Source organism: Crinia signifera, chromosome 1 (assembly GCF_055691185.1).
Source record: "Crinia signifera chromosome 1, ASM5569118v1, whole genome shotgun sequence".
Taxonomy (NCBI): Eukaryota; Metazoa; Chordata; class Amphibia; order Anura; family Myobatrachidae; genus Crinia; species Crinia signifera.
Genome location: NC_139217.1, coordinates 391,982,337 through 392,054,425, shown reverse-complemented (window position 1 = coordinate 392,054,425; position 72,089 = coordinate 391,982,337). Strand labels below are relative to the sequence as shown.

The following is a 72,089-nucleotide window of genomic DNA, read 5'->3' as shown; positions in this document are numbered from 1 at the left end:
TTTATTAATTTATGGGTAGCAGGGATTCTCAGGTTTATGATCCATCCCTTGGATACAGGTAGATCGTAGAGAGTTCATCATCCATTTAACTGTGTGTAGATCCTCTCCCATAGTACAGGGAGATGAGTATGGATTTGTATTCCCTATTTGTCAAAATATCCATATATCTGATACATATGAGGACATATCGATATATCTGATACATATGGGTATTGGTATCCATATGTCTGATACATATAAGGGCCTTTATAGAAGGTAGCAGGTAAATATCCATATGTTGGTCAAGATGAACCACGTCCAGGTAAGTTGATACATTTTCCAAGTAGCAAGTATTCCTTTCATTTGGATCTGCATCATTTCTCTCCCATTATTAGAATATCTAGAGTATCCACATAACTGATGTACACGAGGATGTTTTCATAAGAATAGCAGGTAAGTATCTATTTATTGATCACAATGAGACATGGTAAGTATCTATTTGTTAATCACAATGTGGCATGCCCAAATAATTTGGTTTATATATTAGTCAGAATGGAGCATGTTCCGGTAAGTTGATAGGTTCTTCAAGTAGCAAATATTCCTTTTATAGGTACGAGATGTAGCTGTTGGCCTCATTCAGCCCTTTTGGGAATAGGCTGTCCAGAAGGAAAATCATTTTAGTTTCGAATTGGAGAAGTCTCCTGTCCAGATCCCCTCCTCTTATCCCTAATCTCATGTGTTTCATGCCAAATGCCTTTAGGCCACTGGGATCTCCACCGTGGTATCTTAAGAAGTGCTTGGCGACTGTAGTTAGGGTCTTGAATCTTGAGAGGTCTCTTTGTGCATTGCGGATCGTCCCCACATGCTCTAAGATTCGGACTTTCAAGGGTCTTGATGTCTTCCCTATGTAGATTTTGCCACAAGGGCATTCCAGATGGTAAATTGTTCCGATTGTGGTACATGTAATGAGGCTTTCAATCTCCCATTTTCTATTATACTTGTCCACAAAGTTCTCCTTGGGGGTCATATATTTACAAGCCTTACAACACCCGCAGCTCTTAGATCCTTTCTTGTGGGTCATGGATTCGCCCGTTTTTGAGAGGTGGCTATGGACAAGCTTGTCTCTGATGGTCCTGGATCTTCTCCAACTCGTTTGTATTTGGTTCGGTAGAATATTCATCAAATCCTGGTCTGTTCTGAGGACATCCCAGTGTTTTTGAAGGATTCCATTTATCTCTCTCCAATGCACATTGAAAGTCCCAATAAAGCGAATGGTTTCTTCCCTTGCATTCTTCTGCTTGGGTTGTAATAGACTTTCTCTGGACATTGTTTCCACTTGTTTGGTTGCTCGTCCAATGTGTCTATTACTGTAGCCACGTCTTTTGAAGCGATCTTGTAGTTCCTTCTCACGGATTTGGAAGGTCTCAGGGGTTGAACAGTTCCTCTTCACCCTCATCAGTTCCCCTTTTGGGATGGCTTTTATAGTGGAAGGCAGATGTGAGCTATTGGAGTGGAGTATGCTATTAGTTGCTGTCTTTTTCCGAAACATATCCGTGGAGACATTGCCTTCATCATCAATTCTTATGGTGAGATCCAAGAAGGTAATTTCTCTTTGGCTCATCTCTGATGTCAGTTTCAAACCCATGTCATTATCATTTAGGATTTTTAGAAACTCCTTGAGGGTCTGTTGTTCACCCTCCCAGAGAAAGAGTATATCATCTATATACCTTGAGTATATGAGGATATTATTTGTGTATTTCTCCATAGTTTCTCTGAATACCAACTCCTTCTCCCACCACCCCAGGTACAGGTTAGCATAGGTGGGGGCACAGGCCGTCCCCATAGCTGTCCCCTGTACCTGGAGATAGTGGGATTCATGGCACACAAAAAAGTTTTTTGTGAGTATGAACTCGAGCAACTCCAATAAAAATTCACTGAGGTCTGTATATACTCCCATGCTCAGAAAGTATCGCACTGCTCGTATACCTCTCTCATGGTTTATACTTGTGTATAAACTTTCAACATCGCATGACACCAGCCATACTCCTGGATTCACTGACATATTTTGGAGTTTTGTTAGAATGTCCATCGTGTCACGCGTGTAAGATGGTAGAGAGGTTACATGTGTCCGAAGGTATTGATCGACGTATATACTCGCCTTCTCCGTAAGGCCGCCTATTCCCGACAGTATCGGTCTGCCTGGGGTTTTTTTCTCATTCTTGTGTACCTTCGGGAGTAGGTACATAGTGGGGGTCACTGGTTTCTCCGTCCTTAGGAAATCATAGTCCTTTTTGCTGATAACATTGTTGTTATATGCTGTCTGTATAATGTTGTTGTATTGTATCGTGAGAGTCTGACTTGGGTTGAATACCAGTTTTTTGTAGCATTCGGTATCACCCAATTGTTTATACAATTCTTCCAAGTACATCTCTCTGGGCCACAGCACTATATTTCCACCCTTATCGGACGGTTTCACTATGACGTCCTCCCATTTGGAGATTTCAGAAAGGGCCATCTTCTCTTTTTTGCTTATGTTTTCCTTATACCGCTTCTTTTTTTTGAAGAGGATATCCAGATCCCTGGACACCAAATTTTGGTATATTTGGACTGCTGGGCATATTTGATTATCTGGGAAGAAAAGGGATTTCTTCTTTATCTTCGTGGCATCGTGCGGTGTTAGGGAGGTGGGTTCAGGGTCTAGGCCTTCATTTTCTAAGTCCTGTAAAGTCTGTAGGGCAACCATGTCTTGAGTATCCAGACCATTCAAATTCATACTATTTCTGTTCCCATCACATCCATCCTGATTTGTTTTGTTCTGAAATAATTTTTTCAGTAGGATTTTTCTTGAGAACAGCTGTAGGTCTTTTTCAAGACTAAATCTGTCAAAATCTGATGATGGCGAAAATGATAGGCCTTTGCTCAGAATATCTTCCTGATCTTTGGTTAGTTCTCTCTTGGTCAGGTTGATTATGCGCAAGGAGTCACGGTCCCCTGTCCCCCTCAAACCATCACGATTGGTCATTCTCGATATTTCCTCCTCTCCCTCTGTTCTCCTCTCCAGTCCAATGCATCCCTTTTCCTTCTTTGACCTCCCCTTCCCCCTCCTGATCTTTCGCCGGGGTCTAGTCTGGTATCCCTCCGTTCCTGCCCTAAAAAAGCCTTCCTATAATTCCTTCTCACTGATGAGATATCTGAGCCTTCTCCCTCCGATGTTTCTATATCTGATGTACTTAATTCAGATCTGCTTCTTTGTTGTTGTGGTCTCGTGTTCCATCTGAAAACCCTATTCATGGAGAAGTCGGTCTTATCTCTCTGGAACTTTCTCCGCTTCCTCTCTATGATTTCATTTTCAAACTCCTCTATTTCTTTCCGATATTTTTCGTATCTTTTGAGGAATGTTTCATTGCTCTCGAACCCTTTCAATTTTTCCCCTAATTGTGCAATTTCCTGCGTTAACTGGGAGAGTATGATCTCATCATGTTTCATGAGAATCTTGATAAGGTCTTTAGAGCAGTTGATCAGGACTGTCTCCCATTCCCTCTTCAATTCTTCATTTGCTAAATCAAAAGCCGGGAATACTTTGGGTCTCAACCCTCTGGGTATTAAGTTATTTCTCAGGTAGCTGTCGAACGTGCTCCTATTCCAGCTGGTTTTACTCTGTTTCATAAGAGCTGTCTTAAGGGCGAACAGGTCATCTGACCAGCCCCCCAATGAGGTATCCATATGGACATCCTTATTAGAGAAAAGTGAGTCCATATCATTTTTAAGTTTATCACGCCTGTCAGCTAAATCCTTCATTAGGCTGAAGTTAGACATGTCTTTTCTCTGCAAAAGATTTTATACCGGGCTTTGAGGATTATTTTTCCAATGAATATTTGTAATAATCTGATTGAAATAATTCGGGAGGTGAAGGACCTCTGGTTGTCACTTTTTTCAAGGTATGTTTTATTAGTCTTGATTTATCATATTTTCTTATTATATATCTCTTTGTAGGTGCCAGGTATATAGTAGAGCTGAGTTTACAGAAACGTTCTAAGAGAGATATTAGCTCCTTTGGGGAGCCAAGTTTACACCTGCACACTAATATTTTTAAGGTACCTAGGAAGGTTTTATATCCCCAGAATATATCTTTTGTTATTTGTGGGGGTGCTGTTTCCAACAGTCAGAGGTTATTATAGAATATACAAAAAGAGGAAAGGGACTGTTTTCGGGAACGCACAAGAAGAGGTTTCTTTAAAATATAACTTTTAATGTTCAATATTCTAAGACTCCCTTATACATTTTTTATGGGAGGTAACAGTGAAATTTATAAGAATTAAAAAATAAACATATAGACGTACATACACAGATTGTGTATCAAGGTGATAATAAAGAAAGAAAGAAAATTGTGTATTAAAATATTAATGTCACTCTGAAAAATGTCTTATTTATTCAGCATAGATTGGTGTCGGTAATGGAGGGTTTACCAGCCCTGGATTTCATCTTTATTATTATATAATGAATCCGGGCTAGTAGTTTCCACATGAGATACTATGGAGTTTGTTACACAGCCCTGATATTCTGTTATTATCCCCACCTATCAGGGGCAGAATATCCAGTACTTAGTGGGACATGTGTCAGTGTTCAATTGGTCCAATTAAAATTGTGTTTCAGACCACACCATATACTGTGCATGAGGCAAGCATATGGCTTAACTGCCACCTCTCAAATATTCTCGTTCCTGTGTGTATCACACCATCTATAGTATATTCCTGTGTGTCTCACACTTCATAAAATATACATAGGGGCTTTGCTGTCTATTGGGTATTCCTGTTGTTATTGTAGCAGGAAGACCCAAAACACTTAAATATCACCTGCCAAATATTTTATGCTAGGTGGCAAAAAAGGTGTTTCAACTACTATAGATCTCCTAACATGAACAGCATCTCATATCCAACATAACATAACTCCTATTTGTGAGTATTTGCTGCCTTCTGCTGAAAAAAAAAAAAAAATCAATATTTCATTTTGGAAATTTTATGCTATTTTTCTCCTATGCCGACACACAATCAACATTTAGCTGACAGACATTTCAGTTGACATTTAACCGACACGTGTTTCACTGGTTACCCAGCTTTCTCAAGGCCAACCAGAGTGTCTTCACCACCTCATATTTATTGGTATTGGATCACCAATCAAAATTGCATTTTACAGTCACATGTCATTCTGATGATGTCAGGTATCTCTGCCAGTTGATTGACATGGAGATCGCCCAATAAAGTGTCCTTCTCATTCCTGGAATGAGTAGTTCAGCCTATCATTGCTTTACTCAGTTCTGACATCATTTGTCAATCATCCTGTGCCCGCCCTCCCAGAGGGCTGTGTAATGTATCATGTGATCGGCGCTTGCTTTCTATGTAGTGCCGTGTCATCATTCGGCGTCTGCCAGCTATTACATCATTATCACGTGATCCGGCACCTCTGGTCAGGTGGGCGGTCACGTGTCATGTCAGCTGGGAGAGTGCGGCCAATCACCGGCTTCCCTGCTCAAACCAGGAAGTCCAGGAATTTGTACCTATATCAAGCCCTAACCCTGCCTCAAGCATGATTCATAATCGTCTGATTTTTTATTAAGATATACAGTATGTAATTTTGTGTTTCTTCTTAGGATTCCTCTCCTCCATATTGTGGATCCCCGTTTTCTGGGATACTCTGTCATCAGACTTCTGCATTGTCCGGAAAGTGGTTCATTATTTTCTATGATTATACATCATTCAGTTTCTCATTCTATTCTTATCCTGTTTCTTATGATATCTATGGGCTCCTATTTTACTGATATTTATTTTACTATAATGAAGATAATAAAGAGTGAACAGGTGCTATCAATCTTTAATAAAATTTCTAATAAAATTTCCAGGGTGTCATATATTTATTTATATCGTACATTAGTTTATGTATGTATGTAAGACTTATTTTTTCTCATGTATTCCAATATTATTGTTCAATCAGGACAACCGGAATTATTATCATATATCCTGTGTGAATATATTCCTGGTTCCTCATAAAATATAAATCAGGAAAGGAGTGAATCTGAGATTAAGTGCAAATATATGTGAAAAAATCAACATAAACAAATGTGGTAGTGGTGTACAAATAAGAAAGAAAAATTGAGGGGGGGGGGGGGGGGAGGGAAGGGAAATACATTTTTAGTGATACAGTAATAAACTTTCCAAAGTGAAGCGGTTTCATAATATAGTTTGTGTATTCCAAAGTGTCCTATACCACAAATAATGTGGTTAATGTGCAATTCATAGCTTAGTACGTGACATTTTTCTTGTGATTTAATGTGTCATAAAGTGTTAAGAGGATGACCACAGGTAGGTATTCTTCATGTTAATCAAGGATCTTAGTTTGATGTTATATATCTATCCTTTTGGGAATTCTCAATTGGAATATACAGAGAAAATGTATGTTGACAGGATATCTAAAGTTATATATGTGAGGGGGATTCTCAGATTTACCATCTACCCCTCAGATATGCGTATAATATGGGAGATTATCATTCCTTTGAATATGTCCCATAATACAAAAAGGTGAATATGGGTTTGTGTTCCCCATTACCACAATATCTTGGGTATTGATATTTATATGACTGATACACCTAAAAATATTTTCCTTAGGATAACAAATGAATAGCTGTATATTAGTTACAAGAAACTTTCAATTTCTTGTTTTTTTATTAATTTATGGGTAGCAGGGATTCTCAGGTTTATGATCCATCCCTTGGATACAGGTAGATCGTAGAGAGTTCATCATCCATTTAACTGTGTGTAGATCCTCTCCCATAGTACAGGGAGATGAGTATGGATTTGTATTCCCTATTTGTCAAAATATCCATATATCTGATACATATGAGGACATATCGATATATCTGATACATATGGGTATTGGTATCCATATGTCTGATACATATAAGGGCCTTTATAGAAGGTAGCAGGTAAATATCCATATGTTGGTCAAGATGAACCACGTCCAGGTAAGTTGATACATTTTCCAAGTAGCAAGTATTCCTTTCATTTGGATCTGCATCATTTCTCTCCCATTATTAGAATATCTAGAGTATCCACATAACTGATGTACACGAGGATGTTTTCATAAGAATAGCAGGTAAGTATCTATTTATTGATCACAATGAGACATGGTAAGTATCTATTTGTTAATCACAATGTGGCATGCCCAAATAATTTGGTTTATATATTAGTCAGAATGGAGCATGTTCCGGTAAGTTGATAGGTTCTTCAAGTAGCAAATATTCCTTTTATAGGTACGAGATGTAGCTGTTGGCCTCATTCAGCCCTTTTGGGAATAGGCTGTCCAGAAGGAAAATCATTTTAGTTTCGAATTGGAGAAGTCTCCTGTCCAGATCCCCTCCTCCAACAGCTACATCTCGTACCTATAAAAGGAATATTTGCTACTTGAAGAACCTATCAACTTACCGGAACATGCTCCATTCTGACTAATATATAAACCAAATTATTTGGGCATGCCACATTGTGATTAACAAATAGATACTTACCATGTCTCATTGTGATCAATAAATAGATACTTACCTGCTATTCTTATGAAAACATCCTCGTGTACATCAGTTATGTGGATACTCTAGATATTCTAATAATGGGAGAGAAATGATGCAGATCCAAATGAAAGGAATACTTGCTACTTGGAAAATGTATCAACTTACCTGGACGTGGTTCATCTTGACCAACATATGGATATTTACCTGCTACCTTCTATAAAGGCCCTTATATGTATCAGACATATGGATACCAATACCCATATGTATCAGATATATCGATATGTCCTCATATGTATCAGATATATGGATATTTTGACAAATAGGGAATACAAATCCATACTCATCTCCCTGTACTATGGGAGAGGATCTACACACAGTTAAATGGATGATGAACTCTCTACGATCTACCTGTATCCAAGGGATGGATCATAAACCTGAGAATCCCTGCTACCCATAAATTAATAAAAAACAAGAAATTGAAAGTTTCTTGTAACTAATATACAGCTATTCATTTGTTATCCTAAGGAAAATATTTTTAGGTGTATCAGTCATATAAATATCAATACCCAAGATATTGTGGTAATGGGGAACACAAACCCATATTCACCTTTTGTATTATGGGACATATTCAAAGGAATGATAATCTCCCATATTATACGCATATCTGAGGGGTAGATGGTAAATCTGAGAATCCCCCTCACATATATAACTTTAGATATCCTGTCAACATACATTTTCTCTGTATATTCCAATTGAGAATTCCCAAAAGGATAGATATATAACATCAAACTAAGATCCTTGATTAACATGAAGAATACCTACCTGTGGTCATCCTCTTAACACTTTATGACACATTAAATCACAAGAAAAATGTCACGTACTAAGCTATGAATTGCACATTAACCACATTATTTGTGGTATAGGACACTTTGGAATACACAAACTATATTATGAAACCGCTTCACTTTGGAAAGTTTATTACTGTATCACTAAAAATGTATTTCCCTTCCCCCCCCCCCCCCTCAATTTTTCTTTCTTATTTGTACACCACTACCACATTTGTTTATGTTGATTTTTTCACATATATTTGCACTTAATCTCAGATTCACTCCTTTCCTGATTTATATTTTATGAGGAACCAGGAATATATTCACACAGGATATATGATAATAATTCCGGTTGTCCTGATTGAACAATAATATTGGAATACATGAGAAAAAATAAGTCTTACATACATACATAAACTAATGTACGATATAAATAAATATATGACACCCTGGAAATTTTATTAGAAATTTTATTAAAGATTGATAGCACCTGTTCACTCTTTATTATCTTCATTATAGTAAAATAAATATCAGTAAAATAGGAGCCCATAGATATCATAAGAAACAGGATAAGAATAGAATGAGAAACTGAATGATGTATAATCATAGAAAATAATGAACCACTTTCCGGACAATGCAGAAGTCTGATGACAGAGTATCCCAGAAAACGGGGATCCACAATATGGAGGAGAGGAATCCTAAGAAGAAACACAAAATTACATACTGTATATCTTAATAAAAAATCAGACGATTATGAATCATGCTTGAGGCAGGGTTAGGGCTTGATATAGGTACAAATTCCTGGACTTCCTGGTTTGAGCAGGGAAGCCGGTGATTGGCCGCACTCTCCCAGCTGACATGACACGTGACCGCCCACCTGACCAGAGGTGCCGGATCACGTGATAATGATGTAATAGCTGGCAGACGCCGAATGATGACACGGCACTACATAGAAAGCAAGCGCCGATCACATGATACATTACACAGCCCTCTGGGAGGGCGGGCACAGGATGATTGACAAATGATGTCAGAACTGAGTAAAGCAATGATAGGCTGAACTACTCATTCCAGGAATGAGAAGGACACTTTATTGGGCGATCTCCATGTCAATCAACTGGCAGAGATACCTGACATCATCAGAATGACATGTGACTGTAAAATGCAATTTTGATTGGTGATCCAATACCAATAAATATGAGGTGGTGAAGACATTATGGTTGGCCTTGAGAAAGCTGGGTAACCAGTGAAACACGTGTCGGTTAAATGTCAACTGAAATGTCTGTCAGCTAAATGTTGATTGTGTGTCGGCATAGGAGAAAAATAGCATAAAATTTCCAAAATGAAATATTGATTTTTTTTTTTTTTCAGCAGAAGGCAGCAAATACTCACAAATAGGAGTTATGTTATGTTGGATATGAGATGCTGTTCATGTTAGGAGATCTATAGTAGTTGAAACACCTTTTTTGCCACCTAGCATAAAATATTTGGCAGGTGATATTTAAGTGTTTTGGGTCTTCCTGCTACAATAACAACAGGAATACCCAATAGACAGCAAAGCCCCTATGTATATTTTATGAAGTGTGAGACACACAGGAATATACTATAGATGGTGTGATACACACAGGAACGAGAATATTTGAGAGGTGGCAGTTAAGCCATATGCTTGCCTCATGCACAGTATATGGTGTGGTCTGAAACACAATTTTAATTGGACCAATTGAACACTGACACATGTCCCACTAAGTACTGGATATTCTGCCCCTGATAGGTGGGGATAATAACAGAATATCAGGGCTGTGTAACAAACTCCATAGTATCTCATGTGGAAACTACTAGCCCGGATTCATTATATAATAATAAAGATGAAATCCAGGGCTGGTAAACCCTCCATTACCGACACCAATCTATGCTGAATAAATAAGACATTTTTCAGAGTGACATTAATATTTTAATACACAATTTTCTTTCTTTCTTTATTATCACCTTGATACACAATCTGTGTATGTACGTCTATATGTTTATTTTTTAATTCTTATAAATTTCACTGTTACCTCCCATAAAAAATGTATAAGGGAGTCTTAGAATATTGAACATTAAAAGTTATATTTTAAAGAAACCTCTTCTTGTGCGTTCCCGAAAACAGTCCCTTTCCTCTTTTTGTATATTCTATAATAACCTCTGACTGTTGGAAACAGCACCCCCACAAATAACAAAAGATATATTCTGGGGATATAAAACCTTCCTAGGTACCTTAAAAATATTAGTGTGCAGGTGTAAACTTGGCTCCCCAAAGGAGCTAATATCTCTCTTAGAACGTTTCTGTAAACTCAGCTCTACTATATACCTGGCACCTACAAAGAGATATATAATAAGAAAATATGATAAATCAAGACTAATAAAACATACCTTGAAAAAAGTGACAACCAGAGGTCCTTCACCTCCCGAATTATTTCAATCAGATTATTACAAATATTCATTGGAAAAATAATCCTCAAAGCCCGGTATAAAATCTTTTGCAGAGAAAAGACATGTCTAACTTCAGCCTAATGAAGGATTTAGCTGACAGGCGTGATAAACTTAAAAATGATATGGACTCACTTTTCGGTACTTGTGAGTTATCTGGACGCCCGATTTTTTGATTGTATGCCTTAAATTAAGGCATACAATCAGATGCGATGCGATATCGCATCGCATCGCATCGCATCGCATCGCATGCGAACATCGGATGCGATGACCCAATTTTTCCATAGGAATCAATGTTAAAATGATTCCTATGGAAAAAGGGGTCCTTTTCATACCCCTACTATCCAAGTGGGCATGGAGTTGGATATAAACCTGTGGCGAGCGTAGCGAGCCACCGAGCCCGAAGCGTGGCGAGCGAAGCGAGCCCCGCGAGGGGACGGTATTCCGTGTCCCCTCGCGGGGCTCGCTACGCTCGCCACGCTTCGGGCTCGGTGGCTCGCTACGCTCGCCACAGGTTTATATCCAACTCCATGCCCACTTGGATAGTAGGGGTATGAAAAGGACCCCTTTTTCCCATTGAATTCCATGTTAAAATGGACTCAGTCCATTTTAACATTGATTCCTATGGAAAAATCGGGTCATCGCATCGCATCGCATCGCATCGCATCCGATGGTCGCATGCGATGCGATGCGATGTGCCCGATCCGACCCGATTTTGAAATCGGGCGTCCGGATAACTCACATGTACCCACTTTTCTCTAATAAGGATGTCCATATGGATACCTCATTAGGGGGCTGGTCAGATGACCTGTTCGCCCTTAAGACAGCTCTTATGAAACAGAGTAAAACCAGCTGGAATAGGAGCACGTTCGACAGCTACCTGAGAAATAACTTAATACCCAGAGGGTTGAGACCCAAAGTATTCCCGGCTTTTGATTTAGCAAATGAAGAATTGAAGAGGGAATGGGAGACAGTCCTGATCAACTGCTCTAAAGACCTTATCAAGATTCTCATGAAACATGATGAGATCATACTCTCCCAGTTAACGCAGGAAATTGCACAATTAGGGGAAAAATTGAAAGGGTTCGAGAGCAATGAAACATTCCTCAAAAGATATGAAAAATATCGGAAAGAAATAGAGGAGTTTGAAAATGAAATCATAGAGAGGAAGCGGAGAAAGTTCCAGAGAGATAAGACCGACTTCTCCATGAATAGGGTTTTCAGATGGAACACGAGACCACAACAACAAAGAAGCAGATCTGAATTAAGTACATCAGATATAGAAACATCGGAGGGAGAAGGCTCAGATATCTCATCAGTGAGAAGGAATTATAGGAAGGCTTTTTTAGGGCAGGAACGGAGGGATACCAGACTAGACCCCGGCGAAAGATCAGGAGGGGGAAGGGGAGGTCAAAGAAGGAAAAGGGATGCATTGGACTGGAGAGGAGAACAGAGGGAGAGGAGGAAATATCGAGAATGACCAATCGTGATGGTTTGAGGGGGGACAGGGGACCGTGACTCCTTACGCATAATCAACCTGACCAAGAGAGAACTAACCAAAGATCAGGAAGATATTCTGAGCAAAGGCCTATCATTTTCGCCATCATCAGATTTTGACAGATTTAGTCTTGAAAAAGACCTACAGCTGTTCTCAAGAAAAATCCTACTGAAAAAATTATTTCAGAACAAAACAAATCAGGATGGATGTGATGGGAACAGAAATAGTATGAATTTGAATGGTCTGGATACTCAAGACATGGTTGCCCTACAGACTTTACAGGACTTAGAAAATGAAGGCCTAGACCCTGAACCCACCTCCCTAACACCGCACGATGCCACGAAGATAAAGAAGAAATCCCTTTTCTTCCCAGATAATCAAATATGCCCAGCAGTCCAAATATACCAAAATTTGGTGTCCAGGGATCTGGATATCCTCTTCAAAAAAAAGAAGCGGTATAAGGAAAACATAAGCAAAAAAGAGAAGATGGCCCTTTCTGAAATCTCCAAATGGGAGGACGTCATAGTGAAACCGTCCGATAAGGGTGGAAATATAGTGCTGTGGCCCAGAGAGATGTACTTGGAAGAATTGTATAAACAATTGGGTGATACCGAATGCTACAAAAAACTGGTATTCAACCCAAGTCAGACTCTCACGATACAATACAACAACATTATACAGACAGCATATAACAACAATGTTATCAGCAAAAAGGACTATGATTTCCTAAGGACGGAGAAACCAGTGACCCCCACTATGTACCTACTCCCGAAGGTACACAAGAATGAGAAAAAAACCCCAGGCAGACCGATACTGTCGGGAATAGGCGGCCTTACGGAGAAGGCGAGTATATACGTCGATCAATACCTTCGGACACATGTAACCTCTCTACCATCTTACACGCGTGACACGATGGACATTCTAACAAAACTCCAAAATATGTCAGTGAATCCAGGAGTATGGCTGGTGTCATGCGATGTTGAAAGTTTATACACCAGTATAAACCATGAGAGAGGTATACGAGCAGTGCGATACTTTCTGAGCATGGGAGTATATACAGACCTCAGTGAATTTTTATTGGAGTTGCTCGAGTTCATACTCACAAAAAACTTTTTTGTGTGCCATGAATCCCACTATCTCCAGGTACAGGGGACAGCTATGGGGACGGCCTGTGCCCCCACCTATGCTAACCTGTACCTGGGGTGGTGGGAGAAGGAGTTGGTATTCAGAGAAACTATGGAGAAATACACAAATAATATCCTCATATACTCAAGGTATATAGATGATATACTCTTTCTCTGGGAGGGTGAACAACAGACCCTCAAGGAGTTTCTAAAAATCCTAAATGATAATGACATGGGTTTGAAACTGACATCAGAGATGAGCCAAAGAGAAATTACCTTCTTGGATCTCACCATAAGAATTGATGATGAAGGCAATGTCTCCACGGATATGTTTCGGAAAAAGACAGCAACTAATAGCATACTCCACTCCAATAGCTCACATCTGCCTTCCACTATAAAAGCCATCCCAAAAGGGGAACTGATGAGGGTGAAGAGGAACTGTTCAACCCCTGAGACCTTCCAAATCCGTGAGAAGGAACTACAAGATCGCTTCAAAAGACGTGGCTACAGTAATAGACACATTGGACGAGCAACCAAACAAGTGGAAACAATGTCCAGAGAAAGTCTATTACAACCCAAGCAGAAGAATGCAAGGGAAGAAACCATTCGCTTTATTGGGACTTTCAATGTGCATTGGAGAGAGATAAATGGAATCCTTCAAAAACACTGGGATGTCCTCAGAACAGACCAGGATTTGATGAATATTCTACCGAACCAAATACAAACGAGTTGGAGAAGATCCAGGACCATCAGAGACAAGCTTGTCCATAGCCACCTCTCAAAAACGGGCGAATCCATGACCCACAAGAAAGGATCTAAGAGCTGCGGGTGTTGTAAGGCTTGTAAATATATGACCCCCAAGGAGAACTTTGTGGACAAGTATAATAGAAAATGGGAGATTGAAAGCCTCATTACATGTACCACAATCGGAACAATTTACCATCTGGAATGCCCTTGTGGCAAAATCTACATAGGGAAGACATCAAGACCCTTGAAAGTCCGAATCTTAGAGCATGTGGGGACGATCCGCAATGCACAAAGAGACCTCTCAAGATTCAAGACCCTAACTACAGTCGCCAAGCACTTCTTAAGATACCACGGTGGAGATCCCAGTGGCCTAAAGGCATTTGGCATGAAACACATGAGATTAGGGATAAGAGGAGGGGATCTGGACAGGAGACTTCTCCAATTCGAAACTAAAATGATTTTCCTTCTGGACAGCCTATTCCCAAAAGGGCTGAATGAGGCCAACAGCTACATCTCGTACCTATAAAAGGAATATTTGCTACTTGAAGAACCTATCAACTTACCGGAACATGCTCCATTCTGACTAATATATAAACCAAATTATTTGGGCATGCCACATTGTGATTAACAAATAGATACTTACCATGTCTCATTGTGATCAATAAATAGATACTTACCTGCTATTCTTATGAAAACATCCTCGTGTACATCAGTTATGTGGATACTCTAGATATTCTAATAATGGGAGAGAAATGATGCAGATCCAAATGAAAGGAATACTTGCTACTTGGAAAATGTATCAACTTACCTGGACGTGGTTCATCTTGACCAACATATGGATATTTACCTGCTACCTTCTATAAAGGCCCTTATATGTATCAGACATATTGATACCAATACCCATATGTATCAGATATATCGATATGTCCTCATATGTATCAGATATATGGATATTTTGACAAATAGGGAATACAAATCCATACTCATCTCCCTGTACTATGGGAGAGGATCTACACACAGTTAAATGGATGATGAACTCTCTACGATCTACCTGTATCCAAGGGATGGATCATAAACCTGAGAATCCCTGCTACCCATAAATTAATAAAAAACAAGAAATTGAAAGTTTCTTGTAACTAATATACAGCTATTCATTTGTTATCCTAAGGAAAATATTTTTAGGTGTATCAGTCATATAAATATCAATACCCAAGATATTGTGGTAATGGGGAACACAAACCCATATTCACCTTTTTGTATTATGGGACATATTCAAAGGAATGATAATCTCCCATATTATACGCATATCTGAGGGGTAGATGGTAAATCTGAGAATCCCCCTCACATATATAACTTTAGATATCCTGTCAACATACATTTTCTCTGTATATTCCAATTGAGAATTCCCAAAAGGATAGATATATAACATCAAACTAAGATCCTTGATTAACATGAAGAATACCTACCTGTGGTCATCCTCTTAACACTTTATGACACATTAAATCACAAGAAAAATGTCACGTACTAAGCTATGAATTGCACATTAACCACATTATTTGTGGTATAGGACACTTTGGAATACACAAACTATATTATGAAACCGCTTCACTTTGGAAAGTTTATTACTGTATCACTAAAAATGTATTTCCCTTCCCTCCCCCCCCCCCCCCCTCAATTTTTCTTTCTTATTTGTACACCACTACCACATTTGTTTATGTTGATTTTTTCACATATATTTGCACTTAATCTCAGATTCACTCCTTTCCTGATTTATATTTTATGAGGAACCAGGAATATATTCACACAGGATATATGATAATAATTCCGGTTGTCCTGATTGAACAATAATATTGGAATACATGAGAAAAAATAAGTCTTACATACATACATAAACTAATGTACGATATAAATAAATATATGACACCCTGGAAATTTTATTAGAAATTTTATTAAAGATTGATAGCACCTGTTCACTCTTTATTATCTTCATTATAGTAAAATAAATATCAGTAAAATAGGAGCCCATAGATATCATAAGAAACAGGATAAGAATAGAATGAGAAACTGAATGATGTATAATCATAGAAAATAATGAACCACTTTCCGGACAATGCAGAAGTCTGATGACAGAGTATCCCAGAAAACGGGGATCCACAATATGGAGGAGAGGAATCCTAAGAAGAAACACAAAATTACATACTGTATATCTTAATAAAAAATCAGACGATTATGAATCATGCTTGAGGCAGGGTTAGGGCTTGATATAGGTACAAATTCCTGGACTTCCTGGTTTGAGCAGGGAAGCCGGTGATTGGCCGCACTCTCCCAGCTGACATGACACGTGACCGCCCACCTGACCAGAGGTGCCGGATCACGTGATAATGATGTAATAGCTGGCAGACGCCGAATGATGACACGGCACTACATAGAAAGCAAGCGCCGATCACATGATACATTACACAGCCCTCTGGGAGGGCGGGCACAGGATGATTGACAAATGATGTCAGAACTGAGTAAAGCAATGATAGGCTGAACTACTCATTCCAGGAATGAGAAGGACACTTTATTGGGCGATCTCCATGTCAATCAACTGGCAGAGATACCTGACATCATCAGAATGACATGTGACTGTAAAATGCAATTTTGATTGGTGATCCAATACCAATAAATATGAGGTGGTGAAGACACTCTGGTTGGCCTTGAGAAAGCTGGGTAACCAGTGAAACACGTGTCGGTTAAATGTCAACTGAAATGTCTGTCAGCTAAATGTTGATTGTGTGTCGGCATAGGAGAAAAATAGCATAAAATTTCCAAAATGAAATATTGATTTTTTTTTTTTTTCAGCAGAAGGCAGCAAATACTCACAAATAGGAGTTATGTTATGTTGGATATGAGATGCTGTTCATGTTAGGAGATCTATAGTAGTTGAAACACCTTTTTTGCCACCTAGCATAAAATATTTGGCAGGTGATATTTAAGTGTTTTGGGTCTTCCTGCTACAATAACAACAGGAATACCCAATAGACAGCAAAGCCCCTATGTATATTTTATGAAGTGTGAGACACACAGGAATATACTATAGATGGTGTGATACACACAGGAACGAGAATATTTGAGAGGTGGCAGTTAAGCCATATGCTTGCCTCATGCACAGTATATGGTGTGGTCTGAAACACAATTTTAATTGGACCAATTGAACACTGACACATGTCCCACTAAGTACTGGATATTCTGCCCCTGATAGGTGGGGATAATAACAGAATATCAGGGCTGTGTAACAAACTCCATAGTATCTCATGTGGAAACTACTAGCCCGGATTCATTATATAATAATAAAGATGAAATCCAGGGCTGGTAAACCCTCCATTACCGACACCAATCTATGCTGAATAAATAAGACATTTTTCAGAGTGACATTAATATTTTAATACACAATTTTCTTTCTTTATTATCACCTTGATACACAATCTGTGTATGTACGTCTATATGTTTATTTTTTAATTCTTATAAATTTCACTGTTACCTCGCATAAAAAATGTATAAGGGAGTCTTAGAATATTGAACATTAAAAGTTATATTTTAAAGAAACCTCTTCTTGTGCGTTCCCGAAAACAGTCCCTTTCCTCTTTTTGTATATTCTGGAGTATAAAGCTTGGCAGATGCTCAAGGGTCATACTTTGAAGATTATTAACCCAATGTATCTGAAAGTTCAATCAATAGTTTTTCCAAGATGCAGTCTCATTACTTTCCGGACAGACCCTGAATATTATAAAGAAGACGGGGAATATACAGATAACAAAGCAAAAGCAAGAATTTATTATAAAGTATTCACATAGCAAATGTGTTTATTAAAACATAAAGGGGTAAATTTTCTAAAGCTTCTAAAATTGAAAAGAGGTGATGTTGGCCATAGCAACCAAACAGATTCTATCTATAATATTCTAGGATACAATAAAGAAATGATAAACAGAATCTCATTGGTTGCTATGGGCAACATCATCACTTTTCAGTTTAAGAAGCTTTAGTAAATATACCCCATAGAATGTCAATTAAAAAGTCATAAAAATTGTTATGGGTGCAGCAGGTCAACATTTAACAACTCTACAATGACTATGTTGTCATTCCAATGCCGAAACCAGGATCCAGACATGAGTGTAATGTCACTAATAACCACCAGTGTGATGTTATACATGCTAGTAAGTGGCATGATTCAAGTTATAACATTCACATGGGTAAACTGCTGTAATTAGTATTACACCTGTGCATACCTCCTAACTTTACAGCCACGGGAGGAGGGATGACATTTTGGGTGCATGGCCGAACAGGAAGGGTGTGGCCTGTACACGTGATACTCCTGTGAGTCCATGCCCCCATTTTTACCGCTGTGGGGGCATACCCAGTGGCTCTGTGAGCTGCTGCTATGCACCCAGCCCCTCTGCACACAGCATCTTTTCAGTCCCAGGGCCGGCAACAGAAGTCTTGGGGCGCTGTACACTGATATTTCTGCCCCCGCCCCCCCAAAAAAAATTAGAACTGCACATTGCATTATGAAAAAGCAATATTTATCCCAATGTCATAATGTATGCATTGCATAACCCCCAAAAAATAAGGCCACTAGCACACTGCCATGATGCGGCCATGCCTGGCTCTCTCTGAGATTAAGGAGTCCTTCCCTCCTTAATAGTCCTTACCTCACCTATACCATTGAGGAAAAAACAGACTAGTCAGTGGCAGTGCGGAACACAGAGTACAGTAGGTGCGCCGCGCATGCGCAGGAAGGTCCTTGCAGTGCGCAGTGCAGCCAGGAGACAGCCGACTCAGGCTCAGACTCCGAGCGCTGAGCGGCTGTCTGCGACCTGGACTGTCAATCACCGCCAGCAGGAGAGACGGGAGGGGGCGGCGCGGCGCGCACAGCCTCAGCCAGCCCTGCCTGCAACCTGGACTGTCAATCACCGCCGGCAGCAGAGACGGGGGAGGGAGGGGGGTGTAAAATGTCGACCTCCTGACCACATTCCACAAAAGGTTAGAACACAGGAATAGGGAGATAATTGAAATGCTAAAAATTACAATATAGAAACATAGAATTTGACGGTAGATAAGAACCACTTGGCCCATCTAGTCTGCCCCTTTTTTTAAACATGTTACCTCAAACCATATTTGATCCTTATTTTTTTGTAAGGATATCAATATGCTTATCCCAAGCATGTTTACATTGTACTACTGTATTTGCCTCTTCCACCTCTGATGGGAGGCTATTCCACTTATCTACTACTCTTTCTGTGAAAAAATTCTTCCTCACATTTCCCCTGAATCTTCCTCCCTCTAGTGTCAGTGCATGTCCTCGTGTTCTGTTGCTCCTCTTCCTGTGAAGAATGTCTCCCACCTGTAGCTTCCTCCCAATATGTAGTTAGTGTGTGTGTATGTTTGTATGTATGTGTGTAGCATGTACTCTTCTGCCTACTACTTCCTCCTCTAAGGGCTAGATGTCTCAAGCTTCAATAAGTGATAAAGTGGAGGGTGATAAACAGCCAGCCAATCAGCTCCTACCTGTTATTTTTCAAACCCTGCCTGTAACATATTCACTGCGCTATAGAAGAAACTGTAAATAAATAAATAACATGGCAGGTAGGAGCTGATTGACTGGCTGTTTATCTCTCCATTTAATCACATTTGAAGCTTGTTACATCTGTCCCTTAATAAGATAAGCAACTTTTTAACTTTTGTTCGCTAGTACTGCTAATTTTAGAATTTTTATTACTGGTTGCTATATTTCATTTTATTCATGGTAATCTTTCACATCTCTCCAGTTTTTATATAATAAATAACTGATTTTTTTATCCTATTTTTTATATTTACTCTGTAAAATAAATACTTGGGCAGTAAGGATGGTATAATGGTTAGCATTACTGCCTCACAGCGCTGAGGTCATGGGTTCGATTCCCACCATGGCTCTAACTGTGCTGAGTTTGTATATTCTCCCCGTACTTGCATGGGTTTCCTCCGGGTACTCCGGTTTCCTCCCACAATCCAAAAATATACTGGTAGGAAATTTGACTCCTTACAAAATTAATCCCAGAATGTCTGTGTGTGTGTGTGTACATGTGGTAGGGAATATAGATTTGTAAGCTCCACTGGGGCAGGGACTGATGTGAATGTTCCAATATTCTCTGTAAAGCCCTGCGGAATATGTATGCTCTATATATGAAACTGTTAATAAATAAAAAATTATTTGTTTTCTTATATTTAATACAGTCTGTGGCATCTGAGATATGAGTCTCTGAACCCCTATTCCCCACTTCACAGTTCACATACATACCTTTATACACAGCATATTACCACGGCTGTAATATTTAGGGGATAGCTAACACCCTATAATTTTAAGGGATTGTCCATACAACTCCACCTCTGTTTTATTGATTTCTGTGTATATATTGCCATTTTTTCCGTATACATATAAAAATCCATTTGAAGTACATTTAAAGCACAAGTGGCACCCCGCATCTATTGTTTCCATATATATATTTCCATTATATAATATTTACGTTTACATTTATTATATCAGTTTTAGCCGTTTCCTAATCACTATAGCAGTATGTAACATTTGCATGGAATGCTGTATTGCAAGAAAATGATTGAATTGCATGAGTATTTTGCATAGAATATAAATGTTTGAAAAGGAAGTCTGCGTGTTTCAACATTGCTCTTTATTGTTCGTATTTTTATTTTATCAACAGTACATGTCTGTACAAGAAAACCAGCACTAATGTGACGCTCTGCAAATAGATCCCAGTAACACTTGTACATGTGCCTATTATTATTTACTGAAACCCTTAAGAGCCATTTCACAATGATGGAGTTTTATCAGGTTTGTTGACATGTTGCTTAGATACCATGAGATAGCAGATGTGTTACTGTTTCTATAGTAACCTGGGAAGCTGACATTCCTGTGGAGTAAGAAGGGCAGAGACAGCAGCAGGTATAGGCAAGCTGGCCCATATGTCTCATTTTAAGGTAAGGAATAAAAATAAACATGCATGACTCTTCTCTGCTTGCTTACTATAAGCAATAGTATCTGTATATAATTGTGTAGGCACATAAAGCAGATTGCATATGGTGCACATAGGTGCTGTCCCTCAGTTGGTATCTCACATACTTTCACTCATTTACTAGTGTTATGTATTACTGGCTGCACTGCACTGGTGACAATATGCTAAATTAATTACTGAGAAAGTTTTAATGATAACATGCATACTACTGGTGATTTAGCCATTTGGGATGCCGCTGACATACAGTACAGTAAACAAGCAGCTAAGTATGTAGAATTCTAACTTGGAAATTTTTATTTGTCTTATTTATTTGTGCAGCTACATGGTGCTGTGCTTTCCAGAGGGTACTGCCCCATTCTCTTCCACACTACAGGTTTACATTCTAAATCCCCTTCCACACAAACAGGGTCAATAAGGTTGGTGTGTGTTACTTGTGTCACTACCCAGGGTACAAGGCCAAGGGTACATGGGCCTATAGAAAGATGCTCGGTGTCCTTCTTTGTGCTTGTTGGGTATGTTATGGCTGGGATTTCTACCCCAGGGTGCTTCATAGGCATATGTAGGGGGGATTTCTGGCTGCCCAAAAAAACCCCTCCTCCTGGCAAGTGCCTTGGAATTACAACAACAATAGCACTGGTATATAAAGCTGCCACCACATCATGCTGTATAAGGGACAGAGCAGAGCTGCTGCACATGCCCAGTGTACCAGCTTCTTCTACCACATTTATAGTATGTGTGAAACTAAGGCCGTAAACATCGCAAAGGACCAGAGAGTGGCTGCCAGGAGGAAGAGACAGGAGCATTACCATGAAGTGGGAGATTGTGAGCTTAGAAAGTGCAGTACTGGTTCTATTATGTTTGTGTATTTATTTATTACAGGGTCAAAAGGTTTTAGGAGAAAAGAAGGGAAAGACTCTCTTTTTGTTGGGGCACTCTTATCATAAAAAATTATATTTCAATGGTTCAAAGAGGTATTAGAATACAGGAAGGGGACACACACAAAAAGGCCCCCCCAAAAAAACGGTAACAATTGGTTAGAATAGTTAGTGCGACATTCGCTTTACATATGTGTATGAAAAGATTTTAAAATTCTCTTTAATAGTATATTTATTAAAACTAAGCACTAACCACAGACAGACAAAAATACATATAACATAAAACACTGATTGAGCTTATATTGGTGGTAGTAATCAGATTAAACGGACCTGTGGAGAAAAAATGTAATCTCTAGGAGAGACTCTCCTCAAGGCTGACGGTTAGCTTTACACTGAGGTCAAAACCCCCAATTTTAGATACTTTATAAAATAAGCTCAAATGTTGACATTTCTCATTCTAATAGGGATCAAATTAGTCACAAAGAAAAGAATAGTACTATATTTTGTATTGGCCCAGGTGTCCACAGTGGCGACACGCTATCATGGAATGCAAGCTAGTTTTGTCACTTCCTTCACTGCACCCAAATGAGCACCTACATCACAAGGTATTATTGTTGTGAATAGCTATCCAATCTACGTCCCTATTTGACAGTCAAAAAATGTGTACTAATTTATACAGTGAAATAATTGTCACACATCAATCAAAAGATAGCGAAAATATAATTTTTGTCAGTAACTACAAGGAAAACACTGACTCCTCTCCCCAAGAGGGTAAGTATAGTAGTATAGTTAGAAAAAAGTCAAAGAGAGAGGAAAAAGGAGCAGAATAATGGGGGGCAGAAATTTAGGAAAGAGTAGGAAAATAGTGTTACCTCAAAGGGTGACAATTCACCCACTTTATATACCCAAAGTGTGTTGGGAAAAGGTGAGTTCTCGCACTGAGGTCTCCCTCAAATGTTACTCGTCACCACCCGGCACACCAGCTGCCATCTATAATCGATGGGCCTTTTTGGTATTGTGGGAAGTCAGACCTATACTCCCTGATTGGACCCCATAGGGCTGCTGCTGCCCAGCTGTATATACCTATGACCAACAAAGGATACAACGGTTTCCGGTTATCCTTTGTTGGTCATAGGTATATACAGCTGGGCAGCAGCAGCCCTATGGGGTCCAATCAGGGAGTATAGGTCTGACTTCCCACAATACCAAAAAGGCCCATCGATTATAGATGGCAGCTGGTGTGCCGGGTGGTGACGAGTAACATTTGAGGGAGACCTCAGTGCGAGAACTCACCTTTTCCCAACACACTTTGGGTATATAAAGTGGGTGAATTGTCACCCTTTGAGGTAACACTATTTTCCTACTCTTTCCTAAATTTCTGCCCCCCATTATTCTGCTCCTTTTTCCTCTCTCTTTGACTTCTTTCTAACTATACTACTATACTTACCCTCTTGGGGAGAGGAGTCAGTGTTTTCCTTGTAGTTACTGACAAAAATTATATTTTCGCTATCTTTTGATTGATGTGTGACAATTATTTCACTGTATAAATTAGTACACATTTTTTGACTGTCAAATAGGGACGTAGATTGGATAGCTATTCACAACAATAATACCTTGTGATGTAGGTGCTCATTTGGGTGCAGTGAAGGAAGTGACAAAACTAGCTTGCATTCCATGATAGCGTGTCGCCACTGTGGACACCTGGGCCAATACAAAATATAGTACTATTCTTTTCTTTGTGACTAATTTGATCCCTATTAGAATGAGAAATGTCAACATTTGAGCTTATTTTATAAAGTATCTAAAATTGGGGGTTTTGACCTCAGTGTAAAGCTAACCGTCAGCCTTGAGGAGAGTCTCTCCTAGAGATTACATTTTTTGGTACTTGTTTCCTAGAACGGCCACAACGATTTAGATCGTTGTGGTCGTAAGATAAAAAATCGGATCGATCGCATCGCATGCGATTTGGTCGCATACGATGCGACCGATCCGATCGACCGATTTTTCACCCGATTTTTTTTTTTTTCCACCAGATTTGTTTCAATTGCCCCCCCAAATGTTAATAAGTGTGCTAGACCCCACGATAGACGTGAACCCGAAGCGTGGCGAGCGCAGCGAGCCCGCGAGGGGCGGCGGTGCGCGTCCTCCGACCTTTTCATTCCCCTACTATCCACTAGGGCGTGGAGTGAGAATATAATAGTGTGGCGAGCGCAGCGAGCCACCGAGCCCGAAGCGTGGCGAGCGCAGCGAGCCCCGCGAGGGGACGCGTCTAACTTCACAGGTATACGCGTCCCCTCGCGGGGCTCGCTGCGCTCGCCACGCTTCGGGCTCGGTGGCTCGCTGCGCTCGCCACACTATTATATTCTCACTCCACGCCCTAGTGGATAGTAGGGGAATGAAAAGGTCGGAGGACGCGCACCGCCGCCCCTCGCGGGCTCGCTGCGCTCGCCACGCTTCGGGTTCACGTCTATCGTGGGGTCATGGCGGGCACATAAAAAATGTGAAATGGGTCATATTGGCCCATTTCACCTTTTTTATCATTTTTCCCTATGTGAGATGGACTTAATCAAGTCCATCTCATCTTGTGCCATTATAATGGCACAAGACCGACCGATTTCAATGTTAAAAGATTTTTTAACATTGAAGTCTATGGAAAAATCGGGTCAATCGGTCGGTCGCATCGCGGCCGATTTTAATTGGTCGCGACCGACCGATTGACCCGATTTCTGTCAATCAAAGTGAAAAAATTGTAAAAAATCGGCCACATCGTGAGGATCGTGTCCCTTAATTAAGAGCCACGATCACTCACGATTGTGGCCGTTCTAGGAAACAAGTACCCATTTTTTCTCCATAGGTCCGTTTAATCTGATTACTACCACCAATATAAGCTCAATCAGTGTTTTATGTTATATGTATTTTTGTCTGTCTGTGGTTAGTGCTTAGTTTTAATAAATATACTATTAAAGAGAATTTTAAAATCTTTTCATACACATATGTAAAGCGAATGTCGCACTAACTATTCTAACCAATTGTTACCGTTTTTTTGGGGGGGCCTTTTTGTGTGTGTCCCCTTCCTATATTCTAATACCTCTTTGAACCATTGAAATATAATTTTTTATGATAAGAGTGCCCCAACAAAAAGAGAGTCTTTCCCTTCTTTTATCCTAAAACATTATCTATACTCTCTAGGGAGCACCTCCACAACTTCTACTTTTGTGTAGGGACGCTAGAAGACTAGCACAGTTTATTTATTTTTCTTAGTATTGTGGATTGCATATACTTTTTTGTCACTATTTATAATATATGCTAACCTGTGCACTGGTCTACTCCTACATTCCCTTTTCCCCTCAAAGTAAAGGGTCAAAAGGTTGACAGTGAATAGGTCAACAATGAAAAGGTTGACAGGGCCAAAGGTCGACAGTGTCAAAAGGTAGACATTCAAAAGGTCAACATGAAAAAAGGTCCTTTGGACCCTGTCAACCTTTTGACTGTCGACTAATAGTGTTTGCCCTTATGACTGTTGACCTAGAGACAGTCTATCATGAGTGCGGATACTCCAGCCCCTGACATAACTAACCAGCTATCTGTTCTGTAGCCTGACCAGTCACAGATAAAGCAGGTTATTGTCAGTAAGCAGTAATAATATATACAGTAGAGGCTGCAATGTGCATACTTCCCAACTGTCACAGTCACTGCCACTGACCAGTGCAGAAGTAAATAGATGCTGGAGCATAGAGCCCCTACAGCGGTGAAAATAGGGCGTGGTCTCTCCTTAAGGCTGTGACCGGAGGCAACAGCCCCAAATTTTGAGGTTTGAGGTAACACAAAAAACTAGCGAGCAAGGCTGCTAGTGATTGGAGCCCAGCGTGCATGTAAATGCCACCCCGCCGAGCTCTCCCCCCCCCCCCACCCCTGTGCGTGGCAGCCATGCACACAGGGGGGAATCACTCACCATCAAATTATTTCCCTCCTGTGTGCGCCATGCACATTTGATTCGCAGCTATGGACAGGGGTGGGGGAAGGAGCTCGGCGGGGTGGCATATACCTGCACGCTGGCCTCCAAACACTAGCAGCCTAGCGAGCAGGTCCTTGAACTGTAATAGATCCTGCTGTGATTTGAGATGGGTGCACTATTGATAGGGGAATTCAATTGCATCTACTAAAAATGGTATCTGGTTGTAAACTGTGCGTATACAGTTGCGTATACAGTTGTTATACTCTTTGTTAAGAATGAGTGTAAAAGGTAAAAAATGTATGTTATATGTATATGATATGCTAATATTAGCTGTTGTATTTCAGATGTAAAGTAGAGAACTTATCAATGATTGTGAAGAAAACGTGCTTGTCCTTTATAAACACTGAGTATGGAGACTACAATGCAAAACTTACTGCAAATTTAGCCCTCAAAAGAAGTTAATCAAAAACACATCCACTTAAAACAACACATCTAATGACAAAAAGCAAAGAAACAAGTAGGACCACTAGAGATGTAGATGAAAAGTCAGTATCACGTGTCCGTCCACCTATCAGACCAGAGACTGCTATATTAGTTAAAAGATCTGCCAAAACTATGTCCCAGAATCAGGCCAACAGACCAGTTATCCCTCCTAGAAGACCAGGTTTTAAAGTATGCTACATTTGTGGAAGGGAATTTGGCTCAAAGTCAATTGCCATACATGAACCCAAATGCCTGGAGAAATGGCATTTAGAGAATAAAAGTCTTCCAAAGTCTCTCCAACGAGCAGCCCCAAAGAAACCTCAGACTTCTGCAGATGCCTCTGATGATGCCGAGAATGCAGCAGCGTGGCAAAGTTCCCAGGCACAGCTTATACCATGTGGCAATTGTGGTAGGACATTTCTACCTGATCGGCTACTTGTTCACCAGAAAAGCTGTAATCCAAACAGCAAGAGTTTAGGATCTACACATTCTACAATTAGCAAATCAATGACAAACCCCAGTTCTATAACGACATCAAAAACAGACGGTGGGCTTTCCGATACTAAGAATCCAATAAAACCCAAAACATTGGTTTGTTACATATGTGGACGGGAGTTTGGCACTAAATCGCTCCCAATACATGAACCAAAATGTCTTGAGAAATGGAAAATCGAAAATGATAAATTACCCAGAGGTCAACGAAGACCTATTCCCCAGAAACCTCAAATGAATTTGTCTGAACAAACCAGCCGGGAAGACCAAAATAAAGCAGCCTGGCAGAGTTTTAAGGATCAACTGTTGCCATGCTCGAACTGTGGTAGAACCTTTGCAAGTGACCGTCTGATAGTCCATCAAAGAAGTTGCAAGGATAAAGCAGGAGGTCCAAGCAGCAAAAATATTAATATACATACCAATAAACAAATGCAAAAAAATGAAGAATCAGAAAGCACAGATCAGAAGGTAAAGCACTAGTAATTTTGTGTAAATATTGAAAAGTAGAATATCATCTGGCATATTTGTCACATTGGTTCACAGAGTCCTCTCCCAAATGAAAATGGCATTCCACCCCCCACCCCCCCCAACCTCCTATGTTTACAGCTGCAAAGATGAGGAGGAAGCAGAGACACAGATATGGTGGGGCAGAGATGTAGGGAGGCAGAAAGGACAAGGCTATAGGGAGGAGGCAGAGGGAGGAATAGTAAAAAGGCAGTGGGACAGACTGTATAGGAGAAAGGGGGTACCTATGTGTACAACAGTTGTAATGTCACAATCGGCACAAGTTGGGGCCCCTCAAATATCGGGGCCTTGGACTCCAGTCCATGCAGCCCCCCCCGATTACAGCCCTGTGTGTAAATGTATACACCATGACCTTGATACTTTTCTAGACAGTTCTGAATGTTCCTTTAATTATAAACAGATAGTAAAAATAAAATTGTAGTGTTTATTCTAGCACCCTGAACCTTTCAAAACTCGTGCAGGTACTCTTTTCTGCTTCTGGTGCTTCCAGCACAGTGTGGTCTATATATCATTTCTGAGAAACTAGAAGTAGAGTACCACAGCAGAGTGTGAAACCTCAAGCCAGAAACTGCATGGGTTTTAAAAGATGCAGGATGCTAGAATGAACACTAGGTTGAATATGTTAGTAACCAGACAGAGGCAAAAGTCACATACAAGACATAGGTAGCATCTACTGCAGTGGTTCCCAAATAAATCACCAGGTCCAGATAAGATCACTAGGGTCCTCATGGAATTAAGGGAGGAGGTAGCTAAGCCTCTGCATTATATTTTTGAAAACCCTTTTTCATCTGGTATATTACTTAAGAACTGGAGAATTGTGGAAGTTGTACGATATATAAAAAAGGAAAAAGAGATGACCCAGGAAGTTTCATACCTGTGAGCTTAATGCCAATTGTGGGGAAATTATTGAGGGGATTTTTAAGGGATGGTACCTAGAGGCCTCTTCTGGCCTGGAATGGTAACTAGAGGCCTCTTCTGTTTAATATATTCATTAGTGACATAGAGGATGGAATACTAAGCAAAAAAAAAACATTCAGGGATACAAGCGATAACCACTATTTAGTCAGTGCTAAAACAAAGTATATATTTCAAATAGGGGATGACAAATCTAGATCAAAGGTTGAACTTGATGGACATTTGTCTTTTTTCAACCTCAACTACTATGTTACTAACTGTGGGGCAGATGTATTTAGCTTGGTGAAGAGATAAAGTAGAGATAAAGTAGAAGTAGATAATGCACCAGCCAATCAGCTATGTTTGAGAAAGGACAGTTGGGATTTGATTGGCTGGTGCGTTATCATCTTCTACTTTATTTCCACTTTATCTCTGCACCAGGCTTAATACATCTGCCCCTGTGTGCAGTAGTACCCTGGGGTGCCTCGGAGTACTTGCAGGGGTGCCCAGGGTTGCTGGTCCAGAACCAATTCACATTATTTATGGTCAAAGTAACAAAATCAGTGCTGGTCGGTGTCAGTCATAAAATATGTAGACAAACATAAGCAAATCCTGTCCATCGCCAAATAACTGATCCTAGGATGACATATAAGCACCATTTAATCAATTTAATATTTTAATCTATATTATTTTATTTATTTAGAAGACTTCTGGCCTAGGGGTGCCATGAAAAACAATATGATACTCTAGGGTGCAGTGATTCGAAAAAGTTTGGGAACAATTGATCTACTCTATGGCTTACTGCATGTATTGTATGAGGTATATAAATATGCATGTAATTATATGGTAATAATAATTGTATTTACAGTATATATTCCTTTTCTTCAAAAATACACTTTACAATATGCACATTTATATTTATTTCACTTTACTGTCATTTATATATAACTTTTCTTGTAAGTGGATATGGTATATCTACATACTGCATACTGTACTTTCTTTGAACTTGTCCTCATCTTGAGCTAAATAAACATCTGTTATCTATTTTCTATCCTCTCGCTGTGTTTTATTACTTTTGTGTCATTCTAACCATCGCTTTACTCTATTAATCTGTTATTCTACTCCGGAAGCCTCTTTTTCTCTTTGTCTGAAGCAGATGTCTACCAGGATGACATACACATCTAACAACATCTCGTATGCGTCTCTTTGTTAGTTCAGCCAAGTAGGTTCTAACTTTATCTTCATTTAAATAAAATTGCTTTTAGACCAAATAGCCGGGTCGCACCAGCTCCAACCCAGGTGCGATCCAGCTTGTGACCCTTTCCACTGCCATCCCTACCTAGCATTATGCTGGGTGGGTTATGTCAGCAGAGTAGCCATATGGTGGGTGCCACCGGCTGGAGGATCTTATTATTTGTGCAATCCATCTGTTTGGTTGGCATCATGTCTTGCTCAAAGTTACATCACAGAAACAGGATTTAATACTGAAGTTCTCTGGTACCTTTTCTTCTATGCTTTTTCCTCTTATATTTTAGATATAAAACGGAGTCTTTTTGTCAGCTTTGTAGCTGCCAGAATTATTAAAGACAAAAACTAAAATTTAGAAAGGGGAGAAATTTATCAAAGCTTGTAGAGAGTTAAAGTATCAACAAAGCAGCTCCTGTCATTATTCAGACACAGCCTATAAAATCATAGAAGCTGATTGGTTAGTACTTTATCTCTCTTCACACTTTGGTAAATTTTCTCCTGAAGTGAGAATTCAATTAGCCATGTGGTTTGTCGTGTGCGGTGAAGATCTCCAATCAAATTATTTTTTCCCCACATCTGGTAAACTGTGGGATAACACATGCTAACCGATTGATTCTACATAAAGGAGGCCATTTTGATTGATCTAAATGCCGGCCGCACGATTACCCGGCCACCGCCCGCATGCAGATTTCACCTGCACGCATGTGAATGGGTGTTTTGCATAATCATTCATTCACAGCTTGCGTGCAGAGAAGAAATCATTAGAATGATTTCTCAATTGCTCGCAGTCTCTGCAGCGCCCCTGTAAGGGAAGAGGGTGGGCAGCTGACATCCGGTGACGTCGGCTGCCCACCCCCGGCACCCTTGTCACTGGCGAATTTTCATGGGAACAACCAGCATTTTCATGGGAACGCCCATGGAACGCTGGGCATCCACCGCCCAATACACCCAGTCCACACTACTGCATGCTTGCACAAAGCGCCTGCACATAAAAGTTTATGTGTGTGCGCAGTTGCACAACACCGCTCCCCTGTGCGAACGTGCAGGGAAGCAAAGCAACCTAAATGAGGGCCAAAGTGCAGAATAAATGGGGTTCTCTTATGGCTGACTTTTCCTTGCAGCTCCTTGAAAAGTCCACATCTAGGTTTTAAGGTGTATTGTAAACCCTGCTAATTGAATGAGCAGATGATAATAATTAGCTGCAGTGTTAAACTCACAGCAAAATGGATTTCCCCTTGACCTTAAAACTATCATTTCCAAATCTGACACACAAAAATGCTAATTTTCTGTATATTTATAAGCCGACATGTCAAGAGATGGTTGTAAGTAATGAAATTGAGAACAGTAAAGAAAATGTTTAACCTATTAATGTGCAAAATACAGTACTGCACTTATTAATTTATAATACAGTATTAAAGCTATTTTAACTCAAACACTTAGTACTAGTATTGAGAGGCATTGGATAATATGGATATTGTGGGAGTTATTCTGGTTGATCTGCTCACATGCAATTCGAACATAAGGCAGAATTTAGCTCATTGCGCATGCGCAATGGGCGCATTGCACATCTGCAACTTTGATCGTCCATGCAGACTCGCAGCCTTGCAAACAAAAATATACTTGCGAGCGAGGCCCAAAATGAAGGCGTGATGTAGGTGTATCTCAGGGAGCGGCCTTGCAAGAGGGCAAAAAATGGATGTAAACCGGTGCGTACACAAGGGTAGTTTACCACAAGTGCTGGATGTTGGCTTCGCAAAACTGCGCAAACACTCGCAGTGGTGGAAATGAAAATCATTTGCAAATCTAAGTGACTCTCAGGTCTCGCAGGACTCCAGCTTAGCATTCACAACACCAATCACCACGCTTAAAAGCTAAAATACATGCACCTGCACACACTATTCACCAATCAGAGCAGCTGCCGGTACGGGAACTTTGATTGGCTTACCAGCCAGTGCTACATTTTAATTGCCCGCTGGCGCCTGGAGGTGAAGACAACTGCACTCCGAGAGCAGGGCTTCATTTGGTGCACTGAGCGAAAGCAGCACAGCGGAGGCAGTCAAGTGAGGTACGGTGGGTAGAATGAGTGGCCCGTGCCCTTCCCTCTCTCTCAGAAAGGCTGGGCCCGGGACAACTGTACCCACAGCACCCCCCTGATGGTGGCCCTGTGGAGCACAAAACAGAAGTTTATTGACTATTAATGTAATCACTTAAATTCTTACACAATTGCAGAGATGAGCTTCTTTCCGAGCCCCTGCCCTGTCTTTGTTTTTAATAAATTAATGTAAATGTTAAAGCTTATATCTGCTGTGAAGGCTTTGGGAATAGCAGGGAGGCAATCGGTGACAGGGGAGGCAAAGAATAGCAGGAATAGGCAGTGTAAGACTCCTTGGATTTCTAAATCAGTGATGCGAGGACTTTAAAGTATCAGACAATTCATCTGATTTTTCAGACTCATTGGATCACTAGCTGAGAGATCAGAGGAGTCATCAGCCTGGCGGTAAGCATGCTTAGATGGTCCCTACCCAATTCGGGGTCAGGGCCCACAGTTTGAGAACTGCTGAAATGTAGGATTTAAGGGAACAGGTACTGAGGAAGAGAGAATACTCAAATTACCTATAATCTCAGAGCCTCATCAAATCTTGTAGTGAAAGGTTCTAAACAAAGGGCATTAAGGAGGTGATGGGTGTGGTATTAATGAGGTAAGACAAGGGGCAGAAGATAGGACTGTGATAATCATTTGGGTATTAGGTATTACTATGATGATAGAGCAATAGTATAACAATGAAATAACCCCATACCACTACGGATAACAAAGGTAAATACCTGAACCAGTTGTAGAGTTACAGTATACAGTATGCAGAAATGTTGCAATATGCCATGGAAAAGCCATCACAGATATAGAGGTCTTGAAGGATGTTGAGATATTAGTGCTAAATTAATCTCTTTTTCTGAAATACTGTATATGCATTAAGTTGAGCTGATGCCTTGGCATGTCCTCTTTGAACTTTATATGCATGATAATGTCCCATTACAGCCCAGTTTTGCCAGTCACAACCCATGTAGATACAGATGAAATACATGTCTCTTCATCACCCTGATTTTTCTACTGTACATTTGGTTTCAGAATATGCACAGTAAAAAAATACACCAGACAGGCAAAATCTTCAAACCCAAAGAAAATTCAGTTTTTGGTCTGTTTGACCTGTTCAAAATCTAACTGGATTATTTGTTATAGATCCTGGGTGGATATGACTATGCCCCAACCATTGTGACATTTAAATCAATGTGGATGTGACTGCAACTCTTACTACTGATTTATGGGCTGCACACCTTACATAACCGGAGATCTGCAGTTGCAGTATTCATTTGAAGAATTTTTGCAGTTGTGCAGATATATGTTATCTGTATATCTAGTAGTACTAGTCCCCAGCACAGTACTCCCTTAGGGGTATCCAGCTGATCGAAGGAAGCCCAGATGACTGAGTATCCCATGTCGCAGAGGATATCCAGCCTGTAGAAGAGCTGAATGGATGTCTTTATGTGAACACTGTATGAGGGTGTTAGTGAGGAGTAATCTTTTTGATTTTGGGTTGGTAGCTCACTGACAACAAAACAAACCATCCCAGACAAATGCTTAGTTACTGCTTTATTGCCCACAAGGAGTAGAGAGATGTGTTTGGCTCTGGGTTTATCTGGTGATAAAGATCACAGTTTATACATTTTAAAATGAACAGTTGAGACAGTCAATAAAAATCTCTTTATTAAAGCCAACTTCAGCGAAGATATTTGGCATAACAAAAGGGCCAACTGGAGGTCCTGCTGTCATTGAGATACAAGAGAAATGTAAGCAGGGTGTATATACGTGCCTTCATATAAAGTCAGTAGACAACCAAAATCCACTGGACTCTACAAATGATCTTACTATTATTGTTGGAGAATGAAGCTATTTTAGCTACTTTGATGTAAAATAAACTTACATATTACAGCTGCAGTCAATGAAGCTACATAACTTGGGCAACAGATATCAGAGTTTCTCTCCTCTCCAGTAGCGTTAACATTTTTCTTTTTTCATAAAGGAGTCAAAATGTATTGGGAGTACTGCAGGCTTTGTGTTACAGTACTCCATAAAACTGTCTCATTTTTCATGATGCTGCTAATAACACTTCACAAGCTCTGAAATGTATCAGCCTCTTAAGTTGCATTTTGCTTCTGTTGCAGTAACTGAATCCCTAAAAATGTTGATCTATTGCTTGTATTAAAGACCAACTCTCCATGACATTCAGTTGAACAAGCAAAGAAGATTTGTGATGCTAGGTAGCTACATTATAGGGGCAATGTAAAATGCAGGAAATTAAAAATTAAATGGCAATGTAGTGCTGATGACATTCGCCTAGGACTATTGCTCACACTTAGGAAACACATGTAAAAGTGAAGATCTGGCCACTTGTAAATGGACTTCTAAATTATTTTGTGACAGAGAGTGGGGGTAGATTCTACATTGGTTAAAAATAATTGAAGCGTCAATTTATTTAGTGGCTAACAATATATACGGTACCAGAAAAAAATCAATGGAGTTGGTGCTACAACAAAGAGTCAGTATTGTCCATTATTTGAACATACAAGAATAAAAAACTCCTTTGTAGTGCATTTTTATTATAAAATAAGGTTTGTTCAAATGTATCTTAAAAAAATAAATATCGTTAAAATGGTGTAAGGTTATACATTATAATTGACAAAATAGAGGGTCTGTCCAGAAAGTAATGAGACTGATTTTATCAGTACACAATTTCCTGAGTTTAACACACTTGATAGCATATTGTTGCTCAATGGTACACTCTACCTGGAACCTCGACCAAGGTAAAAAGAGCACTTTGTTTACAAAGCTTGCCATGCTTCTAAAGGCCTTCAGCAAGGAATATTTATCCAAGATGCAAGCATACCGCTGGTTTAATTCTGCACGGAGGGCAGGGAAGACGTTAAAGGCGTACCATGCACTGGACGACCTTCAACAAGCTGAAATGAACAAGCTGTGGACAGTGTGTGACATTTTGAATACACACTGTCGTTTGAGTGTTACAATGGTAGGAGAAAGGTTTGGACTTCCAAACACGACTGTGCAAGAGATTGTGACAAACTAATTAGCATTGTGAAAGGTGTGTGACCAATTAGTTCCCAAGGTTTCTACTCATGGTCAAAAAGACAAGTGTGTGTCGATTTCTCGCAAACTTATGGAGCGTGTGCAAAGTGGGCCTATTTCTTTTTAACAGAGTGATTGATACAGGTGACAAAACTTGGATCTTCAGACCTTATTCAGCAGTGTTACGTTTGCACCAATGTTGTCTTATTGCTCATGTGCATATGCAGGTTGCGTGCATCCACTGCGGACAGTCTGTTCGCCGGGTGCACGCACTGAGGACAGCAGACGGGGGCAAAGAGGGGCATGGGGAGGCTCCATTAGCATATGGGAATGCCCTGCATTTCATGGGTGTTCCCATGAGATCACTGGGTGTTCTCTTGCTAATGAGGCCGTGACGCAGGTGTGGGGAGCGGGCGGCTAACAGCACCGGATGTATAAACTTGGGCAAACTGAGCATTCATTGAATAACTTTTAATGATAGACACTTTCCAAGAAATGTTAGGCACCATATGCAGTTCATTTGTCCAGTATTTGAACAAAATCCAGAGGCCTTGAAGCAAGTCTGTGTATGCCAAACCACCTCAGAATTTGCATGTTATGAAAATGTCCCAGACATAGGCATATGGAATGGAATATAATGTTACTTATCCCCACATACAGTACAGCAACTCATAGAATGTATAGAAGGTCCATTTAATCTTACCTGAATCTGAAGTAATCACCCTTCATTTGTTAATATATTTTTGCTAGCATCTACATTTGGGACCCCTTGACACTATCAGGTTTATTAGCAATTAGTACAAGATATAGTTGCTTCCAATGACATAAGCAGGGTATACATGCAGTGCCATCGCCCAAGTTGCAGGGCCCTGGGGGGAATGCACAGTTGCTGCCCAATGGCATTTACATCTGGCTAGCAGGATGCCCAGAATGGCACCCTGAGACCAGTAACACTGATATTTTGATCCACAAGAAACTAATGCATGCACCTTGCAGTCCTCTGGGCAGCTCTCCACTTTCTGATGCCGATAACCCACCCCCTGCACGATGTCGCTGGTCCGTTAAGCTAGGTCTTAAGTACTAATGTGAAAGTACTAGGCCTAGATAAGAACTGGCTATCCTTTTTTAAAGCAATCATCTCTTTCTTTACCCTCTGCCTCCACCCACTGGCATATAATTATCTAGATAAGGGAAACAGGGCGGTTAGCCACTTCATTATGTAGTCTAGCAGTCTAATACCTTATAGCAGAGGTACACATCAGCTTAGCAGTATTGCAGAATAGTAATTTTCCGGCACTGTTGTATTAAGCATATCAGTAAGACAGCTTAGCAAACCATATGAAGGTTCACAATTACAGGTTCTGCCCCCATCACAGGACACATACAATTCAACTATCTGGTCTAAATACAGTAAGCCATGAAATAACCAGATATGAGGGAGGGCGGTGATGGAGGTGACCCCCTTCCTCACATGGGGCAATCTGTCACTCTTCCAAAGTCATAGAACCCTATGGAAAGTTTTAATGGATACCCAGAGCCACAAGGGGACACTTTCTCCTGTAAATTTTATATAGAAGTAAAAATGCCTGTATATTACAGCAGGTATTAGCAGGTAGTATCTTCCTTCTCATCGTGAATTACAATAATAGCACAAAATTATATAATATAGAAATGTTCATCTTCAGAGGAGACTCTTAAATCAGCCAATGAGAAGCATGGTCAATGATATTTGTTATCATAATCATCAGTGAGTGCACATGTACCAGACCTTGCCTTGCTAGGGATGCTGACAGGCATATTTATTTCTCTGTGCAGGTCTACCTCAATTGCAATTACATTAATTATATTCCAACTTCACCCAAGACCTTTTTTGACCTCACTTCCCTACCCTCTATCTGCATACGCTGTTTTCATATGCAGCACAAATATGCATGTTTAATATTAAACATATGAAACGAGCAGACATACGCCTATCTTGCTTGAGCCCCCTTAGAATCTTTTAACATACAGTAATAGATACTGGGGCAGATGTATTAATCTTTAACAAGAGATAAATCCAAGGGTGATAAGGAGAGATAAACATCCAGCCAATAACCTGCTAACTGCCATGTTCCAGGCTGTGTTTGAAAAAAGTCAGTAAGGAGCTGATTGGCTGGACGTTTATCTCTCCTTATCACCCTTGCATTTATCTCTTGTTAAGGCTTAATACATCTGCCCCAAAGTTTGCTTTCTCAACTATTATTTTTGAAAATATTTCTATTTACAGCCTTCAGTCATCAAACCACCACCTACAGTTGTATGCTACATTTGTGGCCGTGAGTTTGGCACAAAATCTATCAACATCCATGAACCCCAGTGCTTAAAGAAGTGGCATCTGGAAAATGAACAGTTACCTAAGAATTTGCGAAGAGCTGAACCAAAGAAGCCAGAAGTCAGAGCAATTGGGGGTAAGGCAAAAAAAAAATGAAAGAAAACAGCCCTTACTACTGAAAGCAAGAAAGGTTTTATTACAGACCATCTGTGTTTGCAACTTTAAATATTGTCAGGCAATTTCCTAGAATTTAAGTTTGTAACAACCAACACTTTTGTTTATTCACATCTTATATAATAGGAGCCTAATGCTGCTTTTTACCTCTGTGGTGCAGTGGCACATGCACATACACATGCTTACCCATTCCCTATGGTAGTTGCTAAATTGTAGTGGGCTAAAGGACCTTCCATGCCTAGAGGGAGGAGCAAGGCTGGGGGGCTTGCTCCTTCACTATCCACGCCACCGCTGGTTTATTTTAATATTTATTAACAGTTTCTTATATAGCGCATACAATATTATGCAGTGCTTTACAGAGAATATTTGAACATTCACATCAGTCCCTGCCCCAGTGGAGCTTACAATCTATATTCCCTACCACGCACACACAGACATTCTAGGGTTAAATTTTTTTGGAAGCCAATGAACCTATCTGTAAATTTTTGGATTGTGGGAGGAAACCAGAGTACCCGGAGGAAACCCACGCAAGCACGGGGAGAATATACAAACTCCGCATAGTTAGAGCCATGGTGGGGATCGAACCCATGACCTCAGCGCTGTGAGGCAGTAATGCTAACCATTACACCATCCCCTGGTTGCCTTCAGTGAGTGAGCAAAGCGAGCCGTGAGGGTCCATTTGGGTCCCTTGTTCTGACCTTGCTCCTCCTCTCTTCACCACCTCATCTCCCCTGTCATGTGACAAGGTCCCTCAGCCCACTTGAATTTAGACCTAACCCATTCCCTACACCTATACACCTCAGGATGACACAGCCCGAGTTCCAGTAGCTCACTCATTTTGACGTGCTGGTGACTGGTCTGATAATATTATGCCAAGTAGACTGAAACTGTTAGTAGACTGAAACTGTAGATCCACTGTAGAAGGGACATTGATACTGTAGGTACAGTAGTGACACAAGTCAGGCGTAATTGTGATTTCTTACCAACTTTTTTTTTATTTACTTATATTACTATATTTAATTAATGAACTTAAATTGCCATGTAAATTCACCACTACTACATTCTAGCAAATAGGAATGCATTCCTATTTTTTAATGGCAATGTGTACACATGTGTATACATGGTGAGAGCAACTAATAATACAATCATCGTGATTCTGTAAGGGGCTCTGGCAGAGTACTCTTACTATGTATTTCATTATGTATTTAGCAAACTAGAGTTTTAATTTGCAAACTTGCTTCAAAATCAAGTGCAGTGAGGATCAAAGCACCTGCTCAATTACGGGACCTTTTAATATTGTATAGTAGAAACCTCAGCTGTAAGCCAAATACAATCAAGTATGCCCTGAGAAGCTCCTATTATTGGCCGGGTGAGTGGGAAGAAGCTCTTGTTATTGGCCCAGAACAACATTGGGTGCACCCAGAAAAACACTGGGTGTCCCCATGCGAACGATCACATGATCTTCTTGGCTATTTAATTTACGAGTCAAATAAAAGACCATCTAAACTGACTTTTTTTGCAAACGCCTAAAAAATTGTTTGATGGTCAGCGACCATCGAATGATTTTTTGGCCATACGCTCACATGCAAATTTATGTGTGAGCGTACATATCCATTCACATGCCTCTGTGTTTATTCACGGGGCAGCAGAGGGAGGCCGTTAACGACTGCTGTTTAGCGAGGCAACCTCAATTAGGCCCTATATGCCTAATATATTAAATAAATGAAAACTTAAATGGCTACATTCTAAATTATTTTTATGTTTCTGTTTTGGATTGAATGTAATAGTTTAAATATAAAGTATGAATTCTCATAGAAAACAGTTCAATAATTTATGCACATTTTAAATTTTTTTGAAATGGTTTGCACAACTGGTTAAAAAAAAAAAGAAGGTACTGCAAGTAAATATCTCCAGGATCAATTAAGAAAAAAAAATCACATTGAAATGCGATGTGCAACACCCCTTAAATGGTATTTTTATGCCGATGCTTTTATGTATTTACATTTTTTGGGCCTTTGTTTCAATATTTTATTTTACTATATTTTAATTTGCAATTTCCCAGGGTAATGGTTTAGAAGAATCTTCTGAATAAACCTACTTGGGGGAGTATTCAATTCCCGACGCTATTTTAGACGGGGGAAATAGCGGCGGGCTCCTATTGACTGCTGTCTTTCCCGACAGCATTGAAGAGGCAGATCGACAGAATGGGCCCAACTTTAAAAGCTGTCGGGCCCCGTTTTTCTCGATAACGGACAAATCTTGACAATCCATGGCCGTTTACGCGGACACGCCCCCTTTTTGCTGATTGGCACATTGAATCAGCTGTCGGGACAGATTAACAGTCGTGACCCGGAATTTAATTCACCCATTGGTCTGATACAGGGGTGGGGAACCTTTTGTGTGCCAAGGGCCATTTGTATTGGGAAAAAATCCTTCGGGGGCCATATGTAAATATTGATTGTACAAATTGTCCTGCTGTATCCGTCCCACGCTCCGGTGGCTACCGCTGAATAGAACTGACCATCTCCGGCTGCTGTTGATTAAGAGGAATCTTGCAAGAACTCCCGACCTCTCATGAGACTTCCCCTGTACTTCCCCTTTACCAGGCGGGTGGGCGGGCCACTCAGACCGGCTACGGGGGCCGCATACGGCCCCCGGGCCTGAGGTTCCCCACCCCTGGTCTAATACAAGGTATATTAGACAGTCAATTACAGTGGAAAGGTTTTGCACTCAAAGTAAATAATTGTTGTGGATCATGGCATAGACAGTGTCCAGGTGGACAATCAATAGATCGACTACCCGAGGTCGCCCTTAACAAAAGGTCAACATGCATTAAGTTGACATGCATAAAGTCAACAGAAACAAATGGTCAACACCAGCAAAAGGTAGACATGAGTTTCTTTTGGTGTTAATGTTGACACCTCAGCATGTGTACCCCCAATTAGTGTCGCAAGTACCCTTGCACAGCTTTCTACACACTCCATGCATTGGGCCAATCCATTCATAATCGGAGTCCATGGATGTGAAAGTGTGAAAAAGGCCAAAAGTTAAAAAAAGAAAAGAAAAACCCTTTGATGGCCTTTTGCGCGTGTCGACCTTTTGTCAATGTCGACCTAGTGCTGACCTTTTGTCAATGCTGACAGTGTGCATGTAGACCTTCTGGTGTCGACCTATTATTATTGACCTAGACCTATCATCTGGATCCTGTAAAAAATATGTTTCTAGCAGATACTGAAAATGCTGCTTGTTGTTCCATCAAGTTTTGGAATATGAATCACATTAATACTGGGCTGAATAGATATCCTTACTGTGCCTGCAGAGGCATTGTAGCATATAATAAAATGCATGGACCCTTACTGAAATGAACAGCATCTGCTCTTCTTCCGATGGGAAATGGAAAAGAACTTAAACTAAAAAAAAGCTTTCCATTGTCTTTCGTACCAGGAAATGTTTGTTAGAATATCAGTGGTTCCCAACCTCAATCCTCAAGTACCCCCAACAGTTCACGGTGTCCAGGTCACCCGGCAGGTGCACTCATTACTCACTGACACATTTTAAAAGATCCACAGGTGGAGCTAGATATTTCACTTGAATCTGTGTGGAGACTTGGAAAACGTTCACTGTTGGGGGTACTTGAGGACCAAGGTTGGGCACCACATATATAAAAATGACATAGTCAAGAGGTTATATTAAACAGTGCATGTGGAGAATGTGTGCAGCAATTCACTTTTATTTATGTTCTATATTTTCATGAAGAAAATTGGATTCTTTAATGAAAATGCAGCAGGGAAAATCCAAAAGATATGTTCTGTTTGATAATAATCTGTTTCATCTGGCTGCTCCCATCCTATGGAATGCCCTTCCGTGCACAATAATTCTCTCCACTAGCCTCCAAACTTTCAAGTGTTCCCTGAAAACTCAGTTGTACACGCATAACCCTCTGAGGCACTTATGTATTATATAGCTTCTCTTTTGGACCTACAAGCTATGCTATTACTGGTGTCTGCCCTTGTGTTTCCCTCCTATATCCCTATAGATTGTAAGCTTGCAGCATGGCTCTCCTACCTCCAAGTCTGTCTGTCGTTACCCAGTTTGTCTTATCACTGTATACTATTGTAAAGCGCAATGGAATCTGTGCGCTATATAAGAAACTGTAAATAAATAAATAAATAATAATGAAAGGAGACCTGCAGTATGCAGCACTTTATGAGAGAAAGTGTTACCAGTTGGATATAACGTGCGTTGGCTTTAAAATGCCCTACCGTTTAATGTCCATAAAAATATATTCTATCCAATATCAGTATGCCACAACCAGGACTGTAACTAGGACTGTGTGATCAGTGCTTCCACACAGAGCTCCCTGGGCGGCACCGTTACCGGCTCATGGCCTTGGTTCTGGCTATAGGGCACCCAGCCAGTAATGCTGGGACAGTGCTACCAGTAGCATCATTTGGATGATACGGGCTGGTGTCCCTGCCATTTATACTGCTACTTGTAGTGTCAACTAGACAATCCATGCACTGCTGCGTTTCCGGGTTCTGGCTGGCACGGTCCCCATGGATGTCATAATGACATCTGGAACCTGGTCTCAACAGGGGGGGGTGGCACCCCCACACACACACAAAGACCCTGGTCAGATCTCTGCGTATACTTACCTCTGAATATCTTTTCATTTCTATATATATATATGCCCACAATATGCCCATGAAACACTTAACCTATATGTGAACGCTTAGTCACTGCCAAGTGACACAAACTGAGCCACAAGTGGGCATGTACACATTCTGGAAGCGCCTCTAGTTGCTCAATGTTGCCTATAGTCGACTACGGAACAAGTACAACATAGCAACGTAGATCCGTCAAAAAGGAGTCATGCCTTTGACTAAATAAGCCACCGAGCCTCTATCATTGTTCTTAGGGACATGTTCTCAGGCATAAGAAAAGCCGCTATACTCTGCTAGACATGGAAATGCAGGAATCATGGAACAATAACATAATATTTATTAGTATGCTCATGTGATAACTGCCATTTATGCCTTGCAATGTATTTATCCTTTAGACTTTTCAGTTTATTTCCTTGCAGTACTACTTAATCAGAGTACCATTGCAATCCATAAGGAAAATGAGTGGAAAATATTCATATAATCAGATAAACAATGCGTATCTAATTGTTCTGTTATGTTCCGTCAGGATAAGGCATAACGTTTTTTAATTCCACTCCTGAGACAATAACCAGAACATCTTGTACAAGCACAATGACTTGGTTAATTTAGCTCATGCTAAGTCTACAGGTATTTCCTGAAAATGTTTTCCTACTTAGTTAACCAAAATGAAAACTGATATTCTGTCCTATTTTCCAGCAAAAGGCTCCTACGATCTTGTTGCTTTAAATGAGGCTGCCTGGCAGAGTGCCCAGAGCCAACTGCTTGTATGCAATATATGTGGACGCACCTTCCTGCCAGACAGACTTCTTGTCCACCAACGGTCCTGTAAAGTGAAGAAAACAAAGTAGTGCGAGTCCCAGTCCTGTCTAATAATGTGATACAGGACTTGGGGGAACTGTAAAGTCTCCGCACAGTAAGTGTGCCTTCAGGATAACACATTACATTATTATATTGGCAATGACGTGATTACCATTGGTTACCATATTAAATGCTGAGAAAATTTTGATTCTGTGTACAGACTGTATGTTGGAGTGTGTTAAAATCATTATATTTTTAATAAAGATATTAATTTTCATGCCTGGAACACATTTATATCAGCAACTATAGTATTTCGAACTGCGACACCACAAAGAGTTCTGAACTGGCATTAAACCAGTGATTATAGTAAGCCGCTTACAGGTAACAGGTGTCTATTCAATGTTATAGTATCTGACAAAGGTATGGGAGCACTAACCACTAAATAGTAAAGTTATGGGCAGTTGTAATAGGAAAAACATGTAATGCTTTTAAAATAATAACAATAACAGAAATGGCCAGTCACTGGCTTTAAGGGTTATTTAAAGCAAGCAATGTTTTATCCATTGCCATACATCCCCCAATAAAAACTGTCTGAGGGTCGAATAGACACAAAGCCATATAAGAGCCCTATGCTTTTGTGATGCTTGTTAGAAGCAGTGTAAAATGCTAGTGTCAGTCATAGGGGTTTGGTCTTCTTGAACTTGTGGTATAAGTGTAGCCTATCAGAAAGCAATGGGCGTAGGCAGTATTGGGGGGGGGGGGGGTTATTAACCTAGGTGAGGTGATCCTTTTTCTCTTGTTTTCCTTACAAGGAAGTGAACCTTGTGTCAACACTTACTGCTTCTTATAGCCCTTCAGTGTGATAATTTAGCCATTTTCTCTCTCTTATCATTGTTTCCGTCTCCTCTTACCCCTCTTCATTCTTTAGCTGTTCCCTTTTTTTTTACATTCAACCCCCTCCTTCTTTTCTGAGCTCTTCGGCCATGCCCCATCCTCGTCCGTCTGAAACACCCCCCCCCCCCCACCACCCCCCATGCCTGCCTTGCGGCCTCCGCCCGCCTTCTCTCTGCTGCAGGAAGCTATCGCTGCACCGGAAGCATATAAAAAAAAAACTCATCTAGGCCCTGGATCAAGAAGGAGCGTGTCCTAGCAGGGGTGTATAATAGGGGCAGGGGAAGCACCGCAACCAGCATCTGCAACAAGCATCACAGATGTTCCATGCACAGGGAATCCCTCCCTACGTAAACTGCCAGTAGATACTTCTTCCATTTTATAGGTTCAGATAAATGGCACCCTGCCATAATAGTAAACCAGACTCTCTGCCGCTTTCTACGCTGTATGTAAAGATTATATGATCTGTACTTACATCCAAACAGAGCATAAGAAATGTTTCTTAACATCATTTGTTTTTAAATTAAAAATGCCTGATTTAAATAATAAATCCCATGTAATATAGGGATCTATTTATGTACAACACACTAAATGGAAATATATATCACAACTCATCGCAGCCATACAGATTGTCGTAGTGCCTCTATTTTCCAATCAGTATAGCGCTATCGGTGGAGGGTCACTGTGAAATGCACATGCCCAGCTTCTGGTGGCTGATTAAATTGAGAAAACACCCCAGTCCCCTAGCAAACAAATGCGTTTATTGGCAATGAAATACAGGGACCATCAGTGATTTATTTACATTATCTATGCTGTTATATAGGAGAAAGCAATGATAACACCCTTTTTTTTTTTTACGGAAAAAAACCCCATAAAAATGGCTACTACTGCTTCAAAAGTAAAGTAGCAGAGAAGATTATAAAAACTCATAAAACCAATAAAGAAATCAGTATCAGCTTCAGAGAATGGGACTGCCTCATTGACAATTACACTTACAGGCGGGACTAAAGCTCCGTACACATGGAGCAAATGAGTGTCCCATTTTTATCAGTGACTATCGCACTCTGTCGGGGGAAGCTGCTGGCCCAGGAATCAGTGCAGGGCTGGCCGCGGGAGGATATGCACTTGGATATGGTCACTCAGCGACCACCTCCCCGGTGATTTTTGCTGAAATTGCCCTATGTGTACAGGGCTTAAATAAAAACTTGACCCCGAATAGACCCTGTAACTCCAGAATGAACAGACTCTATTTATCAAACTGCCATTCTGGAGACCATCTATGAGGTGTCCCATCCGGGGGATGCCTGTGATAGCTGTCACAGGAGAGATGGGGAGGGACAAATGACAGCCTCCCTGTATGGTTCTGACTGTTCCAGATTTTACCACATCCCCAGGCCATACATGGAGTTTGTTTGCCTTTTCCTATATACTACTGTATGCATAGTTGTACTCATATTGCATTATTCGAACGACCTCCTCTATGTATAGCATTGCATAGTTCCAGCACCTTATAACTAAAGGGTAAAATAACAATATGATAGGGTGACTTTATGTGGGAGCATAAAGGATGACTATATGGGAAGGAGAAATAGTCATTTCGGGTAACAAAAGCTATAAACCTGGCAGGGATAAGTTTGTACAAGTCAAGCCTCCGAAGCTGCCATTCTAATGCTGTCTACACATGGTTTGATTCAAAGTGACCCTGAATCACACAGTGTTTGCAGAATTTGATCCAGATTCCATCCGATGCGTGGATCTGCAACATCTGGATTGGAAGCAGAAGTAGACTGTACAGGCAAGTCTATCCCTGCATCGATCTGCTAGACGCTCTGCTTTTCCAGCACCCTCCCTCTGTGCCGGGTCAATATTGGCGCCTACCATATTGCACCGTGTGTACACACCTTAACACTGTGCTTTTTACATACAAATATTTCTGAGCTGCTAGCCATGGAGAAAACAATGGAATTCAGCCCCCAACCAATTAATGTAATGTTTGTGAGGTAGTGACTTTGAATGTAATTTCATTGCCAATACAGCATGATCTGTCCATGGACACTATACTTTGAAGACCCAAGACTGCCAGAAGATCTGCCGGTAGCAGTACAGTATGTGAGACGTGGCCATATTTATGTCATTTGAGGGAGAGGCAATGCTTTATTGAGAATACCGCAGTGAACTAACATGCCACATGTTACTTTGTACCACCTCCCTCGCAGCGCATCTTCCAAAACCTGGACTATTTTGCAGGGTTATGGTCACACTTAAGATTCCAAATGCCCATTTTATATATTATAATTAAAACGGACATTTATTTAGTTTATACTGTATATTTCCAATATTTTCTTATATTTTTTTTACAGTTGAAGAGAGTTTTAGTTTCTGCATTTTTGTATACAGACTAACACAGCAAATTTTCCATTAAGTTTACATTTATCAGATTGATGTCATATCAATTGGCAGAGCAATACCTTATAATAAAGATGAATCTGTTTGCAAAAAATGTACAACTTGGAAATGATATACAGTATACTGTATTCTAGGGAGTATAATTTCAACCAGACAATAGCTAACAGGGGAGCGTTTCCTAGTAACAGTTCAGTAAGAGTAAAGAATAGCTCTGCTCATTGGGGAAACAGAGGGAACCAGTGCATAAATTAGTTCTACAAATATTTAAAGACCTGTCTAATGTAACGACAGCAAGCTAAAGATACAATAAATGTAATGTATGTATTCTAATATCATTTGAGGTAGCTTGTTATAATACACATACTGTTTGCATTTACACTGGAGAGTTTGTGTCAGCTTCCAATATAAATAAGGAAGGCTTTGAAATAGCCGAAACGCGTTGGTTGTACAGGAGTCCATTGTATAACCATGTGGGAACCTCAATATTTGACGTTTTGTTGACCGACATCTCGATGGTGCTACCCGGGTATTAACATCACCACCTGACATACGATCACAAACACCTTATATTATAAGGCCCCATACAGTACTATTTTTTCAGTTGTATGTTTTATTGTGCTGTGTTATTTAAATAAAGGTTTTACACTATGAAGTTTGCACCTCCCCCTTTTTTTCTGAGGTGACTATGGAATGAGGACAGAGATTTGCCTGTTTCTTGTAAAAAGACTCAATAAACCAAGGCCTAGGAGAGGCCTATTTCCTGTACACAGTTATACTTACTTTCAGGGCCGCCGACAGGGGGGTGCTATGGGTACAACTGTCCTGGGCCCCGCCACTCTGACAGAGGGTAGGGCCCGGGCAGCAGCCTGCCAACACCCCCATTCATTGCAGCCGCCCCTCACCCATGGGTCAGCTGGTCACCGCCCCCCACTTCACAGCGGCGGGCTGCAGATCCTCCGCAGCCCGCTGCACATACACTGCAGTCCACCAGGCCCGGACCAGCCCCATCCTCCTGCCGCCCGTGGACATACACAGCAAGGCAGTGCAGCGGGCAGCAGGTATGCTGGGCGCCCACACTGTAAGCCGCGCATGGTGTGATGTAATTGCGCGGCTTACAGTGCGGGCGCCCAGCATGCCAGCGAGGAAGAGCCAGGATGCCACCGGTAAGCTGTCAATACATGGCCGGGGGCCGGGGGATTGGCAGGGGAAGGAGGGGGCCCGGGATTTTGTCAGTCCCGGGCCCCTCAATTTCTGACGGCAGCCCTGCTTACTTTATCAGTTTTATTTTTAAATATCTATTATTTCATGTGATATGCACCATGAGAATTTTATCATTTTATGTTTTTGGAGGAATATGCTCCTGTAAGGAGACTTCTTGAAGGGAGGCGCTACACCATATTCCTATCATACAAACACGTGATTCACCCAGGTCTAGGAGAGGCCCATTTCTGTACACCTATTCACTCATTTGAGTAAAGTGACTTTACTTGTTATTTATTTTTATCTATCTGATACGCACTATGGCCAGTATTTACATTGCTCCCGATTCACCGTTTTTTTTCAGCGAATCGGGCTGTTTTCACTCCTTGCAGTGAATCTTTTTCACTGAAAATGTGATTCACCCTATTCAATGTTCACTGTTCGCCGAAAGCGAACAGTGAATGCCGACCAGTTCTCCGTTTCATGCTCGCTGCAATTCTCTGGTGTATTTCAATGGGGTTTTCACTGGGATTCGCCGAGAGTGTATTCAATGCTAGAATGGTGAATTGCTTTCTCCATGATTCACCATTTTGCATTCGACATCTTTTTAAGGTGAACTGGAAAGTGATCTTTTAAAATAAAGTGTTTTTTTTTCTAAACAGGATTCGCTGCACATGGAGAATAAAAACATTCAATACTCCCCTATGAGAGTTGTGTGTTCTCGGTACTTATGTATTATCTGGGCTCCCATGTTAAATGCACCCCATTTTTTCATACCCCTACTATCCAACTACGCATGGAGTTGATTTTATATAGTGTGGCGAGCGCAGCGAGCCTCCGTGCCCGAAGCGTGGCGAGCGGACGCGGTCTCATAAGAAAAACGGGAGCCCAGATATTACATAAGTACAGTGTTCTCTTTTGTTTCTTTGAGGATAAAAGCGAACCCCGGTGGAAGCATCTGAGTGATATATAGGCAGGTATTCAATGCCCTAATTCGTTCTGTGCAGCGAATCCTGTTTTGGATTCGCTGCACAATTGCCGGGTTCCGGTGGGCTGATGCATTCGCTGCCAGCCCTCCCTCACCCCCTATTCAACGCCCCAGGGGCTCGCTGCCCCTGGCGGCGAATTTTAACCCCCCCCCCCCTGGCGAATGCTGCAGGGAGCCGGGGGGCGGTGGCAGGCAGGGAGATGGAAGCCTGTCTGCCTGCGCCGGACGCTGTGGGGGTGAAGGAAGGCTGGCAGGGACACAGGGAGAGCCCCACGATAGCTGGCAGGGGACTGGGATAGTAGCCACTGCACTCACTGGTCCCAATCTTGCATAGGTAATGATCGGGACCAGAGTGCAGTGAATATATGAATATTAATAAGCAGCGGTGTAGCTAGGTGCCATGGTGCCCGGAGCAAGGGCATATTTCGCGCCCCCCCCCCTCCCCCCTTAGTAATGAATTGGGGGCATGGCTAACGGAATCTGCTGCGCTATATAAGAACCTGTAACGGAATCTGCTGCGCTATATAACACACTGTAATGGAATCTGCTGCGCTATATAAGAAACTGTAACGGAATCTGCTGCGCTATATAAGACACTGTAACGGAATCTGCTGCGCTATATAATAAGCTGTAACGGAATCTGCTGCGCTATATAAGACGCTGTAACGGAATCTGCTGCGCTATATAAGACGCTGTAACGGAATCTGCTGCGCTATATAATAAGCTGTAACGGAATCTGCTGCGCTATATAAGACGCTGTAACGGAATCTGCTGCGCTATATAAGACGCTGTAACGGAATCTGCTGCGCTATATAAGACGCTGTAACGAAATCTGCTGCGCTATATAAGACGCTGTAACGGAATCTGCTGCGCTATATAAGATACTGTAACGGAATCTGCTGCGCTATATAACACACTGTAATGGAATCTGCTGCGCTATATATGAAAGTGTAACGGAATCTGCTGCGCTATATAAGACACTGTAACGGAATCTGCTGCGCTATATAAGATACTGTAACAGAATCTGCTGCACTATATAACACACTGTAATGGAATCTGCTGCGCTATATAAGAAACTGTAACGGAATCTGCTGCGCTATATAAGAAACTGTAAAGGAATCTGCTGCGCTATATAAGACACTATAACGGAATCTGCTGCGCTAAATAATAAGCTGTAACGGAATCTGCTGCGCTATATAAGACGCTGTAACGGAATCTGCTGCGCTATATAAGACGCTGTAACGGAATCTGCTGCGCTATATAAGATACTGTAACGGAATCTGCTGCGCTATATAACACACTGTAATGGAATCTGCTGCACTATATAAGACGCTGTAACGGAATCTGCTGCGCTATATAAGACACTGTAACGGAATCTGCTGCGCTATATAAGACACTGTAACGGAATCTGCTGCACTATATAAGACACTGTAACGGAATCTGCTGCGCTATATAACAACCTGGAGAATTAGGTTAAATGCTAGCAAATGATACAGTATCTAAATAGGCAGAATGGTAAATAAGTATAATGATAATGTATTGGTGAAGATAATATAACACATTTATTATGTGCTCATAAAGAACAAAACATGACATACATGCTTAGAAATGCTGATACTCGATGAAAGCTGAATTGATGGTGTTATGGGGTCAAGGCGGTTTTGTGCAGTCTCTCAGTGATGATGGCCAGAGAAATACTAAAGGGGTATTGTGTTGCAGGGGGCTGGCGTCCCTACCCCCTACAGTGCACAATACTCCTTTGCGGACTTACAGTCTTGTGACAATGGTCACTGAGATCCCCCGTAGTGTGTCGGTCCCACAGAGCCGCTTCCACTTAGCTAAAGTGGGTACCGCGGGATCTGTGAAGACGGCGACTCTCCTATGGTATGCCAGTCCCCTCTGCTTGTCTCCAGGGGATGGTGCGTTTCCTGGAGCTCACACACGGCGTGCAGCAGCTCCCGGGACGCTGGCTGATGACGTCACCGGGGGCGCCACCCGCCGTGGAGTCCCGGTTCGATGTGCAGCACCGCTGCCTTCGTTAAGGGGCTTGCTGTGGAGCCGCGCAGTCTGTGCTGATGTGCAGGGCGCTCCACCCTCCCTACGCCTCTGTTAATAAGTGGCTCCTGGCCCCCTGCTGGCGAATGTGTAAAAAAAAAAAATTTAAATATATATTCATGTACTGGAAGCACATGAATAAAAATAGCATGCCACTTCACAGAAAAAAAATCAGATTTTTTTGACACCCTAAAAAAAACTAAAAACTTTATTTAAAAAAATCACACTCCAGTTCACCTAAAAAAAATGACGAATGCAAAACGGTGAAACATGGTGTAAATCACTGGAGAAAGGAGTTCTCCATTTAAGCATTGAATACACTCTCGGCGAATTTGACTAAAAACCCCATTGAAAACCACCGGCGACTTGCGACGAAACGCACAAGGCGAATAAACGGATATTCTCTGTTTATTTTCAGTGATTTGTCTCCATTGAATAGGGCGAATTGTTTTTTATTAAAATTCGCAGTTACCCTGGGGAATTGACAGATTCGCTGTAAAATACGGCGAATCTGAGGCATTGAATATTGGCCTTAATCTTGTCACAAGACACCTTGGGAACTAAGAAAAAGGACAGTACAATACATTTTAGGACTTTATTGTGGTACATGTGTAGTCCCAACTAGGTGCGCTGGTGCCACTTCTCATTAATTTTGCATTCCAGTATAAATAACATCAACATACCTAGGGTAAGCTTACCAACTCTCCTGGACTCCTGCAGGAGACTCCAGATTGTTCTGCTAACTCCCCAGGCTAGTAGGTGGCTCTCTCACATTACACTCACATTTCAGCGAAGTGAACAGGATAAAGATAATATTACATGGAATCACAGACTGTGCAGCGGAGGCGGAGTCTAGTGATATGATTCCAATAAATCCCCAGAATGCCAGCTAGTACTATTTGTGCATTGTATTATTGCTTAGCAGCCTCAATAAAATCGTTTTGGTAAATTCTTGTTAGTAAGAAAGATTTTCTATCTCCTATTGGATAAATAATAATTTGCCTCCTAATCTTTTGACATGCATCAGTACAAGCTTTCATAAATACAGAATGCCTCTCCATGACCAAATTAAGGAAGCAGCCTTGGTAGTACCTCTGTTCACATTTGAATAACCCCATTATCTGTGTGGGGTGAGAAAACTGAGGTACTAGTGGTGTAGAAACCTATTCAGTGACGAAATTTTGTTTTGGGGGTGGATATTAAATTGGTTCCCTTGTCAGTATAATGACTAAAAATACCTATATTCAAATATGTAATGGCAAAAAATGTTACCAATATCATGCAAATTAGCCATGTGGAGGTTTGGTATCAGGTTGGAGAAAGCCAATATTGAAAGAGGTGATGAAAGGCTTTGTAAGATACCACAATTCTTCTGGGGGCATCAGTATGAAATCCCGAAAGTCGGAATCCCGACGTTCAAAATACCGACGCTGGAATCCCGACCGCCGCAATGCCGACAAAGGAGGGCAGTGGAACGCCCCCCTTTGCGGGCTCGCTGCGCTCACCACGCAGCGGGCCTGGTGCCTCGCTACGCTTGCCACACTATTTTCTTCTCCCTCTAAGGGTGTCGTGGACGTCGACTGTCGGGATTCCCACCGCCGGGATTTTGACCGAATGCCCTTCTGGTCATTATGTAAATCATCCATTTGCAGCTGTGCGTGGGGGGGGCACGGCATGTGAGGGGAGCGGCCGGCACTGCGGGCAGAAGGGCGGCGTCTGATGGACTTGCAAAACTGCAAATTTCACAGCCTTGCGAGTCAATCAGAATAAGGCCCTTTATGTAGAATTTTACATACCAAATTAAGCTGTCTCAGAGACATATAATGACACGAGAGTCACAAATGGCACCCAATTTCCCAACCAATATTAAATGTCAACCATTTTATCAAATATTTCCTTCTCAAGCTGAAAATAGCATTTACTACTTAAAAGAATGGCCACTTCATTACAGTTATAGGGACCATTAGGCATATGGGATATCTATGGTTAGAAAATTATAAAATTGGGGGGTAAATGGATAGAGAAATTTTTTCTTGGATAGCAACAATCTCCACTTGCCAAGATACTAAATATTTAAGGGTCAATCGACTATTACAGCGACTTAAGGCATTTAGCATTAACTAAAACAATATACCATAACAATATCCAAAGTTGTTGCATTAAATGATATTCTGTATGCACCCTGGAGTATGGTGGAATCTTTAGAGCAGATACAAGGGCAAGAATATTGTGGTCAGATACAAGGGCAAGGGCAAGAATATTGTGGTGTCCTATTAGTAAAAGGACCAGTGGCATATTTATATTGGATGCAATGTGCACACAGGCCAAGGGGGCCCACACCGCACACACTGCACCCATTTTTTAAACATACTCCTCCAGAGTCCTGCAATGAATGCAGCAGCGCTGCAGAAATTTTCTGGAGTTCTGCGCATGTTCAGTAGAGTCTGAGCCCTCTAGAGCTCAGACTCTACTGCGCTATGCACTAGAGCGGAGCTGGCTGGGAGAGAGGAGGGGCACGGAAAGGAGGAGGCTGCACACTTAAAGCACCTCTGAAAAGAACTGTAAGTAATAATAATGTGCTTGGTTTTTGGACTTGCACGGAGCCTGGTTTGGACACACACATGCACATTAATAACTCAAATATAGGTAAACATGGCAGGTGTGCAAAAATGCACACTTGCAGTATAGTAAATATAGTAAATAAAATTATTTACAGTAAGGTAAATATGGATCATTACCTATGCTTTTGCATAGGTAATGATCCATATTTACTATACTGTAAATAATGAAGGTGAGCACTACTGTGTATGATAAACTACTGTATATGGACACATTTATTACGCCACACCTGTTAATTGTTGAATTCAGGTGTTTCAATCAACAAATAAAATGATAAAACGATAAACTGATAAAACAAAAAAGTCCATTTATATTACCTCAGTGTCTTGGAAGTGGTACTGTTATAGGATGCGCTTTGGGATAAGATGGTTATTGACATTTCATCCATGTGGGATATTCCCCAATCAACTGTAAGTGATATTATTAGAGGGTGGAAGTGTTTAAGAAGAGCAACTCCATGAAGCAGAAGATACAAAAAAATCACAGCACAGTCATTGACCCTGATTCTGGTTCACTTGCAAAGGTAAATTATCTCTCTAATGGACAAAACCATGTGCACTGCAGGTGGGGCAGATGTAACATGTGCAGAGAGAGTTAAATTTGGGTGGGGTTTGTACTTCAAACTGATAAGGCACATGAGGCCTGATTCTGGTTCACTGGCAAAAGCAAATTCTCTCTCTAATGGACAAAACCATGTGCACTGCAAGTGGGACTGATGTAACATGTAAAGGGAGAGTTAGATGTGGGAGTTATGTTGTTTCTGTGCAGAGTAAATATTGGCTGCTTTCATTTTACACTGCAATATAGATATCAGTTTGAAGTACAAACCCCATCCAAACTTAACTCTCTCTGCACATGTTACATCTGCCCCACCTGAAGTGCACATGGTTTTGTACATTAGAGAGAGATTTTCCCTTTGCAAGTGAACCAGAATCAGGCTGATGGTGTGTAACAATCACAATTGCTCTCCTGATTCTACAGCTGAATAGTTCTAAAGTGTAAGAACAAAAACGGTGCCTTGGGAGCTTGATGGAAAAATGCCGTCTTACAGCAGACAGTTATTAAGGATGCAAGAGGAGGCCGCCACCTCCTCTAGCATCCTCAATAACTGTCTGCTGTGAGGGGGTGGCCATTTTGTGAGGGGCAGTTATAATGGAATGGAAAGGAGAATCGGCGAGACCACAGACAGGAAGATCTGCTGGTCCCAGTGTGTTGGAAAATGAGCAGCAACAGCCCTCGCAGACCCCACCAAGCTCCTCCAAGCCACTGCGGGGTCTGCTGAGCTATTGTTATGCCAATGAGCTGCATGCAAGCCTCACATTGCCAAGTCTAATGCCAGGCGATGAATGGAGTGGTGTACAGCACACATACACTGCGACTGGACTATGGAGCAGTCCAAACATGTTCTGTGGAGTGATGAATCATGCTTCTCTGTATGGCAGTCAGGTGGATGAGTCTGGGTTTGGTGGATGCTGGGAGAGTGTTAAATGACTGACAGCATTATGCCAACTTTGCAGTTTGGTGGAGGAGGGATAATGGTAAGGGGCTTATGTTTCAATGTTTGGTCTAGGTCCATTATCTCCAGTGAAGTGCAATCTTAATGCTTCAGTATAACAAGATATTTTGAACTTTGTGGCAAAAGTTTGGGGGAGGCCTGTACCACAACCCCATTGAGAACCTTTGGGATTAGCTGGAAACAAAGATTGTGTGTCAGGCCTTCTCTTCCAACATCAATGCCTGTCTACAAATTCTCTACAGAATGAATGGGCACACATTCCCACGGAAAGACTCAAAAATCTTGTGGAAAGCCTTCCAAGAAGTGGGGAAGCTGTTATCGCAGCAAAAGGTGGACCAAGTCCTTGTTAAAGTATATGTATTTGAATATAATGTGATTACTGTCCCTGTTGGTATAATGGTCAGACATCCAAATACTTTTGTTCCTATAGTCTATCTTACTTTAAGATCTCTGCAAAGCATTCATGCCAGAATGTTTGTAAACAGAATATACAGTACATATACAGTATTTCATTCTCTATAGAAACTGATACATTCTTTGATTTTTTACTTTTTTCATCTATATTTTAATGAACACACTGTAGTAATAATAAAAATAGTAATACTAATAATGCAAATTAGAAGAATAAGAAGAATAAGCTTTAAACTCAATATAGAACATAGAGTATAAAAAACAAGGACAAAAATACCCATAATTCTGAGTTGGTAACAGGTAAGATGACAGCATTTCTTGTACAAAGAAACCTATACAAGTATAAAGTAACTTAAAATGCATTAATCAAATATTAAGATTTCATATCCAATAGTGAATTTCTCTTTAAAAAAACTTGATTATATTCTAACAAGTAATATTTGAACAATTTAGACGTACAGTAATACCTTTAACTAAGTATAATGGTATTACCGAAAGCTGTCCAGCAGAGGGCAGTATAAACACATGTTTGTGAATTGTTTGAAAGATTGTCAGTCTAATAAAACAAGTGAGAATAGTTACACGTGCATGTGCAAATTATTACTTTAAAGGAATGAAGATTAATTTTAGCATACAACAAGGAGAAAATAGTAAATAAATGTGACTCCATCACAATAGGGTGACATTGGCTAAAACTGTGTACACACCTATTCAATCCCCAACTGTTTGGGTTAGGCTTGACCTGCTGCCAGCCCCCTGCGACCCGCATAAACACGGTGCTAAAATAGCTTTGTGTGCACTGGCCTCTATAGGTCTGGGATGTTGGCCAGTGCACATTAATTGTAAGCTTGCAGCAGGGCCCTCTTACCTCCAAGTCTGTCTGTTTGTTTTATCTCTGTCTACAATTGTAAAGCGCAACGGAATCTGCTGCGCTATATAAGAAACTGTAACGGAATCTGCTGCGCTATATAAGACACTGTAACGGAATCTGCTGCGATATATAAGACACTGTAACGGAATCTGCTGCGATATATAAGACACTGTAACGGAATCTGCTGCGATATATAAGAAACTGTAACGGAATCTGCTGCGCTATATAAGAAACTGTAACGGAATCTGCTGCGCTATATAAGACACTGTAACGGAATCTGCTGCAATATATAAGAAACTGTAACGGAATCTGCTGCGCTATATAAGAAACTGTAACGGAATCTGCTGCGATATATAAGAAACTGTAACGGAATCTGCTGCACTATATAAGAAACTGTAACGGAATCTGCTGCGATATATAAGAAACTGTAACGGAATCTGCTGCGCTATATAAGAAACTGTAACGGAATCTGCTGCGATATATAAGAAACTGTAAATAAATAAATAAAATGAATTAGGGATCTACATACTCAGGTGTCCACATTAACATGAAAAACAGTAAAACAATTTTTTTATTTATTGACCTTTTCCTGTGTTGACCTTTTCTGTGTCAACATTTTGTTTGTGTTGACCTTTTGTAACTGTCGACCTTGTGCATGTTGACCTTTTGGTGTTGACCCCGACATTGTTGACCTAATAGACCACGCCCCTACAACCTACAAATCTACTAGACATCACACAGCCTACAGTACTTCATGACTACATGAAAATGTAGTGACCATCCAGCAATTTCCCTAAAGGTGCCCATATACGGTGCGCTAGGCACTGTGCAATTTGTACTAGATTGCATTGCATCACACATTTTTCTAACACAATGCAATGAGATGCAATGCCGCTGCACATACTTTTTGTGCTGGTCGATGTGATGTGCGCAGGAGCATGCATTGCATCGCACCTGTTAAATCGTACAGTGTATGGGCACCTTTACTGTAGTAACAAGTCACTCTGTGAAATACATGTATAATAATTCTACTATTATTTCTAACATATTATGGGGGGAGATGTAGTAAACTCTGGAGAGAGATACAGTACCAACCAATTAGCTCCTTATTGTCAGTTTACAGGCTATGGGGTCGATCCTATTACTTGCGGATGATTCGCACTCTGGAATCATCACGGCAGCGGGCGCACTATATGGCGGACTCTGCGAAGGATGCGAGATCGGCTTTCAGGTGCCATTAACGGTGTTTAAATGGCACCTGATAGAGAACTATCGCTATATTATTGCTATATATAGATATCGATATATTATTGCTATATAGGACACAGTGGCTAGATATAGCCGCAGAGGCATACATAGAACTTTCTGCATACCACAGCAAAATCTGGGCCCAACCCCCCACCCCCCCCACACACACACACAGATAGGGGAGAGAGGGGGCATCAGGGGTATAGAGAAGGTGTCGCAGAAAGAGAGAAGGGGCAAGCAGGGTAAGAGAAATCTCATGGAGGGAGGAAATAAGAGAGAGTAAGAAAGGGATGTGAGTGTTAGTGTCAGGGAGAGAGAATGAGACAGTGTCATGGAGAGAGAGAGGGAGAGAAGCGAGACAGTGTCTGGGAGGGACAGTGAGAGACAGTGTCAGAGGGGGAGAGAGGCAGAGAGAGATGGAGAGAGACAGTGTCAGGAAGAGAGAGATAAGGGAAAAGAGATGGGCGCAAGAGAGTGAGAGACTGTCGGTGGCGGAGACTGGCGGTGTGCGGACTTGCGTGTTCACCGGCTTCCTGGAACACGCAAGTCCGCACACCGCCGATACTGGAAGTCATCAAACCCGAACTTCCGGTAGTCGCGGCACACTCGCGGAGGTCCGGAACATAGGCGGCGTGGAAGAAGAATGAAAAGCCAGAAGATCTAGGCTGGTACCCGCAACCCCCCAATAGCCCGGAAAGGGCTGTAAACATTGTTTTATCATCACCTTTATTTCTTTAGCGGCAAAGCACTTTTATTATATTTTTTATTTCACACAATCAATTATACAAGCGATTTTATTCAATTAATCTCTCTACCGTATGCCTCATGTCTGTCTCTTGTCTGATTCTGCTGTTATGCTGACTCCCCCCCCCCCCCCCCCCCCATCTACTCAAATACATGACTGGTACCGGTATCCATGCTAGCTGTAGTTGCTCATCCATGCCGCTTCACATAGATTAATTTAGCTTTATTGTATATTAAACATATTTGTTTTCATGTCTTGTATCACATCTATCTGTTACTATATCTATCAATACAACATATTTCTACTCACATACAAGGCCATTAACCTGACTACAACATATACTGTATCTCTTTGCTTATCTCAAAATATATCCCCGACCACTCCGCTCTGCACACAATCTGCTTCTCTCATGCACTTTCATTACTAGATCCCATTCACTATTACAGGACTTTCTTCGGGCAGCACCCACCCTATGGAATTCCCTTCCATGCACATTAGGACTCTCCTCTAGCCTCCAAACTTTCACGCGTTCCCTGAAAATCACCTCTTTAGGCAAGCCTATCATATTCTGGAACCCTTACATAACCTCCAGTAGCATTCATACCTAATTGCATCCCATCAGGACTGTCTTGCAATTTAGTGGGACTGCCATGCTATAGAATCCTATCCTTGTGTATCCCTCCTACAGTATTATCCCTATAGATTGTAAGCTTGCAAGCAGGACCCTCCTCTTTTATGTCCATGTCAATGCTGCTGAGTTCTGTGTTCCCATCTGAGACCTTGGTGGGCCAGTGGAGGGCAGTGGATGATTGAAACTAATAGGTTATGGAAGCAGAATGACATGCAACAACTTGAGATGACTGTAGTACAAGGAAGTAGCAGGGACAGAGTGTTGAATGTAAACCAGGGACAAGGATACGGAGTCTAACCCGACAGTGGTCTTCACCAGGGAAACCCCACAAGGGACTTTGGTCTTTGCTGCATCCAACGAGCAGGTCGCGGCCCCCTGCCCTGGTCCTTTGTATACTGCTACCAATGAGCTGGGATACTGGGGATACAGGATACATGAGCATGTGATCGAGGGCACAGGTCAGAGGTCAGGATTACCGGCTAGCACATTGGAGCAAAACTGTCAGCTGACCAAGGTGTCATGGCGGCGCCCATGCAATGGGGAAGAGGCGTGGAACACTGACCAGGCCCATGGAGACCTCAGGAGACATCCTGCCATGGACTACACCCGAGGATCTGCACTGCAAGGCGCACCAGCATGCAGGTAAGAAATGTGGAAGTGGAAGCAGATGCGGACAGGGCCGTCTTAACATTAGGAAGGGCCCCTGGGCAACCTAGTTCACTGGACCCCCCCCCCCCCCAAATTAGTTTGCCCAGGAGCCCACAGTCACCTCCCCAACCCTCACCTTTCTGGCTCCGTGCGGCAGCCAGTCAGCTTCCGGCGGCCGGGGATCCGATCATCTTCGCTGGGGGATCCGGGCAGCGGGATCAGGGCAGCGGCGGTAGCTAGGAGCCTGCCCTGAAGTGGCAAAGCGCTATTAACTGGCGGGGCGGGAAGCGCTGTTGCATTTGTAAAGACTGGCCAGACGCTGATTGGCTGAATTCAGCCAATCAGCGTTCGGCCAGTCTTTTCAAATGCAGCAGCGCTTCCCGCCCCACCGGCAAATAGCGCTAATGGGAAAGATGGTGGCCGGGTGGCGGGGATCCGACCATCCTCGCTGGGGAAGGGGATCAGGGCAGCGGTGGCGGTAGCTAGGAGCCCGAAGCGGCGAAGCACTATTTGTCGGCGGGGGCGGGAAGCGCTGTTGAATTTGAAAAGACTGGCCAGATGCTGATTGGCTGAATTCAGCCAATCAGCATTCAGCCAGTCATTTTAAATGCAGCAGCGCTTCTCGCCCCCCCTGCCGGCAAATAGCGCTTCGCCGCTTCGAGCTCCTAGCTACCGCCACCGATGCCCTGATCGCCCTGCCGGATCACCCAGTGAGGGTGATCAGAACCCCGGCACACGGACCCCCGAAATTAAATTCACTGCTAGCTAGGAGGTGAAGCGCTATTTGCCGGCGGGGTGGGAAGTGCTGTTGCCTTTTCAAAGACTGGCCGGATGCTGATTTTCTGAATTCAGCCAATCAGCGTCCGGCCAGTCTATTCAAATGCAACAGCGCTTCCCGCCCCGCCGGCAAATAGAGCTTCGCCGAATCAGGCTTCTAGCTACTGCTACCGCCCTGATCCCCCTGCCCGGATCCCCCAGCGAGGGTGAGCGGATTCCCGGACCCCGGCCACCATCTTTCCCATTGGGCTGGGCCGGGGGCCCCTAGGTCCTAGGGCCCCCGGGCAACTGCCCATCGTGCCCAATGGGAAAGACGGCACTGGATGCGGACGCACTCTGCGATTCCTGACAGTCCATTTGTTACTGCCCAGTTTGTTTTATCACTGTTTCCAATTGTAAAGCGCAACAGAATATGCTGCACTATAAAGGAAACTAAATAAATAAATGATATATATATAGTAACAAGGAATCACATACACTGGACAAGAAAAAGTCTTGGTCTTTATTTTGCAGCAGGTAAACACCATAGGCAAGAAGGATGGTTATAGCATTGCAGCATAAAGATGTCAGCAGCATAGTACAAACTTATCAGTATGTTCCAGTCGTTCCTACCATAGCCCACCCCCCTGGCCTATCACCTGGGCAGCTGTTTCACCATCAGGAACCCTGACCCTCTGCCCTGAAAACACTTATATCAGGAAATCACAGGTGCTGCTACTCAGCCCTAACCTGATCACATCGGTTTTCCTGCTAAAACCTGGAGTAGATCCTACCATACATACATACATACATACATATATATATATTGTATTCTTGTATTGCATATCTATAAGACAACTGCCTGGCACTTCAGAACCTATGTGCATTATAAATAAGCATAGACGATGCTGAGAGGGAATATATGGTGGACATGCTTGGCTGCTATATGGAACTCCCCAGGATGAGGGAACGTCCAAATGAGTCTGTTTATAATTATTATGTCAGCACAAACAAATGTTGTATCCTCCATAATAACAGGAGTGGCCGATGAGCAGTTTCTGTCATGATTAATGAGTCCCATTCAATGTCTCACCACAGGACACCAGTGACATTTTGAATAAATGTTGGCAATATTTTGCTATTGCACATTATTGCAAAAGCTGAATTCTTGTGTAAATGTTCAATGTGGATAATTTTTTACATATTTCTCTCTTTCCACTGTCAAATGTCCAGGCAGAAGCCAGTGGGAAAAATGTAATTAAAAATCTAATATACTGTGCCATATGTGTGCAATATGATTTTAATGAATCAGTTTTGCCAATATGGCCGCATGAGTCATCCTCCGCTCATGGCTGTGCAGAATATGTGCAATGCAAACACTGGATATTCTGACAGGACCCTCACACTCCTGTGACATCAGTCTTTCCATTTGGGAAACTGTTTTAAAGAGTTGTTTAAGAGTCATAAAAGTATAGAATTGCAGGGCCAATGCTCTTTTGTAATGTTACATTTACTTTTGGGCAGTTGAGCTTCTTTTACAGGGAAATGTATAGATTCCTGGATCTGTCGGTGTACAAAAGTTTGCACTAGTATATGTAAACGGGAGGTATCAGATAAAGGGGGTTATTCTGGTTGTTTCGCTCGCATGCAAATTTGCACCTTTGCGAATCCACCAAACCCTGCCTCACCAATGGTTGGCTGCTGCCACCCATTTGCAAGGGCCACTCGCTCACAGGGGCATGCGAATGGAAGTTACACAGTAATTTGTAGGACAGGCAGAACGTCCCACATTTTACCGACCATGGAAAGATGTGGAAGGTGCACGCATGTGTAAGATTGCTCTGAGCTACCTTACATATGCGTGCACGCTGGGGAGGAAATGGGTGGGCAGCTAAAATCCTGTGATGTCAGCTACCCACTCCCGCCACCCGCGTCACAGCCTCAATAGCATCCATTTAATAAGGATTCACCATGCTTCATAAAGGAGGTTTCACTTCATATTTGGTTTAAAGTCGTGTAGAGGTTCATCTGAGAGGTCTGTCATAAACTTGCCTTACAGTATAACAGAGCCGCAAAGCAGTCACGATAAGCTCCTAGATGCAGTGCATAGGAAGACACAATCTAAACAGCAATCTCTGACAAGTTCTTGTAAAATGTCAAGGCACAGAACCGTATATAAGGAGCATTGTACACCGTAGAAGTTACCTCTTGCACAAACTAGTTATGGAGAGCAATAGAGGCCACTAAAAAGCAAAGATTTTGTACAACTACAAGAGTGATCTGCGACAGCAGAATACTTTTGACTGACTTCAAGCTGCTTTTGGTGAGGAAGCACCACCCTGAACCACTATATGAGTGATTTATAGAATTTCAGCACATGAGACCATCCCTGGAAGATGAGTGCTGGAGGCAACCTATATCCGCCAATGCCAAAGATACAGTAACATTGTTTGCTGCCATGCTGTCCATAGTTGAATATGGTGAAATATGGTGACTATGGCCGAGTAAGAGAAAGAGATAGGTATCTCATTCGGATCCATCAACTTGTTACTCCATGAAAAGCTTGGCCTGAGCAAGTTTTTTGCATGCTGGGAGCCATATAAGCTGGCTCAAGAGCAGACGAAGGCTCGGTGATTTGGTGCTGCAACATGATGGCCAGATATGATGGTGGTCGCATCAGTGGCAATGAATCCGGGATCTACAGTTTCTACCACAAGACCAAAATACAGAAGTCAAAGTGGACACCAGTTTGAGGTGAGTTGCCAAGGAAGTTCCGACATGAGTGCACCGTGGCCAAACAGATGGTGGCTGTTTTTGTGGTCGGGACTGCTCATGTACCTCCGTACCACTCCTGCAGCAGCACACAGTCTGCCTCACCTGCATCACTGCACATCACTAAGTATCTTTTACAACACACGTTTTATTTAATAAAATGTACTCACTGCATCTTAAAGTGATTCTAGTAATGGTGGCACCTAATACATTATATTACTTTACAAACAATTCCTGCATCTGAACACACTAATGGAATACAACTCTAATCCATGCACTCATTATATCACGCATTGGCTATTGCAATAGCCTCCTAATTGATCTTCCTAAAAAAAAGACTCTCACCACTACAATCCATTTTGAATACAGCTGCGAGGCTGATCTTCCTGACTAGACGCTCATCGCCTGCTGATCCGCTCTGTCAGTCCCTCCATTGGTTGCCTGTATATTAACGCATTCAATATAAAATACTTTTACTTACATACAAAGCCATTACTCTGACTACACCAACTTATATCTCTTCGCTTATCTCAAAATATATCCCCACCCGACCTCTTCGCTCTGCACAAGATCTGCGTCTCTCATCCACACTCATTACTTGCTCCCATTTACACTTGCAGGATTTTTGTCGGGCAGCACCCACCTTATGGAATCCCCTTCCACGCACACTAAGACTCTCCAAAATTTCAAGCGTTCCCTGAAAACTCATCTCTTCAGGCAAGCTGATCATTTTCAGGACCCCCACACAACTCCCAGTAGCATTTATATCTAATCAGGACTGTCTAGTAATCTGATGGGACTGTCATGCTGTGGGATTCTATCCCTAAAGATTGTATGCTTGCGAGCAGGGCCCTCCTACCTCCATGTCTGTTTGTATCTATCCAGTTTGTTTAATCACTGTTGTTCCCAATTGTAAAGCGCAACAGAATATGCTGAGCTATATAAGAAACTGTACATAAATAAGTTGTATACTTTTACAAACTGACACCAAATGAATGTTCATTTTTGACTGTTGATATTTTCGAACATAGGGGGTTATTCAATTTTTTTCAGTCCGATGTTCGCCATCCTGCTCGCACCTAGCAGTGTGGGAAGGCGGCATGGGTCGTCGACGGGGGCACAGCCCATGGGAACAGCCAGCGTTTGAAAACGCTGGGCATTCCTATACAAATCGTCTGGTGACACAGATGCGGGTGGGCAGAAATTTGACGTCGGCGGATGCAGTGTCTCTGACCTTTGAATGACTTCTCCCATGCACCCAAGGCTGCCAATGGATGATTATGCAAATCATCCATTCGCAGCCGTGTGGTTGGGATCGCGGTTGTGACAGGCAGGGAGGGGCTTTGGGGCCGTCACTGCAGGTCGCATTTAGTCCGCAGCATTTTGCAGCATTGCATATGGACAAGTATAAGGTCCATAAAGCTCAACATTGATGCAGCCTACAGCCACAGCATGGATGTACCCCACAATAGTGCCCAGGGCTTGATCATCTAATAGGATGATCAGGCTGCAACCTGGGGTGCAGGGTCCTGGGGGTGGACAGGGGAACAACCCTGGCGCAATTGATGCTGCGGCTGTTCCTACTACTGGAAGGCGCGGCGGTTGGGGGGGGAGCCGTGTGCTAGTAGTCCTACTAGACCTTTACCGTCTGTCAGGGGAAGGCATACTGAACAGCACTATCTGAAAGTGTGGATTCTAGGAGCTCTGGTGTGCTCTGAGCAGTAATCCCCTGACAATGAGCATGAAACCCCTGGCAATGAGCATATAACCCCTGGCTATGAGCATGTACATAAGAGATATGATAAATAATGTATGGGGGAAAGGGGGAGGGGCGGGCACTTTTTTATTAGCGTAGGGTGGCTGGAACTATTGATCAGGCCCTGGTAGTGACACTGTAGTGCTGCACCCCACAGTCCTTTACAGTCTGACACAGTCACAGTAGTGCCACAGCCCTTAACTGACACAGTAATAGAGTTGCAGCCCACAGCCCAAACCCATAACTGTTATAGAATCCAAAACACACAAGATCTGATGTTTTGCCTTGTTTTCATTATGACAAATACAACGGCTGCACTGTAGGTTTGTCCACACCCTTGCCCACTCTACCTGGTCACATCTACTGGATGTTGTTGTAACTCATTATAAAAAGTGAAAATAGTTTTACCTGTTTACATATTACCGTTTGTAAAAACAGCCAACTAGCATATCCACAGACCGTCGTTATATATTGCCCAGATTACTAACAAAGGGCCTGATTCAGGTTGGCACATAAACACTGCCCGGCCAAACACCCCCCCTCAAATCCCTTTGGTACCATGTGAGGGGATGTGTACACGAACACATCCCCTAGATGCGCGTGCATCTCTCCTCTTCGGTAATAGAAGTCAGTCAGAACTGCCGAAGAGGGGGCGGGCACTGACATCATGTGACGTCAGCCACCCACCCCAAGCAGGAATCTGCCCGTCTGCGTTCCCAGGGTAACTCCCAGTGTTTTCATGGGGATGCCCATAAGACGCTGGGAGTTCCCCTGCTTCCGCCCCCGGATCCCCCTCCCGCAGCGAATGGCCCCCAAAAAAGTGTGTAAGCCGTTTGCTGCCGAGGTTTGCACATGCTCAAGCCCCGACCATCGTCACTGGGGTCGAATTCAGATCTTCCTGAATCAGACCCAAAGTGAAGCGTCCTTATTTAGGCAATCCATAGCAACAACCAACAAATATCTCTAATTATGACATTTACATACTAAAAGCTAATGTCTGACTGAGGATGCTGAGGGTTACTGCACATTTCCATATTGTAATCCAATTCTCAATTTTTAAAAAGAGGTTTATTTAACATCTCTAACTGCAAATACTAAAATGACAGAACCATTATGTGCAGTTATAGTTATTATATACTGACCATGCTAATTTCACATGCAATATCAAATGACACCGGTAATATCACTCTAACCCTGATATTTAACTAAGCTCACAGAAATGTCTGCTTGTAGCTATGGTAATGTTTAGCAACATATAATAAGTGTTCTCTCCTTTGCCATGTAATATGTTTGTATTGTTCATGGTTTTAGAAACAATTTAAACTGTAAATAACAAATCCCCCCGAAAAACATTTGAAATGAAGGAGAGGAATTATGTAGATTAGCTCCTTGACATAACAGACTAGCCTGTCCAACGCGCATTCCTTAATTCCACAGTGGCAGCTGAAGAGTAGGATATGATAAGGATAGATTATATTTATTATGTTGACAGTAACTATTGTGCTGACAGATAAAGGTAGTGGAATTCCTAGATCAATTGTCTGGTGCTAAATTTAAGCAACCAGGAATGTGTAAAAAAAATATATACAGTATGTAAAATAGCAATCTGGGATCTATGTCAGTCATCAGGGGAAAAATATAGCTTGGAACCTCAAAATACAAGAGGGGCAGCATAGCACAGATTCATCTCCCTGCTGCTGACTTGATTTGGACACTGTAAAGTTCCTTGAAATGTACATCCTGGCAATTGAAACATTAACAATCTGATTGTGAAATAAAGCAAACAAAGCTTCAATTGAATTATACCATATATACACATATTGCCTGATTCCGATGCAATAGCTATGGCAATGCAGCAGTGATCCTTTTCAGTGATGGAACTGCCAAGCATAGAAAGGCTAGCAGTCGCACACAAGTGAAGAGACATCCACTGAAGACATTGCAAAAATCTTAGCACTCTGTTACGAGTGTGATATAGATGCGAGGAACATCGATCCTCTGAGTGCCTCCTTGGGCACACATAATGGCCTCTGAAGCTGCAACCCTGGCGCCATCTAGTCACAGGCCAAGTTAAACCCTGAACATGATTGTGTTTTTGCAGACACTCCCCATTACCTCCCCATGGGGAGTGTGGCATATGTATAATGGGTATCATGGTGTATGGCATATGTATAATGGGCACCACGGTGTGTGGCATATGTATATTGGGCATCACGGTGTGTGGCATATGTATAATGGGCTCTTTATACATATGCCACGCACCGAGATGCCCATTATACATTCACCACACATCGTAATGCTCAATATATCTATGCCACACACCCTGATGCCAAATATACATATGTGGCTCTCTCTGTGTTCCCGCTGTCACTCTCTCTCTGCTGTCACTCTCCCTGTCCCTTTGTCCTTGAATTTTGGCTCATACCGTGTGGCACAATGTGTTAGGGGCACTAGTATTAGATAGTATAAGGGTCCCTACTAGTGTGTATAAAGGGTATGTGGTGTGGTACGCTACACTTAAAGACATGCCCCCTTTTTCAGTGGGCACACCCACTTTCCCGGAGTGCTCCCCATTACCTCCCCATTACATATCCCCCCACATGGCCTCCACCTATCACTCACACTGCCAGTGAGTCCTTACTTCCTTACCACAGGAAGTCCAGGAACAGAGCAGTTTGTCCCTCCTGGAATGGGTCATGTTGGGAGGTACTCACTTAGAACTCACTCAGTTGTGACACCCATGGACAACAAAAGTCCACAGAGTTTGGTGTTGAAAAAACCCTACTGGGTAGTGCCATGTTGCCAGGTCACATGGCCAGAGTGACCAATTCCTGCTCCAGTTTGTTTCTCTTCCCTCTGGAATCATATTTTTCAAACCAGTTCGATTCAGTTAGCCTGGTTATTTTACAAATTTGCATTTCATCACTCTTCTTCACCAGTCCGCTCAGTCTGGTTATTTCCGTGGAATTATATTCTTCATTCTTCATCTCCAGTCCAGTCAATCTGCTTTTTTCTCTGGAATCATATTCTTCAGTCTTCAGCTCAAGTCCAATTAGTCCGGTTATTCCTTTGTTATTATATTTTTCAGTCCTCAGCGGCAGTCCGGGCAGTCCGGTTATTCTTCTGGAATTATCTACACTCTTCAGTCACATCAGTGTTATCTGGAATTGCATTCCTGATCTTCAGTTCTTTAAATAACCAGTGTCAGATTTTTTGTGCCAGTCAAGTCAGAGAACCCAGGCAGGGGACCACCACCTACACGTTGTGCTCCACAAAAGTTCACTATTAGTGAAAAACCTCAGCGTATTGGATTCCACTCCCCTGTTCTGGGTTACGCCACTCTCTATACTGGTTCTTTGCACTTCGTCTGTTTATGCACAAACAATGTGGAAAACCTGCTAAACTACAGCTCCCAAGTTCCAACCTAACGAGAACTCAAGACTCCTAAGCTGGGCCCACACACCCCAGTGACACATTGCATGCAACTTGGAAAAAGGCCCATTGTGCCTTGCTACAGGATTTATTAGACAGAAGCTGGCCATACATCTACAGATTGATTGTAAGATTGAGCTGGTTGGTACAAAAACTTGATAATAACTAAATGACCGTTTTTGGGCAGTATTCCAGCATGCTCTCATCCATCACCAGGTTCTTGTTCCAACCAGTCATATCTGACAATAAATCTGTAAATGTATGGCCAGATTTATAGGTACTTTCTCATCGTTGGGAGCAAATTAAAAAGAGGTAGCATGTAATGTTGCACCTCACCAAATTAATGTTGCACCTTAGCAAACAAATGTTGCATGGGAGGTGGGGCAAATTTAAAATGCACATACCTGTAGATATTTATCTGGGGTTCCCTCTTGGACAATGTAACTGCTACCAACCTTACAGTTTCCCTAATGATTCAGAAAACACAATATTGTAAATACATACACACTCAACAATCATCATTTCTGTTCAGAGGGTGTTGAGCTATCAATAGTATCTCTGTATACACTGCCAGATTGTCTGTATGGGATACATATGGAGGATCGGCGGTGGGGATGCCAGTGGTCAAAATACCAATGTGGGCATGCCGATGGCGGGAATCCTGATAGAGGTCAGCTAAGTATACTATAGGTATCTTTCCCCTGCCTCCTGTTGACCATCCTTCCTCACAACCTAACCCTAACTCTCCCCTCTGCTGCCTAACCCTCCCCACTTGTGTCTAACTCTAACCCTCGTACAGTACCTTGTCTCCTAAACCTAACCCCCCATTCTAAGTGCCTAATCCCAACCCTTTCTCACGGCATTCTAACCCTAACATCTATCCCCCCATCCCCGCAGTCTAATCCTAGTGCCTAAAAATGGGCTAAATTAGCAGCGCTAAAATAAACCTGTCCGGTATTTGTGAGAGACGGGAAAAAAGTAGCCAGTAATTATCTTGGGTACTTGTGTATTAGCACGGCGCCCACGATTTCCATTTTATGGCATCTTATACAATTTAAAATTGTATACCATTGTATATGGCATACAATGGCATACAATGAGATTGGATGAGATGAGATTTTAAATTGTATAAGCACACTAATGGGTGCTTTCAATGTTAATTGGCCCCCCTATAAGATTTTTAATTGTATAAGCACCCTAATGGGTGCTTACAATGTTAAATGCACCCCCACGCCACCACCACTATCAATGCCAACCCGAAGCGTGGCGCGCCCGCAAAGGGCGGTGGTATGCGTCCTCCGACCTTTTCATACCCCCACTATCAATGTCGGCGTGGAGTTGATTTTATATAGTGTGGCGAACGCAGCGAGCCACCGAGCCCGAAGCGTGGCAAGCGCAGCGTTTTACTTTACATGTATTACGCATCCCCTCGCGGGGCTCACTACGCTCGCCACGCTTAGGGTGCTTATACAATTAAAAATCTTATATGGGGGCCAATTAACATTGAAAGCAACCATTAGTGTGCTTATACAATTTAAAATCTCATCTCATCTCAGCTGTCTTTTGCAATAGATTGGCTTCCAGGTTTAGAACCCGAAGGTCCTTCTGTGTATGTGAAAAGTGCTTCGCACTGACACAAGGAGTGCTGGAAGGGATTCCACCGGATCCCTCTCCGGAACAATGTGAAAAGAAGTCCATAAGCTTCTGCTGAGTAACACCATATAAAGATGGTATTATCCACTGGGTCCCTGCTCTGGAATTTGTCTTATTACGGAGCTTGGTACATACAAGAATGCACCAAAAGCTCAGAAAATTTCATTTTCTGAGCTTTGGCCACATTTCTGTCCTTAGTACAATATGTTTGACAACGAGAAAAAAGAAAATATATTTATAAATATAGATTCTAGACACAGGCAAGAGCTTTACATTAGATGCAGCGGAGTGGAACAAATTTCAGTTTCACAAGACCGCTTATTCTCTTTCATCTGTGAGGTTAGCCAATGTCACCAGAGACTTGCAAAAAGAAACTGTTTATACCCTTGCACAAGTAGAAGTATACAGTGTACTTTACAAAATAAATATGGTGTCACACAAATCCGATAGCACCCCACATCTTACAATTATGTGCACTATAAATGTTTGCGTCTTGTATATGTATAGTTTTTTTTTTTCAGTGCTTCTGGCTATTGTTTTTTAATGTTTTACAGACTTCATTTTGCAAACGGTTAAAGCTATTCAGCTAACTTTACAACCTCCAGATAACTAAAATGGGCTTATCTTTCCTTTTTGGCTACATGCTAAAACCTACATTATCCATTGTAATTGGTATTAATGTTATTTTTTCATTATCATAGAAATACAGTAACCTATGATCAAATGTCTTACCGCAAAGAAAACAAAGAGGTGGAAAAAAGTGAATCTTCCAGACTTATATATTCACACCATTTTGTTTGATGTATCGGATTACCGGAATTTAGATACTGCTGTACGCCAGCAGCATAACAAAACCACAGACAAATATGAAATATGAGCTTAAGTCAAGCAACACATTTTTAACCTTGGGTATATTTTTGTTATGATCTAATGAGATATAATCATGTTGGCTCTTGTTATGCTACCAATGATTTTGTTGGGGGGGTTCTATTTTAATATCAATATAAATAGCGAATAAGAAGATGAGTACAGTATAACTAATCCGAAAGTTTATTTATACGGAGAAACAAATGTTATAATAATTGTCTCTATTTATTTATTTATTAACAGTTTCTTATATAGCGCATACATATTCCGCAGCGCTTTACAGATATTTGAACATTCACATCAGTCCCTGCCCCATTGAAGCTTACAATCAGGGACATGCGGTGGGGTAAATGGCTGAGGAGTCCCTGGCAAGTACCAGAGCCAGATTTGCACCCAATTTATGAGCCATGGGGTACATGCCGGTGTTATACACAAGTGCAGAAGTATACACTGCTGGAGATTCGCTGAGTTTTAATAAGAGATGTGCAGAAAAGGTAGCCAGGTGAGGCACTGCCTCACCTGCCACAGACTTTTTACTCCAGAGTTTTGACTATAAAAATTATTAGAATAATAAAAAATAAGATTTTTTAAAATATTCTTTGTATTTTTGATAAACTTTATAAACTCAAAACTCCAGCATATGCAGTAGGTTAGTATGACAGGAAAGGCTGTGCCTCACCTGCCTAACCCCACCGCATGCCACTGCTTACAATCTATATTCCCTACCACATATACACATATATACTGTTGTTGTACACATGTTGCATATTGTGCAATATGTTGACTCTTGGTTCTATGAGATTTTGTGTGACCTCGCCGCAGTAGTGTCTGTCCAGTGGCGTAACTATGGAGGGTGCAGGGGGTGCAATTGCTATGGGGCCCGGCCGCTTGGGGGGCCCGAGGTCCTAGCAAGCAATCCCCTGCACCCTTCTGAATGTTTTTCCTTTTATTACTAAAGGAGGTGCCGTGGTGCGCCGCAGCGCAAAGTGAGGTGTCCCTCAGGCAGTTTCCCGTCCTGGAAGAGAGGGAGGCGGGTTACGGTTGGGCCACCAGCTGCATAGAGCACTACAATAGAGGGCGCTGCAGCTCACTTTTTTAATTGCCGGGTGCTCGCTGAGATAATGTGTCATCGGCGGGCGCCCGGCGCGCGGCTCCTCCATCCTGTACTTCAGCAGGATGCACGGGATGTCGGACTCAGAGGGACACTGGTGGCACACTCCGTCCAGGGGAAAGGCTGTCAGGATGACTCCCACCACACGCAGACAGGTAACCATATAGAGGTGGGGGCGGAGGCTGTCCTCCTCACCACCAGGCTGCCTGCCTGCGACCCCCCCCTCCCCCAGGCAAGTGTCAGCCTGCCTCTATTCTTTTCTCCACATCCGTCTGACATCCCCCCATGTGACTGCCTGCCCCCTCCTCCCGCTCACCTTGCAGGTGACAGCCTGTCCCCTGCTCAACTGTGTGCTTCCTGCAACCCCCCCCCCCCTCTGCATGTGACAGCCTGCCCCCCTGCTCTATCATTGTGTGCCTGCAAACCCCTCTCTGCAGGGGGGGGGGGGGGGGGGCCTTATCAGGATTTTGCTATGGGGCCCATAGGGTCCTAGTTACGCCTCTGTGTCTGTCTATGGTTTGCAAAATTAAATTTGGACTAATAGAGTTCTAAATCAGGAATTCCACAGAACTAGAGATCGCTGTATAACTTCACATGTTGTGGAGCAGGCTGTTTTGCAATGGTGCAAAGTTCAAGCGATACAATCTCCACTTTCTGTGGGAAGACCTATGACCATGATGGGCAATTCATTCTGCTGTGTGGTGTGGTTGGAATGGGA

The 72,089-nt window shown here is 41.9% G+C and overlaps 1 protein-coding gene across 1 annotated transcript; it reads left to right on the top strand.

Moving 5' to 3' along the window:
* Positions 1-21,123: 21,123 nt before the first annotated feature.
* On the top strand, positions 21,124-43,023 carry LOC146031175 (zinc finger protein 474-like). Its single transcript, XM_083158433.1, has 4 exons — positions 21,124-21,204; positions 26,414-27,512; positions 37,115-37,295; positions 42,694-43,023. Exons 2-4 carry the CDS (start codon positions 26,565-26,567, stop codon positions 42,843-42,845), a joined length of 1,281 nt encoding a protein of 426 aa, XP_083014559.1. The 5' UTR covers positions 21,124-21,204; positions 26,414-26,564; the 3' UTR covers positions 42,846-43,023.
* The last annotated feature ends 29,066 nt before the right edge of the window (positions 43,024-72,089 follow it).

What these genes read in the sequence shown, in the direction of transcription:
- LOC146031175 (XM_083158433.1), top strand. Translation starts at nt 26,565, where the DNA reads ATGACAAAAAGCAAAGAAACAAGTAGGACCACTAGAGATGTAGATGAA. An exon ending in CAGAAAGCACAGATCAGAAG is followed by an intron (nt 27,513 to 37,114) that starts GTAAAGCACTAG and finishes TTCTATTTACAG; the next exon opens with CCTTCAGTCATCAAACCACC. An exon ending in AGAAGTCAGAGCAATTGGGG is followed by an intron (nt 37,296 to 42,693) that starts GTAAGGCAAAAA and finishes CCTATTTTCCAG; the next exon opens with CAAAAGGCTCCTACGATCTT.